General features: G+C 34.4%; 1 long non-coding RNA gene and 2 pseudogenes across 1 annotated transcript; 1 reads left to right on the top strand and 2 right to left on the bottom strand.

Annotated features, from left to right (window-relative positions):
• The first annotated feature begins 33,943 nt into the window (after positions 1-33,943).
• Positions 33,944-36,613, top strand: LOC134244690 (THAP domain-containing protein 11-like; annotated as a pseudogene).
• A 3,796-nt stretch (positions 36,614-40,409) lies between these two features.
• LOC134244692 (uncharacterized) lies at positions 40,410-41,702 on the bottom strand (annotated as a pseudogene).
• Positions 41,703-41,960: 258 nt separating this feature from the next.
• LOC134244691 (uncharacterized) lies at positions 41,961-58,014 on the bottom strand. The gene is made up of 3 exons (XR_009987272.1): positions 57,997-58,014; positions 56,084-56,244; positions 41,961-42,038 (listed from the first exon to the last, which is right to left on the bottom strand). It is a non-coding gene; the product is annotated as an uncharacterized LOC134244691 (long non-coding RNA).
• Positions 58,015-69,395: the final 11,381 nt, after the last annotated feature.

The raw sequence follows: 69,395 nt of genomic DNA, 5'->3' as shown, positions 1-69,395 counted from the left end.
AACCAGAAAATGTAACAACCCTTCACCTTCTAACGGAGGAAAAACTTGTCAGGGAGTGTCGGTTCATACCGAATCTTGCAACACCCAGTCATGTCCAGGTAATGTTTTTTTTTTCGAAAAAAAAAATCAACTGAACATTGTTTTCAAAAGAATGAGTATGCAAAAAGATGCTATAAAAAGTCTTCATTCGTTTAAAAAGTGTTAAACCTAAACCCAGTGATATGGAACCAAAGTTTATGTAAACAAATTTCAAGAAATTTAAAATCTTATATACAAAATCCGACAAAACCTAACCGGTCCAAACCATATTAATGAAGCCATTGGAATACCCATGGGTACCAATTGCTCTCCGTTACTAGCAGACCTATTTTTGTATTAACATGAAGCAGAATTAATGCAAAATCGTATGCGTGAAAAAGTGGAAACATTTGCTTTTGCCTTCAACTCGACATTTTTATATAATGACGACGTATTGTCAACTAACAATGGTCATTTCCATTCCTACGTCAATACGATACATCCTGGTGAGCTTGAGATAAAAGATACCACAGAGTCTGACACATCCGTTTTATACCTGGATATTTTACTTGAAAAAGACGCTATGGTAATCTAACAACCAAGCTATATGATAAACGTGATGACTTTAACTTTTCTATCGTCAACTTCCCTTACTTATGCAGCAATATACCTTCAACACCTGCATACGGAGTGTATATATCTCAATTGATTCGATACGCAAGAGCATGCTCTACGTATGAACAATTTCTAAAACGAGGTAAATTATCGACAAGCAAGTTGATGAAACAAGAATATCAGCAGTCTCGTTTAAATTCATTATTTCATAGATTGTACGGTCGATACGATGACCTTGCCAGCAAATACAATTTATCATTGAGACAAATGCTGACTGACGTTTTTCATATTAATTGTTATTCCATTATTTATACACTGATTTAACGACGGATTTTTCCGTTATTTCCTGATCATGACAAGGAACACACGGCGGGTGTGACCGGTCGGCAGGGGATGCTCACACCTCCATGGCACCTGATCCCACCTCTGATGTGTTGGAGGTCCGTGTTTCCTCAGCTCCTATTTTGTACTGTTTTATGGACTTTGATATTGAATACCGTTCGTTATCTCCATATCCTTCTCGTAACCGGTGTATACGGGCGTACATACAGGTAACTCTTGGTGGCTCGAACTTCGATCTCTCGAAGTTCTTGATCGCTCGAAGTCAGTGTCCGGTCCCGATTTTTTTCCCTATATAACTAAGCAAATTTACTCTTGATTTCTCGAACTCTTGATCTCTCGAAACCCTTGATCCACCGAAGTAAAATGCAGTCCCGCTATGCATATTCTATTGAAATTTACCCTTGAAACCTCGAAGTGGCTTTGTATATACAATGTTAAATAATAAGCGACTTTACCTGGACACTGAAATGGCCCCAGGCAGAAGACGCGGGTCTCGAGTAACGGGATGTTTATTCAGGTGACACTGTGTACTGCTAGGTGATAATTGATTTATAATTAATCATATGGTGCCTACATGCCATTAAAAAAATTATCATCGACTGTCTTACGATAAATCAGAGAAGCAGCGTGAATGAAAAATAGAAAATTGAATACAAGACGAAAAACTAAATACAGTGTACTTTAATTTTTATTTCGAGTCAGTGTCAAAGTTTAAGGAAATATGAAAATGAAGAAACAGCCTCAATGTCAATATAACAATTATAGTTGCACAAATACTTACAAAAGTCCGTCCAACGTTCAATGATAATGTTTGAAGTACGTACGTACGCGTAGTCAATACTATATGTACGACGCGGTAAAATGTCGTTTTTATTTAACGAATGCGTAGTTTGACGTCTGTATCAAAAGGAATATATAAATATACATGAAGTGACGATGTACAAGTTTTTCTTTACTCAATTTAATAAATATTTATCTACAATACGAAAATTCACCATTGTTTTATAAATACCACGTGTAAAGGGTTAGCACTGCATGAACATTACTACATCCGGTAAGACTAATTTCAAAACCAGTCAACAAACCCGGAAAATTCCGGACTCTTGAAATCTCGAACTCTTGATCTCTCGAAGTTTTTTCTCGGTCCCGCGGACTTCGAGGTATCGAGAGTTACCTGTATATTCTTTAACACTCGGTAGCGACAAAAATAACTGTATACTCCTTCAAATGCAGGGAAGTAAGATACCAAATAAATTACAATAGTTGCACAGATCAGCAGTGTACACAGATACACGCTATTGCAATTAAATGTAAACAAAGGCTATTCAGAATACCATGCACGAACAATCGGGTCGACATTCCACGCCAATACCCGCGACAATAAAACAGCCAGGTGTAACAAATGCGAAGAGTATACGCCTAGTAAGAAAGCAATGTTGAAAATGGCGTATGCATATTAAAGAGTCGTGTTCAGCTTTAACGAAAAAGCTTCCTAATAAAGCAGAAAAAAATTGACAGATGCTGGACTTACGATGAACGCATTTATGTCAATTTTTGTGACACACGAAGGAAGAAAAAAGTAATAAAACCTTAGTTATCTAAGGTATGTTATGTAACATTTGCTTCAGTAACATATTTGGTACTAGTTGGGAATACTTGAAGGAAAATATGCATATTGCGAATTCGCTATATATGGTTATACGAATTCGTTATACGGATATAACGAATTACGGATATAGGAAATTAAATTCACAGGTCCTTAGGACTTCGCTATAACCGAGTTTTATGTATAATATAAGAAAGCATTGTTGAAGGTGTTAAAGGAATCATAACAACAACTTAAATGCTAGGCTTTACTTTCTCCGAATACGACTTAAAGGAGGGGGAGGGGGGATCTGTCTTCAAGTAGCCGGTACAGCTCATGTACCTTGATAAATTAAGATACTTCTTTGACATATTCGAGTCTTTTTCTTGTTCTTAACGACATTATTGCTCTCTATCATTGATTTTATAAGGGCAAGGATTTTTAGAAATAAAAGTTTCAATAAAATAAAATCTTGAAGCGAGGGATCGTGTCAAAACCGTAAGTGCTATTGATAAAGCATCTACCCGTGGATAAAGCATAGGTTTATCCAACTGGCTGTATCATCCACACGTATGACATAGATATACATTATTATGACGGTAACCTGATCCGAAGTTTTGTCTCGTTGGCAGGCGCGTCTCCTATGATCTGATAATAGTAGTTCTCGTATAGTAACTATCTATTTTACCGAAATTTTCAGTAAATTAAAAAATACGTACATGTAATACCTATAATAATAACACAAGGTGTGCAACACATTCCAGGTCACCGGGGAACCCTTCGATAAATATCGAGGCTGCACACAATCATTTTTAATAGAAAATTATAAAACACAAATCAATCTTTTCTGAAGGAAGCATTCTTAATGTCTATTAATGCACGTAAATTGAAATGTCAGGTACCATGGAGGAGTGAGCATCGTTCGCCGACAGATCACACACTTCGTGTGCTCCTTGTCATGATCGGGAAATAACGCAAGCAATTGTCTTCAATTCATTCTGTATATAATGGACTAACAAGGAGTATGAAAAACGTCAGTCAGCATTTTGACTCAATGATAAATTTGCTGACAAGGTCAATGTATCGACCAAAGAATTTTTGTAATGATGACTTTAAACGAGACGGTTAATAATTCTTGTTTCGACAATTTGTTTGTCAATACTTAACCTCATTTTAGAAATTGTACATATGTAAAGCATGCTCTAGCGTATCGAATAAACCGAGAGAATTAATCTGACCTCAAAATGTTGAAAATCGATAATCTGTTCTCTACTGGACAAGAAAATCAATAGCCTGTCCACAGCTAGCGCTTGTAGTCCCAGTCCACTTACCTTCGAATTAGAGGTTCGAACTTGGATGTTTTCCATTTTTAATTGCTTTTCAGACTTTTTCAGCGAAGAAGAGAATAAATGATCTTATTTGAAATAAGTCGTATTTCCTTCAACGACATGAAAATAAGTATATTGTCTTTGAATAATACGTTTCGCCCCCCCCCCCCCTTCATCTTCAAAATCAAATGATTGTCCGCTAATAACTTTTTGTCAAATATTTTTGAAAAAAGTATTTCCAAAAAAGTATTTCCGAATTATCCCTTTAAATGTCTACATAACAAATAATAGCAATCCTTCAACAGCAAAATCAACAACAACAACAATGAAACCAACAACATTAACAACTACAGCAACAAGATCAACAACAAAAGCAACAACAATGAAACCAACAACAACTACAGCAACAAGACCAACAACAAAAGCAACAACAACTACATCAACAACAATGAAACCAACAACAAGGCCATCTACCACATCAAAACAATCTCATTATGTTACAATAAAGCTTTTTGGGAAAGTTGGCAAATAAAGCAACACTTAATTGGGGTGTTGCTAAAACGCGGAACGGAAAGGAAAACGGAATATATTATTTTGGATTAAATCACTTAAAATACAAAATTTATCATTTACACAATATATCTTGTACATATTTATTCCCCCACTATTAAATACATATTGAATTGTCATGCCCAGTCTCTTTTTAACAAAAATCGCTTATATAGCTGTCACCTAGAATCGAATTTTTAAAGGGGGGATAAACGAACTTTAAAAGTATTTGACAAGCAAAAACACGAAAAGAAACAATTGCTTGATTCGGGAGGGCTAATAAGTTCCAACTCAACATCTTTCAGTACTATTTTTTTTACACTATCTTACTACAATAATTACATTCACAAAAAGTGCGAGGATGTCAATTTGAATGAATATTTCCGTAGTAAAAAGGTTATGACTGGGGGGATCAAATATTTGATATCTAGATGAACCATGAAAAGAGAAATAAAATTAAAAAAAAATTATTAAGATTACGTTTAGGGCAAACCTTTACGACAGGCTCGAATAAACATCTCTTTTACTCACTGCAAGCATGCATGGTTGTGAGAATTTTATTCAAAATAGAATCGCTTTCTATATATTTAAATTATGGATAGACAAAGTTGGAAAACTTTCATGTGGTAGATATAATGCGGAGTCCTTGCATTCAATTCATGAAGTGAAATTTTGTTTGTTTGTGGTACATATGTGTGTATGTTAGGGGGAAGGTGTATCTGAAGGACCCCATAAAAATGAATTTGTTTTCCCGCACATAGAAAAGGTCTGAGAAGGTGTAATAGGTATGGCCCCCTTTTTGTGTCCAAAATAAACATAAGCTTTAATAAATCAATTTTTAATGTGACTGTGGGCCCCTTCACAGACCCGAAACTGCCACGCCCCCTTTCATGATTCGCGAATTCGACACTGCGTGCATAAACTGAATATCATAAGTAGTTATTTTTGTCTTTACAGACATTGACATTGGAAACAAATTGAAAGAGAGGGAGGGGGGTCAGTAAAAATTTTCCAACATACAACAAATTTGACAAGCCAAAAAGGGGGATATGACCTTTGCCCAAACACGAAAATCCTATTTCCTATGTGTAGGTGGGGGGTTGAATTTCTTTCAGTATCATGTTTCCACGGAGGGTGTGTATGACTCATGAATATATATTAAAAAGTTTCCAATAAATTTTAATCAGAAATGATTTTTACAACAAGAATATTGCTCATTTATCTGATTTATATCAAATTTATGTTATTTGTTTGAAAGAAAAAATCCGTTTTCCGTTCCGTTCCGCGTTTTAGCAACACCCCACTTAATTGTTATTGTTAGCGACTTTCTGTTTTTACGATTTCAATATGATTTGTTGAGTCTGGATTGATAGAAAACATACAATACATGTATTTTTGAGAAATATAGTATCTCTTATCATAAAACAAACAGTAGTCATACATAAATCCATCACCTTGATTTAAATGTCAGTTTGGGGCAATTTTGCGATGAATGCCTTTATAAGGTTTATATGTTTCATCACAACTAAGGGATCACTATCCAAGGTGAAGAATTTCAGATGCAGAGTCTGAATATTTATTTTAAAATTGAAAGATAATCTTCTGTTTTTTATGATGACTTGAAAGAATGTTTTGATAATTAAAAATGATAAATTAATGAATTAAATTCGACAAAACTATATAGATTTATTTAAAAGAGTTTGAAAACGTAGCACAAAAAGGGGATACTAATTTGTAAATCCTCAATCAATACTATTGAATAATTTGAAAAAAAATAAATTAAAATACAAATAAAAATATTATTTCTCTTAAATCTTAATTATATCAACATGTATTTATATTTATTCAGTATATTTCGGAAAATAAAAAAAAAAGTGAAATTGAATGAATATATCTGATTTATAATATATTGGTTATCCAGGTAAACACAGGTAAGTCTACCTGTACCCCTTAGAGGGCCCCTTAATTGAGTTTGATAATTACTTGTTGTTTTTTCCGAGTAGCCATTCGGGGAACACACCCTTTTTAAAGATCTATTTGTAAAACATTAAGATTTTTTGGTTATTTACATATTTACGTATACACGATTTCAAAAATTCGCGCACTCAAGTTACTTCCCTTTACAATGACGTCAGACGAGGAAGCTCTAATCGTTTACATTATAGACCTAAAGCGAAAGAGTTAGTTTTCACTTTGATATCACTGGCACCAGACGTTACTTATTTTTCTTTTAATAAAAAATAATATATAAAGCCCTTACCTTGTGTTTATTATTAGGTAGGTGTATATTATTCATTATTAAAGAAAACAGTAACGTATTGTGCCTGTGTTAGTTATCACATGTTCAAGATGTTGTGTTTTCATGTTCACCTGATTGCGATATAGTACTATAGAACCATTTATTGTTAAATATGCTTTTAGCATATTTTAAAAATACAATTAACCTCACTAACATGTAATGTTGGTAAAGCGCTGGCAAACAGAATCATTTTCTTTTGTATACATTGTGCATGTGTATACCATATAAACACCCCCCTTTCAAAAAAATAATTTTTAAAAAATTGTAACCTTTCTTAACAGGTTTTTATATGTTATAAATATAGTTTCGCATGTTCTGAAATCATTTGTACTTTTATTTGCCACATGCATTGTATTTATATTTTGCAAATTATGAAAAGTCCAGGGTCTGGATCAATTGCTGTTAATGTTGTACATGTTGATAAAGCCCTTACTTACCCGATTGAACAGGCGTTAATATGTAGTTTCTGACAAATTTTTTTTATACAGACACCCCTATATTTTAGCGACTATTCAAGCTCAGTTTTCTGACACTTTTCAGGTTTAATAGATAACATAGATGCCGGGATATCATCTAAAGTTATAATATTTAAACTTCAGGGGCAGCTAACATTGTCCGTTAACTCTGCCAACACCCGCGATTAATCCAGTGACTTATTACCTGTTTTAAAGATGTTTATGAAAAGATTTTATAATAAGGAAAAATTTGCTAATTTTTTTTATTAGATAATGTGATAAATCGGGTTATATTTACATGCTCTTGAATGGACGCTTATCCCCGTGCTACAGGTCCTATTTCTGTCTCCATCGCCCTCCCCCCCCCCCCCCTCCGCACGTGATTTTTTTTAACCGCGCCTATCGATGAACCAGAACATTCATGAAAAGATAAACAGAGGGTATTCAATGTTTTGTAGTTGAAAATGGAATTTATTTCAAGAGTGGGATAGAATTTTTTTTATATATTACCTGGAGTGTGAAGCACGAAAGAAGATATAAAAAAAATCCTGTCTCACGAGTTTATTTCGAAAATGTAATCTTCTAAAATACTAGTAGCTGACTCGCTACTAAAATCAAAGATCCTGATGTAAAGTTCCGTGATAAGTTTCAGTTCTTTTTGAAATCTGCATTCTGTTTGTTAAATTTAAAACAAAATCGTCACGGAAGTTAATCGATTTTTAGCGATAGGCAATGATTTCGCATGAAAGAAGATTCATGCATTTTTTTGCAAGACGTTTTTTTTTATTTCTTTTTATATAAGATAAAAAACTTTTTTAAACATTCATCACAATCTCTTTGGAACTCTTTTACGGCTGAGATTCCATCTTAAAATTGTAAATAAATGAAGCGACTTGAAGATTTGCAGTTGAATTCGTTTTTCTACATTACATTATTTTCTTATCGGTGAATGTTTACAAAACCATGTGTGTATGTTGAGACTTAAGATTGAAATATCGGATTAAATATCTGTCATTTAAAGTCAAGATGTTACAACGGTATATTTTTAGTGACATTGAAAAATCTTAATTGGTCAAGTTTTCGTAGAATGACTGACGTACGTATGTAATGTATCATTGTTTACATAAATGAAAGTAGATTTAACCTGCCCATTGATTGCATGTCAACATCTTCATTTAATTCACGTTAAGTACATCGGGTATAAATATAATAATGCAAGTTTTCTAACACAAAACTGTTTCCATTTAATTACTTACTTTCAACTATGTTTTGAATCTTGTGCATTGTGTCATGTGTGAATCTTACGTTTATCCTCGTTTGACGTCATCAATACATAAGGTAGGCAACTCTCTCGCAATACTGTTTTATATTTTGTTTGTCTTTTATATTTGGTTATAAATCTCAAATGCTTCAAGGTCAAAGTCACGAAATAAAAAATCATAGTGTATTTAGAAAGGTCTTGTCACAGATAATACACAAGTTTAATATGAAAGCATCTCTATCTCTTCTCATAAAATGTTGGCCATTCAATGTAATATTTATTTTTTAAGTAGGTCAAACTTTAAGGTCAAGGTCACAGGGTCAAGAATCATAGTGTATTTAGAAAGTTCTTGTCATCGGTAATATACATGTGTAAGATGAAAGCCCTATCTCTTCTCATTACAGACGGACAGAACTACCAACAAATGAGATAAAATGTCCCCTCTCTTTCGCGAAAGCGGAGGACAACTATTTTGACCTTGGAGTTTGACTTTTATGTGCGAATCTTCAACCTTCCCAATAAGCTGTAATACGGGAGTATCATTGTTTCACAAACACTTCCCGCACAGGCACATAATGATTTCTTTTAATAAAAAAAAATACACCCCTTACTAATAATACAAAAGGTACACATCGGCGGCATCTTGTATTTTTGTAGGTCGTTCACATCAACTTGTATTTTTATCTGTAAAATATACCCTGCAATCATACAGGTGTAATTTTTCTTTGACCAGTCTTTCGAGGACTCAATTAACGCACAGTGCAACCAGAAAGGCGCATCACAACTGCAAATATTAAAAATCTCTCGTCAAAATCGATCTACAGTTTTTTTTTCTTTTTCTCAGCGTCAACTACTTTCAGTATCAATTCTAATACTATATTTCTGTACATCGCTAATAGTGGGGGGACCAACCAGGCTTTCTATACTGAAAGGAAAAAGAAACGCAGGAATAGCATAATATTCGAAAATAATTTGACCGCTTGTACAAAAATTACGAAAATTGGTCAAAGGAGAAATTAAGGTATTAGGGGTGTAATAACCATGACCTTGAATATGACTTAATTAAGCATAGTTATAATGAACAACACTTTCGGCAATATTTCCCTTAGTTTCATGCATTTTGTCCATACATATTTCTTATGTGCTCATTTATGTAACTGTACCCTCTCGCCAGTGGTGCATCCTTCATGGACAAAGGGTAGAGGTGTAATTTTTCTAGTTAGCCAGAGGACAGTTTAATGTTTCATGTATTCAACTGTAAAAATAAGCCCTAGGATTGTATACATTCAATTTTTTTTTAGTTCAAAGTCATCAGATATGATATATGAATACTTGTAATCGAGAGAACTTGTCTGCTTTCAGTGACAATTTTAGCAAATTTATTATAAAACCGTTTATATTATTCTGCCAAAGAAAAATATGGTAGGGATGATCAATAAGAAAACATAGTAAATTTTGTGTGACATGTATTTGTGATAATATAACCACAAAAAAGAATTATTCTATCCACAATATTTATCTATATTCTACATCAGAGTGATGTACCCCCTAAAAATGTAAGCCATTTTTTTTCTTCATGGTATAGGGTAGGTTGTAATGAACGAACTAATGAGCTTGAGCATATATAATAAAAAGATGATAGTCATACTCAACTCAATTCACATTAGATTCATTTGCTCAGAAAATTGACCTCTTCTCACACTGACCTTGACCTAGATAGGGTTTACAAAATAACCTACATTTTTGCAGTTCCCATGTGTATAATTCAAGTTCTTCATAGTTTATATTTACTGTACAATGAAGACTAAAATATATCTGACCGATCGCGAAACACTGATCAAAGGGTTTTAAAAATTATATTGTGCCTCACACATATTATAAATTAATAAAATATGTATAAATAAATATGTTAACCCCCCCCTTTCCGACGCGGCTACATGCAAAAAATAAATAAATAAAAACCACACACAGATAAAATTCACGCTGACCTTAGACCTTTTTTGTTTTCATAACTCATATTATTTTTTTGTTTTGCTAAAGTTCTAAACATATAATTACATTTTTTTTTTACTGATCGATCTACTAGTATTTTGATCATCTCGGATATTTCACGTACATGTATGATAACATGAATAATTGAACGTGACATTAATGTATGTTGCATGAGTATCTAGATATTTTAAGTCTGTTTTGTCAATTATTTTTAAAGAAATCATTGATATTTCACAAATCCTGAGAATCATTTAGCACGGCCACAGGTTTGCGCATTTCCAGCATATTACACTGTACATTACAGTAGGGATTATATGTACGCAACATTTGTCGATTTATTGCAGATTCCACAATACATGCCATGCTATTGATATTGTAACATACATTATTCTCTCAAACTGTTAGCTGATATTAAGAGAATCACAAAATTACAATGAAAAGTTACTGCGTTTGTTATTTCGAAATCGGTGCTATTTTTAGAAGTTGGAAAAACCCTTGTAGTGTGTATTTGAAGATAACATCGTTTTGACTGCATATTTTGCCAAACCAAGTTTTAGTAAGGTGTTTTCTATTTAATATAATATCAATTCTTTCCTTTGATTAGTTATAATCTGTTCCTTTGGTGTATGTTTTATGATAGCGTCCTAGGCAGTCTTGACGACGCGCCAATTTTGTTTACGAAGATAGATGTTCCGAGAACTGCCGATGTCTAACACCTCGGCATTTTAACCGGAAGTAGCCTATTACACATCTAAATCCTTAAGTTACTATGCACCAAAATTAATTTTCATAATTATTCAACAATAAAATTTATGACGTCACATGGGGAAAACTCTAAAAAGCCCAAAACACGTGCAATTTGATGACGACGAGTTTGTCAACAAATCTTGTTGCACCATTTGATGCACCTGAGGTATACACATTGTTTTTCAATATTTAGAGACGATGTGAATTTCTTGCAATCTTGGTACAGTTTACAGAAGTTCCATGGGGTCAGGTTTTCGAATTACTTAATTAATGAAAAATGCATGCGCAACAACGGTTAACCAGGCAGTTTCTTGGAAATTTTCCCCCAGAAAACTTGTAACCCGTTGTCAGAGGGTATGGAATGGTTTTCAATCAACCGTGACGATGACGTTAACGCGAAACAGGGTCATGTTACAAGCGGGTTATTCGTCCTGCCATCTCTTAAATCGCCACCATACAACCCCCAAAACCGCCTTTTATACAGTAGACTATTGTAATCATTACATTCACACGAAAAATGAAAGAAAACAATTTTGCAATTTGATTTTTTGAGCCGGTCAACTTACTGTTGTGTTCCTCTCACTGGCGCATGCGCGCGTCGCATGTCTCATTTTTTGACTTTTTTTCCCATGCCCAATATAGCCAGGGATTGAAAGATAAACACTCTAATGAATTCCATGCAAAGGGTAAATAAAGCTCATGACAGTTGTGCGGGAGAGACATTAAAGATTATGAGATTTTTTGATTTTCACCTTTGGTGGGTATCGTCATATGAGCTTCAATAACTCATTAATTATTAAACAAAGTCAAATGGGATTTTGATTATATCTTTAAGAAAGATGATTTTAAAAGTTAGATAGGAATATTGAAAAAAATTGAAAGAAAAATAAATTTAATTCACCTCAAAAGTTGACCCTGTGTTTCTTTTTCCTTTCAGTATATTAACATTTCCTGTTTTATAAGTAAGGTTGGGGAAAAAAAGTGGGGAGGGGGGCAGCCCCCCCCCCTGTTGCTACATCCCTGAATATGAGCTTACATCTTATAAGTTTATCTGTCACTCAAAAAACCAATGGATCTGACAATAAAGATAAAAATGTTGTCATTATCATTTAGAAGTGCTGTTTCTAGAGCTATTGATTAAGTTGTTAATCGGACGAGAGACAGCTATGCAGGTCTTTTGGAGGAAAGTGGTGAAGAGGAATGTGTAGCAAGTGCTGTTAGGGGTTTGTCAATGATTTTTAACGATGATGTTATACAGATGCTTATTGACTTGTTTATACCCGAACTGGAGAGGTATCTTTTGAAAATGTTCTTTCTGAGGTTTACTTTACTTTTGTATTTCCTGTTTCTTTTATTTTTAACCCCCCCCCCCCCACCGGGGATAGCGTGGGGCTACAGTTTCTTTTTTTCGTAATCATAGCAAGACTGTTCATCGAAATAAAAAAAAAAAGAAATAAAAATTTTTGTATTTTAGTGTAGTTTACAATCCTCGTACATGTATGCCAAGTGATATTAAAATCAGGCAAAAACTGAAGGGGTAGTAGCATTTTCAAAAAACTCTTGACAGGCGGACGGCTGCTTACTATCGCATATGCTTTTATAGTCCCTAGAGAGTTAAAAATGAGTCGAGGTAATAAGTTGTAGTCTTCCTACAAACTATTGTAAATCACTTTATGTTCGCGAGAACTTAATTTTCGCAAACTTACATTTTTTTTGTACGCGAGACAGTGTGCTCGCGAAAATGTCATTGGCGCGTACTAGTCTAATAGTATTCCATTAGATTATATACTATTAGAGCAATACTCACAATTCATGAAAAGTTTGTCTCGCCAATAAAGGGACAATGAATATCTCGCGAAAATAAAGTGTCGTGAAAATTTTTCCTCGCTAATAAAGGGAGAATGTCAATCTCGCGAAAATAAAGTGTCGTGAAAATTCAGTGATTTACAGTATAAGTTTTACTATATTTCCTTCAATTTAATTTTTTGTGGCAGATCTACATGTATTAATTGAAGGGGATTGAACATCAGACAAAGTTGCTTTTTTTTTTTTTTACAAATATCCAACAGAATGTTTTATTGTAGTTATCTAAAAATCTAAAAGCAACCAGAAAAAAAACAAAACAAGGATAAAACCGCTACAATACTCAGAAATTGTCAAGCTGTAACAATAATGATTTCATATTCATAGTAAATTTTGTTCTAATTAAAAACTGTTAAATGTTTTTCTCACAAATAAATTGGTTCCAAACAGAGCAAAATTGATTATTCCATATGCCGTTATGATGAAGCTCTATACAGTCCTGTAGTTTGGTGCCAGATATCGATTCCACATTTGGCTCATAAATATGCCAGTTAGTGAAGCTCATGGTCACATTGGAATGGTTCCATACGTATTGACCCTTAACGTCAAGATCATTCCCACCTGTCCATGCAGGGCAATTTTCTGAACGACACATTCCTGGAAAAGTTAAACAATGTATTAAAATGGCTTCTAATAACGGATAGGAAAAGTATGTTACTATCTTAACTTATAGTAATAGGACTTATGTACAAGAAGTCATTTATTAAAAATACATGTATTTACAGATTGTTTTTTCTAAACAAAAGGATAAAAACAATAGTCTCTGATGAGACTAGCTCTACTAGTCTGTACGTAATTACGTACATGTATAACAAAGGAAAAGTAGAACTTGGATTTGAAACTTTGCAACAGGCAGCAATAAATAGAATTATGTATCTTAGTGTAGTCTACTTGTGTGCCAAGTGATATTGATATCAGAACAAAATTGTTGGTGGAGTAGTGTTTTAAAGGAATTTCACAAAATTTCTATTTTCAGTGTCAAGACAATTCGCTTTGAACGCGACTGGTTTATAACCCCTTTTTGTGGAGGTAGTAAGATTGACTGATTGTATATTGTTAAATGTTCCTCTCCAGAATTTTTCACTCATATGGAGACTCCACCACTTGCCGATGGAGAGCTGCAAATTTTGTCCTATACTCAGCACTTAAGGCCATTGAGCAGGGATGGATATTTTTCGTGCCAGCACCTACTGCGACACGGGACCTCGGTTATACGATCTCATCCGAAGGACCGATCTCCACGTCCCACAGTTGGATTTGAACCCGCGACGTAAGGATTGACTCCTTACTTCGCGAATGTAAAGCAGACGCTCTAACCACTGCGCCACGGGGGCGAGAAGTACAGTAGTAAGAAAATGTGTTAGAAAGACATGCTTAGTGATATACGGAGATATTATTCGAGAGACAACGCACTTTTTGTTGCGCATGATATAAACACTTCATATGTTACCTGCGGAAAAAAGCGACACCGAGGAATCATTTTATCCGGTGTTTGTCTGTCTGTCACACTTTGTATCTCATTATCAAGAACTGTAAAAGATATGGACTTGATATTTTGTAAATTTATTGCTTGGTACTATGGCATTTGTAAATTGCCATGAATACTGACCTCGTGACCCTTGTCCTTTGACCTACTTTACTTTTACAATATACAGCGTATTTTGACATTTAAGGGGTTATTCTTGCTATCTAGTATGTGTACTGATGTTTTAGAAGAAAACATAAACAACGTTACAATTCGCTTGACCTCCTTACAAAGAATACCCCGGACAATATAATTTAATACTTTGGAATTTTTCATAAATTAACATTTATTCATGTTTATTATAAGCTCATATTAAAACATTGCTGTGACGTCATGCCTTTGTTCTTGCAGTCTAAAAATTTACCTGTAGCCGTCCGATAATAATAATTAAAACATTGCTGTGACGTCATGCCTTTGTTCTTGCAGTCTAAAAATTTACCTGTAGCCGTCCGATAATAATAATTATTAGTCTGATAATATATTATCAGACGGCAATGATAACAAAATCGGACGGTATTTAAAAACAAAAAGAAGAGTGGAATAAGTTAAATATTTCCACCAACCCCCGACCACCCCCCAACCCCCTCCAAAAAAAAAGGAAAAAAATTAGGGAAAGCAATCGCAAGGAAATTAAGTTGCTACAAAGTAGAAAATCCATGAAAAATCGAGTTTAAACCATCTTCAAAATTAATAATTCCCATCTTTTAAGTGTTTTTGATACAGCACTTTGTATAATCGAATTTAAATCCATTTTTGAGAAAAAATCGGCAAAATAATTTATTTCTTTTATAAGGATTGTTTCCAAATGGCTGCACTTGTAAAAGCTGAGAATTCCCATTCTATAAGCTAAAACACCAGGATGAAAATTCGCATGTTACTTTCCATGGTGATGGTGGTAATTTCACCCAAAAAAATTTATGCACAAAATAAATAAAATTAAAATGTTCCAAATAAAAAGGAAAGCCTTCCCCACCGGACCCCTGTCCTGCTTATCTAAACGACTGCCATTGAATGAATGAAATGAAACAACAGTTCACCCACTCTTTATCTGTCTCTTTTCTTTTGTCCACTTATTAGACGGGTAAAATTCAATTGATGCCTAAACTACCATTGTGCTATTATCGGACTCCTACAGGTAATTTTTGGACATTTAAATGGCAATGTTTTAAGTAAGATATATGCCTCATACTATTCTATATGTAAAATTATCAGACAGTTTTCGGCCCTAACGGGCCTCAAACAGTCTGATAATTTTACATATAGAACAGTATTCGGCATATATCCATTACTTACCAGTCTGATAATATATTATCAGACGGCAATGATAACAAAATTGGACGGTATTTAAAAACAAAAAGAAGAGTGGAATAAGTTAAATATTTCCACCTACCCCCGACCACCCCGCCCCCCTCCAAAAAAAGAAAAAAATTAGGGAAAGCAATCGCAAGGAAATTAAGTTGCTACAAACTAGTAAATCCATGAAAGAATCGAGTTTAAACCATCTTCAAAATTAATAATTCCCATCTTTTAAGTGTTTTTGATACAGCACTTTGTATAATCGAATTTAAATCCATTTTTGAGAAAAAATCGGCAAATTTATATCTTTTATAAGGATTGTTTCCAAATGGCTGCACTTGTAAAAGCTGAGAATTTCCATTCTATAAACTAAAACTCCAGGATGAAAATTCGCTTGTTACTTTCCATGGTGACGATGGTAATTTCACCCCCCAAAAAATTATGCACAAAATAAATAAAAATGTTCCAAAATAAAAAGGAAATCCTTCCCCAACGGACCCCTGTCCTGCTTATCTAAACGACTGCCATTGAATGAATGAAATGAAACAACAGTTCACCCATTCTTTATCTGTCTCTTTTCTTTTGTCCACTTACTAGTATTAGACGGGTAAAATACAATTGATGCCTGAACTCCCATTGTGTTATTATCGGACTCCTACAGGTAATTTTTGGACATTTAAATGGCAATGTTTTAAGTAAGATATATGCCTCATACTATTCTATATGTAAAATTATCAGACAGTTTTCGGCCCTAACGGGCCTCAAACAGTCTGATAATTTTACATATAGAACAGTATTCGGCATATATCCATTACATACTGTTCTTTGAAACTGTATGATATTCAGCAGATACACAAACTGATAGTTAAATATTATGAAAATATATAGGGTTCTGGGGCCCGTTTCACAAAGCCTACTTAGGACTAAGTTCTATCTTAGGAAAGAACTTTTTCCTAAGTTCATTACTTATCCGTTTCACTAACCTCGTCTTATCTTAGGATATTCCTAAGTTATGTCGTAACTTTAGGACAGGTAAATCGATGACTTAGGAAGAAACTAAATATGGCGGCTGCATATTTAATGATAAACGAACGGAGACTGTTACGGAGAGAGAGGTTGTTTAGGGATAGAAACAATCCTTTGGACTATATGGATGACCGTGAGATAATTTCAAAGTTTAGACTGCCTCGTCATTTGATATTGGACATCTGTCAAATGATACAAAATGACATCACAAGGCCTACACGAAGGTCTCATGCACTTCCACCATCCCTGCAGCTTATGGCTGCATTACGTTTCTTTGCTACTGGTAACTTTCAAACAGTAACTGCCGACTTACATGGAATAAGTAAGTCGAGCATTTCAAGAATTGTCAGAGATGTGTCTCAATCATTGGTCAAAATAAGTCCAAGATATATAAAAATGTCCATTGATGAGAATGAAATTACAAATAGAATGTATGATTTTTCAAGAATTTGTGGCTTCCCTAATGTTATAGGCGCAATAGATGGTACACATGTGGGAATAAAGTCCCCATCATTTGAAGAGCACGTCTTTGTGAATAGAAAAAATTACCACTCTATAAACACTATGGCTGTATGTGATGCAGAACTAAAATTCATTAATATAGTAGCAAAGTGGCCTGGATCATCACATGATTCGTTTGTATGGAACAATTCCACCCTTTGTCAACTTTTTGAAAACAAGAACATCCCAAGAGGTTGGCTTTTAGGTGACAGTGGATATCCACTTAGATCATTTCTACTTACACCTGTTATGAACCCAACTACACCCAAGGAGAATGCCTATAACACAGCACACATAAAAACGAGAAATGTAATTGAAAGGTGTTTCGGAGTGTGGAAAATGCGCTTTCGCTGCATGGACACTTCTGGTGGTACTTTACAGTTTTCACCCAAAAGAACCTGCAACATCATAGTGGCGACTGCAGTTTTGCACAACATTTGTGTTGAAAACAGAGTCCCAGAACCACAAGGCAGGCCTGTTATTAATGACGGTAATGACTGTGTATATCGTGGAACCCTAAATGATGGAAATGACAATAGGAGACAGTTGATTGAAGCTAGATTTTAGAAAATGTATGCACATGTACTAATGAATGACATGTACTGAAGAATAAAATACTTTTGTGTATAAATGAGTGTAATATGAAATATAAAACATTTATATTAAACATCTACAAAATTTATTTATTGGATAGGTGTTACTGTGGCATTAGAAATAATGCCCAACTGACAAAGTTTAATATTATGTTTTTCTTGCTCAATTTGCAGTCTCCCCTGCTCTATACTAAGCCGTTTCTGCTCAACTGCCAGTCTTTCTGCTTCAAGCTCCATTCTCTTTTTCTCTATATCCAGTCTTTCTTTTTCAATTTTAACTAATTCAAGTGATGGTGATTGCAGGTCCTGTTTTCGCTTCCTAGTTGGTGCTACAAGTAAAAAAGAATGAACGAATAAAAATATGTTACACATTTGAAGATTAGTACATGTATAAGTAAAGACAGGCGCAGGATTATTTTCCAGGTTGGGATGTACATGAACTCTAAGATATGTCAGACATAGAAAGAAAATAATTCTTAAAAAAAAAGTCAGGAAAATTCTTTTTCTCTTCAGATACATGTCTTTCATTGCAATCTTTAAAGGGGTCTGTATTTCTCAGGGAGCTATTTTTATCTTTTGAATGTCATTTTTTTTAGAACTAAACAAAGCATTATTTTCAGTGCAGTGATTGATCAGTTTTAAAGGCGATGATGACTCAAGTATACAGATTGGAATGATGAGTTTACCATTAATGCATGTTGATGTAGGTTTGCTAGTTTCACTACATGTAGCAGTAACTGTTGTTGTAGCCGTAGATACTTCCAATGATTGGTCCGTTGATAGACTTTCTGTAAGGATAGCCCCTTTTCTTTCCACTTCATTCGACTCATCTTTAAAATAAAATAAAAGTTATAAATATTATAATAAATAAATTATATACGTTATATATATATATATTAATGTTAGTGTGTGTGTGTGTGTGAGGATGTGTTTGTAGGTGAGCAGTGGCTGATCCAGAGGGGGGGTTACGTTACGGGGGTTGCAACCCCCCCACCCCCTTTGGATTTGCAAAAAAGAAAGAGAAATAAGAAAGTTCCAATTTTTTTGTTGTGTTTCTACTATAGAAAATGTAAGGTGAAAGGCTAATGTTGTAATATATAAAGAAATTCGGTTGTTAAAATAAAATAAAACCCCATCCCTTTACAAAATAGGATTATAAGGTTCGGAGATTTATTTTCCTTTCTTTTTCAAAAACTTTCTGGTAATGTATAGTATACAAGTACTTTTTCCCAGATTGATCAACGTCCCACTTTCAAAAACCATACTCGACCCTGTAACGATATTCTATTGAGTTATTTAACTTTATGTATGTGTACAACGTACGCTTTAACTGTTTTCGCCTTCAACCCCCCTTTTGAAAAATACTTCAACCCCCCCCCCCCCTTAGAAAAATTTCTGGATCCGCGCCTGGTGAGGGAAGGTGTGTGAATGTATGTGTTTAATCTGAAGTAAATAACAATCATTTTTAGAATTAATAATTTATTTCTCCATCCATGAGTCTACTCTGCTATGTTTTTTGCAAGTATAAAAACAAACTTTTTGTTGTAAATGAGCATTTTTTAGAATGCTAAACAAATTAACCATATAAGAAAAAAGTTACACATGCCCATATTTGAATATATCCCTTACAAGGATATTAATAAACATGAGGAAAAATACAAATATGACTAGAAGAATTGGCAAAAAAGATGCTAGAACAAACACACCACAACTTGTTAATAACTAACAAATTATGGACAAGTGCCCCAATCATTTTTAGAATTTAAAAAAGATTTGATATGCGTATGTAATACTAGTATTAGTGGACACCAACCTCGTTCTCTTTGTACAAGAGTGTCGATGCCCCCCTCAACTCCGGATGTAGATGTCTCACCCAAAATTGATTGTATTTTTTCCTCTAGTGGGGTTGTAGTACAGTCTGCCGGCAAAAGACCACCTCCAGTTTTTCTCTGTTCCCTTTTAATTTTTGCGAATTTCTTTTTACCTTCGCTGCAAATGGCACTCCACTTTTTCTTTAGTTCCTCTGCTGACCTAATGTAACTTGTATTGACCGAATTCACTTTAGAACAAATATGGTCCCATTCCCCCTTTTTGGCTTGATTAGTCACGGTGGAATTGTGCTTGGAGAAAAGAACATCTTTTCTTCTTTCTACTTCTTCTATAAGAATAGTTATTTCAGCATTCGTAAAATTGGGGTTCCTCTTCTGTCGAGACATTGTTATTTTGTGAGCGAGAAAGCTTTAAACGAAGCACGGACTACTAACGAAGATCAGACAAAGAAAAAGCACCCATTCATGAAGAAAAAAAAATATATCTAAAAAAAAATATATCGTGTTCGATAAGGTTTAAGGCCGGTATACACGGTAAGATTTGTATTATAAGATTTGTATTATAATACAAAATCTTACTGTGTATACACTCTTAATACAGTGTATCATAAGATTTTTCGAATCTTATAAGATTGTATTAAGAATAGAGCAATGTTCTATTTCCTAATACAAGTCTTAACTCACCTTTCACTTTCAACCAATCAAATGTACTCACATTGGGGGTCATCCTATCTATATTATTACTAAATAAAGCACATGGTAAATAATAATGGCCGACTTTTCGAGTAAAGGTATCGAAAAACTCGCGGTTTTATGGGAAGTGGAAGAGGACTTGTGGAATATATCAAGCTGTAGCTACCACAAAAGAGATGCTAGAAGCAGAGCTTATTATTATCATTTTATTATTTTGACAGAGAGATAAGTATGACAGGAGAAAACACGTGGGAATAATAGTTTATTTACAATCTTATAAGATATGTATTAGCGTGTGTACAAGAAAGTATTATAATACAAAAGTATTATGATACTTGTACTACAATCTCATCGTGTATACCGGCCTTTACTAGGAACGTTACCTTGTATTAAGCAAACGCCTACTTTAAGAATAATTTAAAAAAAATACATGCATGTATACCGTATGTGGTATGGAGGTGAGGGTGTACTAATTAAGTTCCATCGGGCAACTTGTCAAGGAAAATAATTGAGTAGGTCAGTTTTATCACACTTTTGTCCAGTTTATATGAAAGTAAAAGAAATCCTTACCACAATACCCCCCCCCCCCCCAATCCACACCTCTCCCCCTTTCAGACTATTTTTTTTTCAAACTAATTGAAATAAGCTACCTTAAAGTAAAGACTACTCAAACTACTCTTACAATACATGTTAAGGATTTGTAGTTATGTGGGTTATTATTTACACACAGCTATTCACAGCTTAAGAAATGCCCTAGGATAAAGTTTAGTTAAGATTGTTTCGTGAAACAGCTGTGACAAATCTTAGGAACTTCCTAAGTTATAACTTAGGCATATCTTAAGTTATGTCTTACGACATATCTTAGGAAATGTTTGTGAAACAGGCCCCTGGATCCCACAACAGGGGCTCGTAACATAAAGCTTGCTAAGTTTTTGACTTAAGTAGGGTCATAAGTACGTTTTAGGCACAATCTTAGGACCTGCCTAAGTACTACTTAAGTATGTCTTAAACCGTATCATAAAGCGAACTTAGGAATGTCTTAGCTAAGTCAAACTTATGTTCAAAATACTTCTTATGAATCACCCTATATTTTTTCATTTTATTCAGATATATTGCTACAAAATGATTCGGTTACGTTTTAATTAAATATTTATAAAGGTTAACGTCCTTACCTATCGTTTTAGTTATGTAAGATTAGATTTTGTATTAAAGATATAATTTAATTTGCTGTAAAATACACTGCATATTTGATTAAGAAAAAATACTGAGCGGTCACATAACGGTGATCTGTGGTTCAGTGTAAATGTATGACTATTGTTTATCCTCCGAAGCTGCGATGTTTTCAGTTACCGTTTATTGTTCTTTTGTTTTGACAAATGTTCACTTGCTTTGTTATTCTCGTAGACATGACAAAATAACCGAACGTCTGTCTACTTGAAATTAAAACTCTAAAAAAGTGCAAAACATTTTGAATCCCCACCCCCGATGTCTCAGTCCATGTCAGCAAGCAAAGATTGGAGTAGTTATAATTATTTACAATTACATCAAGAGTGGAAATTCTTTCAGGACATCTTTTTTTCCCATTTACTCTCTCTCTCTCTCTCTCTCTCTCACCCACCTAGCTCTGTCTCTTGATCAATCAATCAAACTCTAGGAAACCCTGTCTAAATATGCGCTTGTCATTCTACATTTATTTTAATTTACAGACACTCTTTAGGCCAAATTTTTTTTATTAGTTGTTTTACGGATCCGCCGACCCCATTTTTCTAAGTTTTGGAAAAAAAATAAAAATTCCATTCAATCCTTTTTTTATAATCGCCGATCGAACTTTACTTCAAACATATTAAAAAAATCCGGAAATGACCGTACATTGTTTGAATTTTACTTAGTTGTAATCAGAATCATGTAAACGCTTCCACTATTGACCCTTTTAAAAAAAAACTCTACAAGCGTTTTATAGTCAGAGATGAAATAAGTATGACGGCCATGTGAAACATTTTAGGTTTTTCAAAACAGAATATAAATGTTTTAAGGACAATAGTAAATGTATAAATGTATGACGGTTTTTATGAGCTGATCAGGCTGGTGATTATTCTATATATATGATGTTATCTGATCAGCGAATGGAGTGTGGTGGTTGAGGAAATTACAGCCAAAACCAACGAATCTGATGTCATCACTTGCACTCCATCCGACACCCATAACTTTTCTTTGAGGGTTTGGCGAAGTTTTAAACAGTTATATCTAATGGTTAGTTAACAGTTCATATATTATTTATGACATTTTTAAATGCACATGTTTGACTGTATTTTAAAAATCTGCAAGACGTGTTGTCAATTGTTAAAGCGTCAGAGAAACAAAATACTTTTTTGTCATTGTACAGGTATGAATCTACCAAATGATGTGAAAGAAATGTTTCTTAAAGTTTTAAATTTTAGATTTGGAAAAGGAACTGACTCACCAGGATGTTCTAAGACAAAAAATGTTTGTATGAGAGTCATGCGAATGTGAAACCCTATGGGGATGACTTATCATTCTAGTAAGTTTATTTGTGTCCATTGATTGTGCACTGAATTTTAGTTTTATACTGTTTAATACTGTTTAAGAAAAGGTATTATCTGAATTTGATTAAACTTTTATTATTTTACAGGGGGTTGTGTAAAATTTGCTGAAGTGTGTTTTTCTGTGGTAGTGTGGACGTAGCAGTGAGAGGACACCCGTATCCAGTCATAGACATACACAGAAAAGTTTAGCATTGTTTACATAATATGTCTCTCTGCTCGGAGAATCGTTCTCTTTTAGTGAGGAATGTCAAGAAAGACATTTCTGTGCAATGTTCTGAGGTTGATTTCCCCAACTGCTTTGATATGCTGCATATTAAAAGTTTTGAACATTGAACACTTCTTCTTTTTTTTTTTTTTTTTTTTTTTTTTTTTTTTTTGTAGCCACCCAATGGATATTTTCAATAAAAAAATCCGTAAAACAACTAATAAAATATAAATGGCCTTATTAGTTTTTTGGTCATCATCCCCTTACTCCACAACATTTTTCTATGTTTAAAAATTTATTTCATCTCATATTTTCAAGGTCAACATACAGATCCATGAATTAGACTATTACTGTACGTGTTCAATTTACTTATAATGATTAGTGGATTAGTGTTTATACCGATCTAGGTAGGTCCCACTAATTTCAGAGGAATCCCCCAAATTAAATTTTGCATTTTCATGTACGATGTCTTGAGAGTAATAGTGGAATCATTGATCAGTAACCCCCCCCCCCCCACCCCGACGCAAAAAATTCTCATAATAGTATTTAATAGGAATTATTAATTTCTTCTATGCATAATATGAATAGAGGAATGCTTTAACACCGAAAGTCAGCATAAAATAGTTTTGAATAGATGTATAAGAAAGTTAAGATATACTTAAGTCACCTCTTCCGACCGCCTAAGTTTTGCTAAGATTATCAAATCTTAGCACGCTTCTAGTTACGGTCTTAAGTTTTAGACCATACTTAAGTCCTACTTAAGCACGGTCTTAGACTTAAGTAGCCTTTATGTTACGACCCCCAGATCTGTACATGTAGATTGATTGATTGATTTTATATTGTTTAACGCCGAGTCGGCAATATTTCAGCCATATTTCGGCGGGCAAGTTTATTTATTGACCGGTTTTTGAAAGTTTTTGGTTTCTCTTGCGGCCCCCAATGAGCCTACTCTTTATCAAACTCCAGAAAAACGATCTTTTTCGTGCCAAGGGGGTTATTATCCTCGACACGGGGCACCATTTAATGTAGAGTAACAATTGGTGTAAAGACTTTGTATTTACACATGTTAAATGATAAAACATTATTTTTTATGATTTCAACTGATTTATTCATTTGAGGGTTGAGAATTATATTTTTTTGATTGACAGACTCTATCGCAGTCTTATACTGCCGGTATATTATGATGTTTTTTGTTTATTTATGAACTACCATGCTAGATTTTTTGCTTGAAATACTGTATATGATTGTAGCATATAAATAGCTGACCACTTTTTTATATCTTAAAAAAAAAGCTGAAAGCAGACGACACATGCGGTCTTAGATTCTAGATTCAATGAGTGGCACTGTAGCTCTTTGGTCGTATATCCTTTTTTTCAGACCAGCGAGCTTTAATTCTGCAGCTAGATATTAAGTTGCATGTCAACTTACAATTCTTGCATGTTGTCAAAATTAACTCAAATTTTAACGTTATAATTATCTTGCATGTTGATATACATGTAAATAAGTTGCAAGTCTTCATAATTATTTTGCATGTTGACATTATACATTTATTGACTGAGTTCGAGGACAACATGCGTTTTGTCGGACCCAAGAACCAAACTGCATGTCTGCCTGAGGCCGTTAGGCCGAAGGCAGACAGTTTGGTTCGAGGGTCGACAAAACGCATTTTGCCCGAGAACTCCGTCAATAAATGTTTTCTTATACCTTTCATTTTAATTTTTTTTCTACATACATGTATTTAAGACTGTATTCCATGATGTAACCTCAGATTCGTCAATGTTAAACACCAACGAATGAAAATGAGATTAAGCTCCGCCCATTCTGTGACGTAAGCGGTCCAACATCTCATCGACCGGTCCAACATCTCCGTCAGCGGTCCAACATTGATTTTTTTATGCCCGCTCAGCAAAACATTAGATATGTTGGACTTTTTTCGTATAGATTTGTATAGGAACAATTTTTTAAGGTATAACAATTATCTCGCAGAATAATAGATTCTCTGTAGAGAGTGATAACTTCAATGTCAACATAATTATTTTGCATGTTGACAATAAGTCGATGTCTACATACATGTACGTAAATATGTTGCATTTTAACACAATTTATTGCGCATGCAGGAGGCAACTTCATGTCAAAGTACAAACGATATGGTCAATATGATCATTCTTTACCGTTTTGATCCTTCAGAATTGGATTTCCGTTCACATCTGTTGGAACAAATTCTCGCGAAAGCTGTTTGTCCTCTAAGTCAGTGTCAAACCATTTATTGACATAGAACCAATAATCGGTCGATCCCTCCTCTGCTTCTACTGCCTTTCTTTGAATCAGCATCTAAACAATTAACGGAACATTTGATTATGAGAGGATGAGGGTGGAGAATAAGCTTGCATACTTTAGAAATATATAATATGTGCTAGAATCAAAAAATTTGTTCTCGAATGGCAAGAAAATAAATTTATGGTGTAAAACCCCCCCCCATTAATTTTTATATATTTGGATTTGGAGCGTTTTTTTTTTTTATCAGATATTTTTCAGTTAAGAAGTAAATAAATAATCCTTCCTCTGACTAAAAATAACCTGTCCTTCACCGACGTGAAAATAAATACCGTATATCCGTTTTTTTTCGCGTGTTGGAAATTGCGAAAAAGGGGTAGATGGGTACAATTTATATCTTGCGTATGTTATTTTTTAAGATTAAAGATTTTTTTTTGTTTAAAATGGTAATGTTTTTATGATACATTTTAGCTGACATAATTTCTGCGTGTTTTATATTTTGCGAATTAAAAATGATCGCAAAAAATGCGAAAAATAGATCACCGCGAAAAAAACCGGATATACCGTAATTTAAAACTCGGAAAAATTGCCTGTTAAAACCCCTTAGTGAATCAAATAGTCTGCCCAATTTAAATTTTTCCTACGAAAAAATAACCTCGTTTATTTACATTGCTTTCGGTTTTTTTTTTAATTATATGGAGAAACCAACTCTTGCCGATGGAGGGCTGCAAAAGTCCTGTAATCTGCACTCAGGGGCTTTTAATGTGCTAGCACGAACTGTAATACAGGGCCTTGGTTTATCCGGTTTCATCAGAGGACGTTCTTCACGTCCCGCAGTGGGATTTGAAACTACGACGTCATGATTAACACCTAATTTTAGAGCAAATGATCTAACCATTGCGCACCAGGGGCGACTTCATGTATAAATCAGTCTTCATTGTAGTTTTGTAGTACATGAGGATTGAATTTATAATATGACCCATTCTGTTTATCGTAAATGGTTTTAAAATTGTTACAGCGAATTACAAAATACCGGTAAAATTTTCAATAGCTTGCTGGATAGCCCAATTGGGTAATACATTTAATTTGGTCTAACACATAATAGGTTTGAATCTAGGTCACAAGGTTATTCAGGTGTCTAGCCATATTATCAAATCTGACCATATTATTACGGATGATGACATTTTGAAGTACAACAAATAATGTACTCAAGTTTTGGAAATACAACTGTATTTGAATGCTGGATTGAGCAATGTTAAGCAGTTTAATCTAACCTATATATATTGGATTCCGAAACGTCATAAAAATCCTTACAAAGAAAGATACATTGTGAATTCCAGTAAATGTTTAACCAAGCTTCTTTCGTTACTCTCATTAATAAAGATATTGACAGTAGTGCAACAATATATTCAAGAAGTGGCGTGAATCAGATGTGGATGTAGATACCAAAAAATTCAAAAGAACTTTTTGACAATTTGAAATCACAAGATTTTACCAAAATCAACAGCTTAAAAACTTACTCTTCAACTTTATACACAACCATTCCCCACGATAAATTAAAGTCCAGGCTTTTTAATATCATTGACAGCTGCTTTTTCAATAAAAATGGAACTCATAAATTTACTTAGTAATACATGGTCATAGGTCAATTGCAAAATTATTTTGTTAAAACATTCTGATTGTAAGGGGTGTTAAGAAAGTTCGTTCCGGGATGAAATATTTTCAAAAAATTCAAAGTAGTGCTTAACTAAAGAGATGAATTTTCAAGTCTGACAAAATCACAAGAGTGTGCTGCAGATTTATACCAAATCGTTTCTAGCAGCAAATTATAGGATTTTTCTTCCATATGAAAAAATATATAACATCTTTAAAGCACCCGAATGATAGAAATACTGGTCATTTTGAGTGAGAATAAAGGATTATTTACTTTTGTTACTTCATAGCTTATCTTACATTAGACAAGCTGATGAGCGTAGGTATGAGTACGATATATCACTTTTCAAAAGAATAGGTTTGTCATTTTGAAATATTTCACAGATTTGATAAAAATAATTTTTGCATAGTATTTGAAAGGATGTTTTGACCTGCGTGCTCAATAATATATGTCACAAATATGCATCATCCGTATTTTTTCTGAACAGACATCATCTGTTTTAATACCTGCCCTCCCCTTGTTGATTCAACAAAAGACAATTAAACCCTTTACAGTAGCAAGAATGGACTCTGTAAACATGAAATATCACAAACTGTAAATATCTTCTCATCGTATTTCTTTTTGAAAATAAAAGAAAAATGTGGAACGAACTTTCTTAACACCCTTTACACAGAAGTACTCTGAAGCTGACATCAAAGAGATGTTTGAGTTTCTGATTGACAATATCTATGTTGTTTTTGGAGACCAGGTATTCCAACAATCTAGTGGAATTCCCATGGATACCAATTGCGTTCCTTTTTAGCAGACCTATTTTTATATTCTAATGAAGCAGAATTTGTGCAAATTCTCATGCGTGAAAAGAAGAAAACACTTGCTGTGGCCTTCAACTCGACATTAAGATATATCAACGACGTATTGTCAATTAACAATGATAATTTCCATTCCTACGTAGATCGATATATCCTGGTGAGCTTGAGATAAAAGATACCTCAGAGTTACTCCAGCATGCTAGAGCTTAACGGCGAGATACTTTTGACTTGGCGCCATGTAACCTCTAGCATCCATTGTAAAAAATCTCGCCGCTGAAACCCCAAGAGAAAATAATTTATTAAATTTAAAAAAGGCTTTGTATATTAACGAATGGCACTAAACAATAAAATACTCACTATTTACATTTACGATAAAACTTACGCATAAAACAATGTTCATCTCTCGTATTAGCAATAAATCCATTATTTTTAAAATCGAAGCAGAAATTGAAACAAGTCGTCTGTTTAAAATTCGGGAATGGAATGCAGAAAATCTGACGAAACGAAACTAGTTTAACGCAACGAAAATTTCGTTTTCCGACTAACATTCCGCAAAATTAATGTGAAGTAAAAATCGAAAGGACTCCTGGTGACAAATTGAAATAATGACAAATTTCATTAATTAACAATAGTGCACACCGAATAAAATGGATTTTATGATTTCTTGTAACTTTCATACCTCATGCCCAAAATCTCGGGCGGAACGAGCTCGTTAGAAAATGGCCTTCGGATGTAAGAGTCCGAGGTATATAAGCATTATATGAGCATAAGGACGTTTACCGAGGTTCCTACTTGTAGGAGTAGCTCAGAATCTGATACGTCTGTTTCATACGTGGATATTTCAATTGAGAAATACACTAATGGTAATCTAACAACCAAGCTCTATGATAAACGTGATGACTTTAACTTTTCTATCGTCAACTTCCCTTACCTATGCAGATATACCTTCATCACCTGCATATAGAGTTTACATATCTCAGTTGATTCAATACGCTAGAGCATGCTCTACGTATGAACAATTTCTAAAACGAGGTATATTATTGACAAACAAGTTGATGAAACAAGACTTTCAGCAATCTCATTTAAAGTCATCATTTATATATGGTCGATACCATGACCTCAGCAAATACAATTTATCATTGAGTCAAATGCTGGCTGACGTTTTTCATACTAATTGTTAGTCCATTATTTATACACTGACATGACGACGGGTTTTTCCGTTATTTCCCGATCATGACAAGGAGCACACAGCGGGTGTAACCGGTTGGCAGGGGATGCTCACTCCTCCATGGCACCTGATCCCACCTCTGATGTTTTGGAGGTCCGTGTTTGCTCTGCTCCTATTTTGTATTGTTTTATGGACTTTGATAGTGAATACTGTTCGTTATCTCCATATCCTTCTCTAAAGCATTGGTGCTGGTGTTATTGTTGTCTAACAATAATGAAATTTTTACCCTCCACATTTGTAATATATAATTACCTGTAATTCATGAAAAATGATTACAATGGGTTTATATGTTGGAAGTGACAAGACTTTGAAGCAATTAGAAAGACAAGTATGCAGAAACCTAGAATTATGCATTCCTGAAAGAGCTACATGTAGAATACAATTTACTGAAAAATAATGATGTCAGGTAATTTCTCTCAAAAACTTTTTCTCTCCTATTATAGGTTATTTCTCTCCTACCATTTCCCTCTCCTATACCTGTGTCATTTTACCCCATTTTTAATCTGGTCTAATATAATTATATACAATTCCATTCCTGTGATTAACTTTTATCTTGTAAAATAAATTAATTTTATCAATTTATGACTCATAAAAATCGAACGAAAGAAAGTATGTTGAAATCTTATTTACAGCTAGGGGAAAATAGTAAATATTCAAATTAATGTGACAATAAATTGATACCGTTGCCCTGCCTTTGCCACGTGAAGGCCTCCTCGTTAAGGGTCATAATTTTGAAAGAAAAATTTAAACCAAATTGAAATTAATAAAGAACTATATGCGGTATATTGCATATACTTGCCCCCACAAAAGTTACATTTTGAAAACTTCATGAAATGTTCTGAATTCAATAAATTGTATGAGAAATATAAATTAACAGAACATATTATAGTTTCAAAGCAGTTTATTCACAATTTTTGTTTTGATGACGTCACAAACTAGTCTAATTTTAGAATTTTTTTCAGAAAGAGGACAAAATGGACAAAATTTCAACAATTTTAGCTTTTAAATTTATAGAGCGCATGTGTGTTCAGGATTAATATTTACATATTTCATTGATATTATCATTCTACACATTATATCAAAATATTGATCCTGAACACACATGCGCTCGGTGACTTTTACTCAAAATATCGACGAAATATGTACATTTTTCTGTAGAATTCATTAAAAACTTAAATTTACGTCATGTTTGTGACGTCATTACGTACATATGACGTCATTACTTATGAAAATATTCAGTGCTTTGAAGTCAGCATATACTCCCCTGTTTAAGAACTTAATTAAATATACCTCCATCAAAGTTTGATTTGGGGGGGGGGGGCAAATATTGGTTATTACCGAATAAAGTTCTTTGTTAAATTCATCATTTTTTACCCTAGCCGTTGATGAAATTTTGTGTACATGTTTTAACTAAATGTTATATATATGATGATCGAACTCGCACCTTAGGAAAATTGTACATATACAAAGAATGAGTGCACTTAAGTAGTTCATTTGGAACCTTTTCGGCTACCCATTTTAAGCTTAACATTACAATATATCGCTAAATTAATCGATGATTAATGTGCCAGCATATGCTTTTGATATTTATTTCTAGAATTTTTTGTCATACATATTTCTATAATTACAGAAAATATTATTGAAAAGAACATGTAAAAACCTTAAATTCCGGAAATTTGAACGGGACCACTTTCGAATCTAAGGTATCCGCAAATAGGCGGAGACATTTAAACCGCATGGTCGTGGAATGGAAGAGAGAGATCGTATTGATTTTAAGGTGCACAATTATTAATGATTTTAATGTTAAGGGATGGGGTAGATGTCTCGCTCTGCAGACCACAATACAGAGGCGACATAAGCTTGTACATGTACTTACTAATGACACTGTCAATACCAGAATTCTTTCAAAACACCCCTTATGAAAAGCATTAGGTTAAATAAGAGACTATTATCTTCAAACCCTATTATTTTTTTTTCAAAAATCTCCCAAAGTTTGAAGTTGGAAATACGATACATACAATCGCATCATCTCGGGTCTTTCCGTCAGAGGTCGGAAAAACAACCTCGAATGTATTACAGTATAGTTTAGGTAATATCAGTACATTTAATAAAGTTGAACTCCATATTCCACAGATAAAAGGTCTCCATGCATTTATTTCAAAGATCGTGAAAAGGGAGGGTTGTCATGGCGTCTACCATATACATTCGAGGTCGTTTTCCGCTAGTCGGAAAGGCCCGAGAAGCTGCGATTGACGATACATACTGTCACAACAGAGACTTAAACACAATGAAATTTTCAATGAAAGCGTTAGCGTATCGAACAGCAGAATGTCACGTGAGTAAGGTGAGTATAATATCAATCGCTGATGCTCCGTGACCGGTTAATTTAGTAGCTATCTCGACCCTAGTTTGGGGACATTTTTATTGTACATTTTTATCTAGACCATGTTATATATTAATCAAATATTATGAAAAACTTTAAAACGGAACTCCCTTTTAAATTAGGATGAAGAGAGGTTTAAACTTTGCGTATGTATATCTGCAAGATCTCAGTATTGCAGATATGTAATACCTGCAATTACAGTGAAATGTTTACATTATGAATGAAATAAATAAATAAACAACAAATGTGTGAACTCATAAATAAATAAAATAAATGTTAGAATTAATTAATGAATAAATAAATAAGATGAAATAAAACAAATGAATGAAGTTAATGATAAATTTAATTGTGGCGGTCAGCCGGGATCGATCGCCGGTAGCCAGAAAGCTCAGTTAGTAGAGCACTTGACCGGAGTTCCAGGGTGCCCGGGTTCGAATCCCGGTCCGGTCCGCTGCATTTTCTCCTCTCCCGTTACATTTGGTGCCGTAACATGCCATGGAATTGACAAATGAAAAACCTGCCAGGGATGAGCCTGGGTTGGCGTTTTTGGAGGGCCAAAGACCTTTAAGGGGGGTAGTCCGAAAAATCTGACGTTTTTCTGGCTTTTTTACGATTTTGATATTTTACATGCCAGGAAAACGTCAGAACCGGCGCCATTACGAAAACCGGGAATTTCACCGTCTCCACTCGAATTTGTTTTTCTATACTTGGGAACCGAATTAGATGCCGAAATCACAATTTATCAATGGCACAAAGTTCCTAGAACTCACCAATATCGATGAATAGAAATTACCACTCCACATTCCGATTCAGAACTTGCACGATTTTAAAATGCACGAAATGAAAACAAATCTCAACACTCAGATAAAATGTGTTCATCGGATTATATTATTTCATAAACAGTACATAAAAACGATGTTGGTGAGTACTAAAGGTGTAGTGCTATTGATAAAATGTAAATTCAGCATTTATTTCGGTTTACAAGTATCGAAAATCAACCTCTGAATGCCGCCTCCGGTTGGAGGCGGCGATTTCCCAGTTTTCGTAATGGCGCCGGTTCTGACGTTTTCCTGGCATGTAAAATATCAAAATCGTAAAAAAAGCCAGAAAAACGTCAGATTTTTCGGACTATAAGGAGGGAGGAGTGTGGCGGTCAGCCGGGTTCGATCGCCGGTGGCCAGATAGCACAGCTGGTAGAGCACCCGACCGGAGTTTCAAGGGGGCCCGGGTTCGAATCCCGGTCTCCATTTTCTCCTCTCCGGTTACACAATAATGATGGTAATTAATAAATAAAGATCATGTTACACTCAATAATGATTAGTAATTAATAAAACTAATTAAATTTAAACTCATTATCTTATAATTTTCTAGTTGGAGTGAAATGACTTAGGTAGTAGAGAGAAATGACCTGGGTAACGGAGGGAAATGACCCAGGGGAAAAATGACCTAGGTGGAGCAGGTACTTGGGAGAAATGACCGGCATTCGAAAAATGTTTGCAATTAAAGAAAAATATTGCACTTATTTACAGAATACTTTGGCACATGCACACGGCTTCATACAACATTGACATCAACTCACATTTTCCTGTAAAATATAATGATATACCTGAGTAACCTTGTGACCTATATATTCAAACCAAATGTGATACTTGTTAATACACATTTATAGTATATCATTAAGGGAGTTAGCAAGATTCCAGTTCTCCAAGACTACCACTATTTCCCGAGACGCAACGCGCCTGGTCGAGGGGATCTGGAATCTTGCTAACTCCCTCAATGATAATGTCATAACTGTTTCATTATTACCGATACAAATTTAAATTGTAAAGATCACCTTTTAAAAAAAAATACAGATTAATTATTCATTATTCTCATTAACGGCCGCAAATACCAACGTAGAAGACAGTTATTCCCTAATTCTAATGCAACCATTGCATTTTGTTTGTTGTTCACGTCTTATTTTGTTGCGTTTTATTATATGAAATACGTTACGAAGCATTGTGTTTTTGCGTCGCTTTATTATGACGTCACAATGAAAAGCTATAATATAACCGCAAATTAGCATGACTAGCTTTATACAAAGGGATTAGCTAAAAAAAAAAAAACTAACGCACGAGGATTAGCCGATTCACAGCGATTTCTAGTGAATTGGTCAAATCTAATCACTTAATAGCCGATTTCCGGGATGTTCTGTAATACCGTTTTGGTTTTTATTTTTCGCACGGCAGTCACGATACGATGCTGATTTGTTAGGCATTTTAGCTCGCATTTTCTCCATCATAATATTGTAAGATTTGTTTAACTTTTCAATGGATACACGAAAAATTTCCAAGTACTGGTGTGTCGTACCAGGCTGTACGTCAGACGGACGTAAAAAGCGGAACCTCGAAAAGTATCCAGCTATGGAAGGAGTTGATTTTTTCCCGTTCCCGACCCGCTTAAAGAACAACACAATTATAGAAAGAGGTGGATATCTCAGGTATGTTTTGTTTTTGCGAAAGCAAGCTAAAATACTCGATTTTTGAAGCATAAAAACTTCTAAACAGTTATTTAATTAAATTTAGAAAACATATATTGTCAATAATCTAGATGAGAAACAGTCAGTCCGAATTTTCTCAATGATGAGCTATTTTAAACAAAGAATTTATTGATTTATCAGATTAATAGAGAGAATTTTGAACCAAAACGACATCATCGGGTGTGCTCCAATCATTTTGTTGACGGAAGACCTACCGAGTGTAATCCAGTCCCAACATTGTTTCCAAGAAAAAATTTCATGCGCCCATTGAAGTAGAGACCACAGAATGCTGTTGAAAAAAGAAACTTCACCTCTGTTCAACCTGATAAATTTCAATATAATGAAACACTTGGGCTTGAACTCTTTAATGCACCACCAGTTGCAGCAGAAAATGTTGTAACTGCAGTTCTTGAAGGTAAAATTAAAATATAATGTCTTGGATATTTTGATAACCATGCAGAAAATCTCTTTATATGGAGTTAATCAGTTATGTTTTAATTTCATGTAAAATTTATAAATCACAATACACATGTTACTAAAGGTTTATGATATTGATTTTTTGTATCTTTTATATTGTCAAAGGTGAAACAGCTCCTCAGGTTCAATGCAGAAAGTTGCCAGGAATAGCAGCCAAGTCCAGTAAGGCTACATTTATAAAATTTTGTAATATAAATGTGTTTATAACAAAGCTTGATTTAATATAATACCGTGAATGGTGGCATATTTCTGTCCCCCTTCTTGTCTACTTGTCAGTTCTTTTTTTTTTGTATTAAAAAAAATAAACATGAAAATGTGACCATGCCTAGTTTCGGTCAGCAGTTGACATCATATTTCTCTGGAAAGATGACAAAAGTATTAGACAAGTCAACATAAAGATCTGACAAGTAGACATAATATTCTACAAGTCAACAACTTTATCTGACAAGTTGTCATAACATCTGACAAGCTGACTTGGCAGAAAGTTATGTCAACTTGTCAGATGATGACGTCAACTTGTTAGAAAATATATTTCCTTGTCGGAAAATAACGACAACTTGTCAAATATTATGATGACAAGTAGATATAAGATATTGCCTAAGTGGTTTTGTCATGCTGAAATAATCAAAAAAATACAGAGTTCCTGGTTGTAATGATTTTAATCTGACAAGTCGACCAATTTACCATGTAAGTTGATATATAGTAAAACTCGGCTACAATGAAGTCACAGCTGGGACGTATGAAATTACCTCGTTATATCCGTAATTTGTTATATCTGTATAAGGAATTCATTAAATTTATTATGTAGTTAGGAATCCAAGATAAAAAAAAATGTATATATTTTTTTTACTCCGCTTTCTTGTTTCATTTTTTTTTTATCTGTCTGTAAATGTTTTATACAGGACCCCAATGTAAACTAGCAATATATACTAATCGTGCTTTCCTGTCTGAATAAAAGAACTTAATTTTATATCTAATCTATATCCATGAATTCGCAATATCCGTGTTCACACTAAACAAGTTTTACTGTAAACATCTGACAAGTCAACAAAAGAATCTGATGGTAGAAAAATGCCATCATTAAAATGTTTTAAAATACTGATTATTATATATATTGTTATACCTTTACATTTGTTATCTGATATTTAATCTTGAGCTGCTGAGCAATTCTTAATATGTGATATTACTCATAATTTTCTGTCTTATTAAATTATTTTATTTTCAATGGTTTTAATTTGAACATCTATGCAACAAAATCCAATGCACTTTATTCACTCAGTTTATTTCATTACAGGTGTCCTGAATCACGATCATTCATACATGTCCAAAGAAAAAAGCTTGGATAGACCTGAACTTGTTGAAATGTCCACACAAACGGATCTTACAGGTGAAGACACTGAACTCTTGCGGCGGCAGACCACAGAGATGAAAGCAAAACTGGCTGACAAAGAAACATTGATACGAGACTGTTTTTTAGAAGATGTCATCAAGTCTGATCAATCGGTAAAACATTACACAGGATTACCCAGTAAACCTATTTTGGATGGATTGTTTTCATCAATAGAAGCAGACAAATGCAAACTCAAATACTGGTCAGGGAAAAAAATTTGTTGGTGAAATGAAATATGAAGAGGAAGGAAACAAACCAGGACCCAAACGCAAGCTCAGTCCCTACGAGGAATTCATTTTAATTCTTGTCAGACTACGACTTGGAATTGCAGGATTTGTTCTTGCAGATTTATTTGGTGTTTCAAAGAGCAGAGTTTCACAAATTTTTACCACCTGGATATCATATATGAATGATGTTTTTAGTCCACTTATTAAATGGCAGTCGAAAGAAAAAAAATATCAAATACATACCAAAATCGTTCAAGAAATCATTTCCAAGGACTTGTGCTATTATAGACTGCACCGAATTTTTTGTTCAGAGGCCAAAAACTCCTACTTGTCAGTCAGCAACCTAGAGCTCTTACAAAAATCATAACACATTCAAATGTTTAGTGAGCATTACCCCATCTGGTGCATTTAAATATATTTCAGACTTATGGGCTGGGAATGTATCCGATAGATATATTACTGAGAATAGTTCTTTTTTTGGATAATATAGAGCCATATGATGAAGTTATGGCTGATCGTGGCTTTAACATTGGGGACCTTTTGACCTTGAGAAGAGCGACTCTAAATATTCCTCCTTTTACTCACAAGTGTCTTTGGGGTAAAGGAAAACGTTTGAATGCCAATGAAATAAGGAAACCTAGAAAAATAGCAAATTTAAGAATTCATGTAGAGAGAGCAATACAAAGACTGAAGTGTTTCAAACTACTCTCAAATATTATTCCATTGAAATTAAAACCCATTTGTAATCAAATGTTAAAAATTGCTGCATTTTTATGCAACATTGACAAACCTCTGTCGAGACTGAAGCTCTACTGGTTTGTACTTATAGCAAATGAAGAGAAAAGTTCTTAAGCAGTTGGGAATTGAAACTTGACCACAGCAATAAAAAGAATAGGCCTAATGATCCTTGATTAAGTCCCTTTATGTTCTTAGTGTACTCTACTTGCATGCCACATTAAATTATAATAATAATCAAGTTAACTGTATTTGGAGACGCATTTTGAGAGTATTTATCGAAATAAGACCAAACTGTAGGAGGAATAGCATTTTGAAAGAATTTCACAGAAATTTCTATTTTTAGTTACCACGGCAATATCTTTCATCGAAATCAAAAACTGATAAACAAAATTATGTATCTTAGTATAGTCTACTTGTGTGTCAAGTTATATTGAAATCAGACCAAAACTGTAGGAGGAGTAGCATTTTGAAAGAATTTCACAGAAATTTCTATTTTTAGTAACAACGACAACACCGCTCATCGAAATCAAAAACCGATACACAGAATTATGTATCTTAGTGTAGTCTACTTGTGTTCCAAGTTATATTGAAACCAGACCAAAACTGTAGGAGGAGTAGCATTTTGAAAGAATTTCAAAGAAATTTCTATTTTTAGCCGGGCTTATTGCTCAAAGAGCAATTGCCGGCTTATGTGATCCTGTTTAAGGCAGGATGTTAACCCCTTAGTCGCCATTTTAAAGTTACGTGCAAAAATATAATTCTTACTCTCAACGCTTTTGAGATGATACAACCGCTAAATAAAGCAACAGAAATAAAACAAAGTTTTATCTATATAAAATAAACATTAGTAGTAATGACTTTGAAAACTTCATAAGTCAAAGAACATAGTTCATTAGCATAAGGATTTTTGATAATCAGAGTTACCGTAGTTCTGTACACATACGAGGTAAAGCAGGAGAGGGAACCAGACTGGCCTGTTTGTTTACATTCAGCTACGGTACCAGATTAATTCTGATTCTGACAAAATCAGACTGTGGTATTAGGATTCAAAAACTCACTGTCAGTGTCTTATCATTTTTATTGATAGTTTTAAAATAATTTTTTCATCAGAATATAAACGTGATTCATGTAAGAAATCCATTCTACTCTGTAAATGAGCCCGGCTCTCTGTACTTCTGAGTACTTTGATTAGTTACCACGGCAACACCACTCATCAAAATCAAAAACCGATAAACGGAATTATGTATCTTAGTGTAGTCTACTTGTGTGCCAAGTTATATTGAAATCAGACCAAAACTATAGGAGGAGTTGCATTTTGAAAGAATTTCACAAATTTCTATTTTTAGTAACAACAACACCGCTCAACGAAATCAAAAACAGATACACAGAATTATGTATCTTAGTGTAGTCTACTTGAGTGCCAAGTTACATTGAAATCGCACCAAAACTGTAGGAGGAATAGCATTTTGAAAGTATTTCACAGAATTTTCTATTTTTAGTAACAACGACAACACCGCTCACCAAATTCAAAAAACGATAACAGAATTATGTATCTTAGTGTAGTCTACTTGTGTGCAAAGTTAAATTGAAATCGGACCAAAAATGTAGGAGGAGTAGCATTTTGAAAAAAATTTCACAGAAATTTCTATTTTTAGTAACCACGGCAATATCTTTCATCGAAATCAAAAACTGATACACAAAATTATGTATCTTAGTATAGTCTAATTGTGTGCCAAGTTATATTGAAATCAGACCAAAACTGTAGGAGGAGTAGCATTTTGAAAGAATTTCACAGAAATTTCTATTTTTAGTAACAACGACAACACCGCTCATCGAAATCAAAAACCGATACACAAAATTATGTATCTTAGTGTAGTCTACTTGTGTGCCAAGTTATGTTGAAACCAAACCAAAACTGTAGGAGGAGTAGCATTTTGAAAGAATTTCACAGAAATTTCTATTTTTAGTAACAACGACAACACCGTTCATTGAAATCAAAAACCGATACACAAAATTATGTATCTTAGTGTAGTCTACTTGTGTGCGAAGTTATACTGAAATCAGACCAAAACTGTAGGAGGAGTAGCATTTTGAAAAATTGTTTACAGACGGACAGACAGACAGACGGACGGACGACGGACGCATTACTATCGCATAAGCTCTTCTGGTCTCTGACCAGTAGAGCTAAAAACTAGCTCTGCATACTTATAACAATGTAGATGTATGTGCCTGTCCATTAATGATTACCAGGTCTTGGGATTTTAATGAATAAGTCAGTGATGTTGTTCATCTCCGAATTTGTATACATTTAAAGTTACTTGTCTATAGAGCTAAATCAAATAATGCACCGTCTAACAGCTTGTTCACAGATTTTTTTTCAGAATGATTGATGCATTTGATTCATGATTTTTTTTCAATAACAAAAGTCTTCAGATGCTCACTTGCAAATTTGGATATTGGCAATGTAGTATATATTTTCAATTCTTGTAATTTATTTTTAGATCAAGAGAAATTTTAAGTATAATTTTTTTATCAAAGATATCAAATTTTCATGCTAGTTGGTTGCCATTTTTAATTTTCCATTGATGAAGCTTTTTTTTATTAATATTTGCACGAGTAAACTTAAGTTAAATTAAATAATGTATAAAATACAACAAACTACAATTTACTGTGTATTGATTTTTCATTTGTATTTTTTTAAGAGCAGGAATAACATATTTATTGAAGAAAAAATTTGATTTGGATACAATTAACTGAAATAAAGTATTGTCAAAAGAAATTCTGTTTACAGATATTCCTTTCTGTGTGTAAAAGACAAAGTCACACCATTTTCTGTCACAAACGCCAAGCTGGGTCTGAATTTGATAATACCAAGATGTGTTTGTTTTCAGCTTAACATTGTTATTGTTGTCCATATAAACAAAATAATTTTTGTCCTTTGCAGCAACTTCTTCTGGTGATAAATCTTTGTGTGTATTCGCGCACTTTATCTCAAGAAGTCCATTCCCACAGCATTTGCATTGCACAAGTCCATCTGGTGATGCACCCATCTAAGGATATTGCTTGGACATCAACAATTTGGGCTTTTATGTGCTCTTTTTTTTTTATATATATTTTTCCTGGTATAAAAGTCGAGCAATCATTTCATGTTCTTTTCCATACTTAATTGCAGGAGTTGAAAGGGGTACAGAGCTGGAGTTCATAATTTTTTTTTACAATATAATTGTCTTCTTTGTTTGAATCTCTAAAGAAACAAACAGAAAATACAATATAGGCAGTGATTCTGCCTTCACGATACTTGAACCATTCAATACAATTTCCTTGACCCTTTGTTAATATTTCTATTTTTCTAATCAAATCTGAATTACCTTTGCTTTTCAAAAAAGTAAGAAAATCTGTTTCATCATTCTCTCTTACAAATTCACTCATAAAGTTTGCCATGTCTGGTGGCTGTTCATCCTGTATTTCCTCATCACTGTCATCTGAAGGAGGGTCGAGCACGTGTAACAATAAAGAATCTGATCCTTTACACAATCTATACAAATGACATTCTACGTCTCGCAAGGATTGATCATGAATTTTAGATGAGTGGAAAGTTGCAGAAGTAGGAGCAATGCAAGGATTATTTTTATTGTATCTAATGTCAAGGTCATCAATTGTTGTGGGAACTGACACTTTTCTAGGTATATCCCAAATGCACGGGCGATCTGTTCCTACTTGTGTATTCCTGTCCATGTGGCGAGTGCAAAAATCAGCAAAGGAAAAGAGTAAAGCTGTGCAGTGTTTACAAGTTCCATCGTCCCTAGAAATTATCATATCTGCATTAAAATGAAGTGTGTATATTTGCCAATACATCTTTACAAATTAACAAAACAATGAAAAAAGACCATTTGCAAAGCAGTATGCAATAATATTACACATATCTTAATAAAATTTGGACACATAGCAGAATAGTCTCCCTTAATAGTCTTAAGTAACCCCCCAACCTCCCCTCTGAAAAAGGTGAGCAATATATTATACCTGCAAATCTTTCAAGTTAATTATTAATTTGAAAAGCAAATTAATGAAAACCATTGCTTAATAAATATGCGTAAAAGAATAATATGTTGTTTAATCGAAATTTTTTGTTAATGCATTTAACAGTTTAAAAAAAAACTTACGCAACACATGCACATCCTGCAGAAAATACTTGGCCATCTTTTTTCTGTAGTAACCATGTCATATAAGGTTTTTCACTTAAGGTTGTTTGCCTTATACAGGTTGCAGAAACGTAATTATAATCGGAATTCTGTACATTTGAACATTACTAATGTGTCCATCTTTATGAAGCTTGTAACCGTTGTCCTGTCTATAATTTTTCAACCTATTATCTGTCCAGCCAGAACCTCTAATTAAATAAATTAACACATCGCATATTTCCAGACAAGGGAGTTCTTTAAGATCTTTCCTAAAACGACTTATAATGGTCGTTATATCAGGGGCAGCTATTTCTTCTCCAGCAAGATTTTGTATGGTGCGCCGCTTCAAGTTCATGACTTTGTAGTCGTCTTTCGCGACAATATGACTGGTAACTGTAGTTCAACTGCAACTTCTGCCAACCTGACTAAAGTGTACTTTCTATATTCGTTACAACTGATGCCCCTTTCTCTCAAACAATTACGTAATTCTGGGACGGTTTTTGCACTGACATGACGATGCTCCTGATGATGTTCTGCCATACTTGATGCCTAACAAATGATCACGTGACAGCAACTTTTCTACCTCCGCACAAAAGACGATAGGATCTCGGAAATCGGCTATTTTATATAGGGAAAAAATCAGTAGAGGTATAATAAACCAAATTAATACCTTATTGAGCTATCCAGCAAGCTATTAAAAATTTACCAGTATTTTGTATTCGCTGTAAAGCCAGAAAAAATAAACGGTAATATAAACTGCGGTGGATTTACGAGAACAAACTGGCTTACCTTCTCTAAGTGCCATCCCGCATACAGACCTGAATTGTCATGACGAACTTTAACCTTTTTAAGATCTCCAATGTCACTGTGCCATACCTTTCAAAAACATTGGTAACATGAATATATAACTAAATCTTTTCAATTTTGCAATTTAGTAGGAGAAACTGTTAACAGCCATCAAGTGTCAAAATCGGCCCTATCACTACAAAAGGTGAAACTTTCTAAAATTATCATTTGAAATTGGTTTAGATAAAAATAGACACAATCCAAAAAAATTTGCGGAGAAAGTGAAAATTATAAAGTGTATAAAAGTATCTAATAAAATCATTTTGAACATTGAATGTGTGCCTTTTTTACCAATTAAAATCTTCAAACACAACGTTTTAAAAAAATTGTGCTAGTGTACTCTAACGAAAGAAATAAAGTTTTCAATTATTCCGAGTCTGATATAATGTTTATAATTGTTGAATCAATTTAGTAACTGTATTGGAATCCTTATTGCATTTAGGTGGCAATTTATAATGTCGCCCCGAACGAAGTCGGGGGCGACAAATTGTGATTGTACGCATGTTTTTGTTCTCCAGACTGTTTCTCGGACGGCTGGGACAATCTCCCTGAAACTTTTCTCAAAAGACGATCACTGGTTGTAGTTTTGTTGTGTGGGCATTCAGTTTCAAAAGGGCTATCGTTGCCAAAAACGTGTGAAAAATAACGAATTTTATCTGGAAGTGTTCTCTGTTGTCCTTTGAACATTCATCATGTAGTTTTTTTTATATAAATGAATTTTATTTTGATTTTTAAATCAAAGTACTGAAAGGACTGATACGAGTTGACGGTTGCCTAAGCTTGTTTTAGAGATGAAAAAATTAAAGTCTTGCACAGTTCGGGGCGACATACGCTATTGCTTGCAATAACAGATTTTCTAGTTCTTTTTCATATTAATGGTGGATAGGTCAATTTAAACTACATGTTATCAAAGTACCCTCAAATAAGTTTGCCGTGTAGAGAACCTTCTAAAAGGAAAATTATCCACCGTACCTTGATATTAAGCTCTGTTTAAAACAAATCAAGACTTTATGCCTGTTGTTATTTTGTATAATATGAGAGTGCCGCGGGTTTGTTTGCTTGCATGTTGTTTAACGTCCCTCTCGAGAATTATTCATTCATATGGAGATGCTACCACCTGCCGAGGGAGAGCTGCAAATTTTGTCCTCTTGTCTGCACTAAGGGCAATTGAGCAGTGTCGATGTTTTACGAGCCAGCACCTATCCAACATAAGGCCTCGGATTATACGAACTCATTCGAAGGATTGATTACCACGTCCAACAGTGGGATATGAACCCGCGACGCAAGGATCGATTTCGCGACTCTAAAGCAGACGCACTAACACTGCGCCCCCCCCCCCAAAAAAAAATATGCCCCTGTAACCAAAGATGGGGTTATATAGTTTTTGTCCTGTGTTCGTTTGTCTGTTCGTGAGAAAATTACCTTGCCCCTAACTTTTGACATGTTGGGGCTTTAGATTTTATATTTCATATGTTTCTTACTTGTAAGAAAACCTTTCTTTTAGTTTCGCTAAATTTGACCTCTCGACCTTAGAGTTTGACCCACTTTTACCGAAAAAGAACCAAACTTTAACCTTGGCCATAACTTTTAAAGATTGGTGCTAGGTCTTGCATGCCTCAAATATGTATTCACTGTGACCTTTGAATGGGTATAAAATAAAATGTTTTTTGACCTTGATCTAGTTTGACCAACTTTGTAAAAATAAATTTGGCCATAACTTTTGCACAATTAATACTTGGGCTTTCATATTTCACACTTGAATTCCTTCTGACAAGACCTTTCTTTTGATACTAACAATTTTGACCTCTTTACCTTGACTTTGGAGTTTGACTTGCATTTGAGAAACGCAATCCTTCGCCATAACTGCCGAATGCGTGGAACAATATTTCACAAACGCACCTTGTTTTTTCCTCCCCCTCAACAATTCAACAAGCGACCAAACGAGACCAACCGGATCAAAAAAATTTTTCCTATAAAAGTTTGATCTTTTATTGAGTCCCCACCCTACCTCTGGGGTTCATGATTTTAACAAAGTTGAATCTACACTACCTGCTTCCATATATGAATAATCGTGACTTTGTTGTTCTTGAAAAGATTTTTCTTGCTTTCCTGTGTAAATCTTTGAAAGTCCATTGTGACCTCTCCCCCCCCCCCCCCATCCCTCCCTACCTCTCGTGGTCAAATTTTAACAAATTCGAATCCTCACTAAATGGTGATGTTTCTACATAATTTTTGATTTTTAGGCCCAGTGGTTCTGGAGAAGATTTTAAAGTATTCCAATGTAAAATTTTTGATCGACCACTGCGGCTCCCTCCTGCCCCCAGGGTTCATGATTTTAATGAACGTGAAATTACACTTCCTGAGAAAGGTTCCACATAAGTTTCAGCGCTTATGATTCAGTGGTTCTTGAGAAGAATTTTTAAGGATACAATTAATCTTTTACTAATTTGTATTTATGTCTCCTTTGAAGAAGGCGTTACCCTTGTTTTTAACAAACGAGAATTCCCTTTACCAATGGATATTTTAAATGGTGTCTTTGGGCGACACTACTTAGAACAAACAAGATTCTCGAGGAACTTGTTCTTCTTGTTCTCAAGAATAAACGCCCTAACAACAAGAAAAATAACTAGAAGTCTGCTTTTCCAAGCAATAGCTTATGTCTCCCCGAACTGGACAAGACTTTCATTTATTTCATCATTAAAACAATATATTATAGCTAAGCCTGGAAAAACCATCAACTCGTATCAGTCCTTTAAGTACTTTGATTTAAAAATCAAAGTTAAAGAATTTTCACTTTTCCCCTGTTTCCATGGAAACTATTGACAATTTGCAATTTTTAAATCCAATGAGCACAATTACAGATGCTACTCATTACATTAAATGAAATTTCATGAAGAATGTTCAAGGGCCCAGGAGATCACTCGCCGACAAAATTTGTCGCTTTTGAGCACAATTACAGATGCTACTCATTACATTCCCCTTTGAGGAAAGTTTCAGGAAGATTGTCCCAGCCATCTCCTAGAAACAGCCTGGAGAACAAAAACATGCGTACAATCGCAATATGTGGCCCGACTTCGTTCGGGGCGACATAATGAGAACAAAGCAATATGGCGTCTTATTTGAGAAAATGTATTTTGTGGAAGAATTTTTATTTGAAAACCAATTTTCAGACTCCTGTAGTTTAGCGACCATGTGCCAGTATTTTTTGGCCGTATCAGTAACCCAAAATGACCCAAAGACCAAAAGTATTTTTTGAGAATTTTATTATTATATGGTCGGAAAAAGAGTTGAAAATACATTAAAGAGTTAGTAAAGCTATGTAATTCCTGTTTTAAAAAGAATTAATGTACATGTAATTTTCTAAAAGGTGATTTTTTTAAATTTCTTTTTTTTTTTGAAATGGCTATGATTTTTGATATGAAAAGAGAAATTTAAGGGCTTTCATGTTAAACATGTGTATTACCTTATGACAAGACCTTTCTTTATACACCTTTTAACCTCGTGACCTTGACCTAGCAGTTTGACTTACTTTCCTATAACTCGAACTTCAGGCGTTGCCATGTCTTTTGAATAAGCTCTAAAGCAATGATATTAAACCTTTCTAAATACACTATCATTTTTGATCTTCTGACTTTGACGTTTGACCTAACTTTCGAAAATGTCAATCTTTCCTTATTACATTTGATGGAGAAAAATGTGCATGTGCATTACCTGCACCAAGATATTTCAGACATGATGTGATTTGATTTGAACATATTTTATTATGTAGCAATTACATAATCGGATTGGGCAGTAGGCATAGCCTATATAAGCACTCTCCACAGGTACAAGGTTAATTAATACAAATATAGTAACAGGTTCATATACCACATGTTATAATTTCTGACCCTTTGACCTTCAACATTGATTACCCCGTGGGGATCCGGGTTAGAATAGGTCCTCAGTACCCCCTTTGCATGTCGTAAAAGGCGACTAAATGGGGCGGTCCTTCGGAGGAGACCGTATAAACCGAGGCCCCGTGTCACAGCAGGTGTGGCACGATAAAGATCCCTCCCTGCTCAAAGGCCGTAAGTGCCGAGCAGAGGCCTAAATTTGTAGCCCTTCATCGGCAATGGTGACGTCTCCATATCAGTGAAATATTTTGGAGAGGGACGGTAAACAGTATACAATCAATCAATCAAGATTGAATAACTAACTTTTGACCAATCTTCTGAAAAATAAACTTCAGTGATAACCTGCCACGCAGTAGTTAGAGCGTCTGCTTTGGAATAGCCAAGTAAGGAGTTGATCGTTACGTCGCGGGTTCAAATCCCACTGTTGGACGTGGAGACCGGTCCTTTAGATGAAAACGTATAAAACGAAGATTTGTGTCGCAGTTGATGCTGGAACGAAAAAGTTCCCTTCTTACTCAATGGCCCTAAGTGCCGAGTATAGGACAAAATTTGCAGCTCTCCACAGGCAAATGGTGACCATGTCTTCCTATGAGTGAAAAATTCTCGAGAGGGACGTTAAACAGTAAACAATCTCAATGACATTTGATAGGGCGTTCATATTTGACACAATATGCCATAAGAATGACATCCAAGACACTGAAAGCGGGGTGGGGAGCGGGGCACAATTCTTTGAATTTTCCTGTAATTCTTGAACTCTTCTAAAGTGTAGAGAAGAATCAGTCACAATGAAGCAGTTATGCCTGGCCATATTGTATGGAATGTTCCTTTTTGTATGTGACGGATGGCAGATACGAAAGTCCAAGTATCCGTGAGTAACTGTTTCGTTACAGAATAGGTCTGTAGAAATATAATCAGTCTTTTTGTGTTTTGTAAGTAGATCTAGAAAAGGAAGTGAATCACATTTCATGTCATTTGTGAAATTAATTGAATCGTGTAATGACCGAATGGAAATTTCTAAGATCCTCTTCAGTCTTTGTCCAAAAGATGAAGCATACATCCAAGTATCTTTTTCCAATACTCTTTAATGTACTACAAAAAGTCCAGATCAAACGTTTCCAGTTAAATATTGTTAAGTTTTCCCTTTATATATCCAATAATTACACAAGCATATTTACTAGTATGTATGGGCGACTTTGGTGCACATGAGAGTACATTTGATAGGTAGTTATCGTCATCAAAGAGATTGATTGATTGATTATATACTGTTTAACGTCCCTCTCCAGAATATTTCACTGATATGGAGACGTCACCATTGCCGGTGAAGGGCTGCAAATTTAAGCCTATGCTCGGCACTTACGGCCTTTGAGAAGGGAGGGATCTTTATCGTGCCACACCTGCTGTGACACGGGGCCTCGGTTTATACGGTCTCATCCGAAGGACCGCCCCATTTAGTCGCCTTTTACGACAAGCAAGGGGGTACTGAGGACCTATTCTAACCCGGATCCCCACGGGGCGTCATCAAAGAGAAAACAAGAAAAATTTATGTAGCCCTCAATTGTCGCCCGGGAAAAATATGAAGTAAATCATGGAAATTACTCTTGATCATCAAACCGCTTCGATTCGTTGATCAAGACATGCGTCTGAATGATTGAGACTATGATGGAGAAAATTTAAGAAAATTTACGGAAAGCTTCTAGTCGGATTAAAATCAAACAAAAACGATACACTTTGATTTTAACTTCATCAATTTCTTATGTAACTGTTGGCTGCATAAACTATACATTAAAATCAGTCACATGGATCGCCTATCACCAAAAATATATTTGACTTAATGAATATAAAACACAAACTATGTTAGTTTAATGTTCTAGAAAAGGGGGACCTGTCGTTTTTTCGATAGTAAGTGATAAGCAACTTTATATATTAAATATGAAAAACATATATTTTTAAAGATGTACTTCATGAAAGCACGTATATTTTGTATATCGTAATTTATAACGGGAAAGAACATTCTGATGTATAATCTTCTTATTGTTTAGTTAACCTTCAATTCTGAATAACTTCTCCCATCTCAATCCCCATACATCAAAACTTAAACTTATTGTCCTACGCTTGAAAAGTGGGGGATATTAATTTGGGTCTGTCCGTCCGTCTTTCTGTCTGTAACGCTTTCGTTTCCACACGATATCTCGAGAACCCTTTGAGCTTTTGCAATGAAACTTTGCATAGCAAATCCCTATGGACTAAAGAAGACCCTATTGATTTTGAGGTCAAAAGATCAAAGGTCAAGGTCATAAATTCGCAAATTCTGTGTGTTATAACACTTTCGTTTCCGCGCGATATCTCGAGAACCCTTTGAGCTTTTGCAATGAAATTTTAAATAACAACTCCCTGTGGCTTAAGGAAGACCCCTATTGATTTTGAGGTCAAAAGGTCAAACTACAAGGTCATAAATGTATACATTCTGTTTGTGTGTAACACTATCGTTTTCGGGCGATATTTCAGGAGAATGTTGAGCTTTTGCAATGTAATTTTATACCAAAAGTCCATATGACCTCTCTCACCCCTCTCAAAGTGTCCCGCCCCGTTCGTTTTATTAGTATTGATTGTATTACATGTTGCTATTTTTAGCACAGGGACATGAAGGAGAGTTGTTACGTATAAAACAGGTTCTCGGCGGACTTTATATTCTTATTACATCTATTAGAACTGTTTAATAAAGGTTAAATTAGACAACATGCATTGTGTTAAATTTGACAATATATCGAACGTGAATATATACATGTCTGTGACTTAATGTTTGTATATAATTTTCGTCATGCATAACGCGGCTCCGTGGTCTGGTGGTATGTCTCTCGCTTCACATGTGAGAGGGCCAGGGTTCGCATATCGAAAAATCCATTTTTTTTTATCGAAATATTCTTTTTTTTGCTAAATGATAGTATTCATCATGTGAAATGAAAAATTTATGAGGTCTGGCTTGTACAAACACATAAAATCATCATTACAGTGTGATAAATATTCCATATTAAAAGAATCATCTACACACATAAAAAAGAATAATCAATCAAACCTTTATGTCCATATTGGCATATTTTATTTGCTTCAGTATACATTTAATAATTATACAAATTCAGTCAAGGGGATCCGAACCCCCACCCTCCGCGCATGGTTTACTTTTTCCCTAAGCGGGGGACACAAGAATTAGCTTGTATGTATAGAGCAGCCCGGTCCTCCGGGTTGCAATTATTATTCTATAGTACAATTTGAAGTCCTTCTAAGATGACGATTACAGTGAATCTATTGTCGAATATTGAAGAATTGGAGAGATTTTATTTAATTTGGACTGAAGCATTTTTTTTTACTTTTTTTTTTTTACTATACCAATATTTAACATATCAGCGTTTATATGCAAAGCTCAATAAAACAGGGCCATTCCTTTATTACCCATCACAATTGCTTCATTTTAGTAGATATTATTAGTAGAGAAGATACTTGTTTTACAAACATCTTTTAAAGCATAAAATTTCAAAACACAAATATTTTACTAAAAATATTTTTCACAAATTCATGTTAATATATACAAGAAAAATATTGACGCAAGCGTCAAAAATCGGCTGCAAACCAATTAATTGATTCTTTCATGAAGCAATTAGATTGATTGATTGATTTTATATTGTTTAACGCCAAGTCGGCAATATTTCAGCCATATTTTGGCGGGCAAGTATTAACCGGTTTTTGAAAGCTGTTGGTTTCTCTGGCGGCCCCCAATGAGCCTACTCTTTATCGAACTCCAGAGAAACGATCTTTTGCGTGCCAAGGGGGTTGTTATCCTTGACACGGGGCACCATTTAACGTTCCATCCGACGGACTTAAAATTTAAAAATATGTAAACTGTTAAAAATAAAATCATCTAAATATATATCATAAAATTGCTCTAATCGGCTAATTGTATTCAGCGCGTCGGCGCGCCAGCGCGTTCATCTCATCCCAATATAACAAAAGTATTTTTCTCCCTGCATTAAAACACTCAAATGACTGCGATTTTCTTTATTATTTAAGTGTTATCGCTTATATTCAAAGTCGTCAGCCCGAGCCCGATTGCATTCTTTTGTTAGGTGGATTCAGAAATATTTCCTTGGAGGTGGTGGCTCAAATCGCAAGGGAAGAGGTCTAAGGCATAGCTTTAGTAATATTACTATGTCAGTTTAAATAAATTTGAATTTTCCAGGGATCCGGATCCTCTTTGATCCATACATGCCTTACCACAATTCGTGCAAGACAATGGCGTCTGAAGCAAATTGAAAGTGGTGTAAAATATTTGTTTTTTACCTTCAGAAAAACCTGGCAAGCAAAAAAAAAGGAAATATGCATTGAAGCACTGGCCAAATACGAAAATCCTATTTCGTGTGTGTGTGTCGGGGGGGGGGGGGTGTTAGGTTAGAACCTCGATCAGTACCAATTTTTTTTCCGAACAACAACACTTTCCCCTTGTTAAGCCTATATTTCAACGTGTCTGTGGAAAGTGGGGGGGGGGGGGGGGCTAAACCTACGCTGCACTATCTATGCTAAGTCCACCTTTAATAATAAGTTAAGCCCCCCGATTCCGACGCTTATGCAAGAATAATCCGAAATTCACTCAATGATACATGTATAATATCTCCAAACTTTAACTATAGCATTTAAAAATACTGAGTGCTTTGGTTTTAATTAATTTATTTTATGTTTAACACATATGCCTGGGACCCGGGGGAGGGGGCTTACACAGTTAGACATCATATTAAACAGTTGGGTGTAGGTTTAGCCCCCACTTTCAACAGGCACGATGCAGTGTTGTCTAAGAAGGGTTAGTATTGTAACTGTAGTGGTTCATTAAACAGAAATTGGTATCGAAAGAAGTTCGACCCCCCCTTCCCGATCTTTATTAATAGAGGTCCGAGGATGGGGAGAACCTTTGGTCACAGAAGTGACTTTGCTATCAATAGCCCTTTTAAACAAACTTTTGGTTGGAAAAAAAACTTTATTAATTTAATGAAAAAATTGAAGTCTTACACTTTTTTGCATATCATTCTGAAGTTATGGTGAGATCAAAACAAACCTTACCTTTTTAACTCTATATAATTGTGTCATTTTCTTTTTTATTTTATTTAATTCTAAGTAACTTCCTCATGAAGTATAAATGAACATAACTTGAAAAAGTTGTGAACAAAGTGTGAAACATTAAATTTTATTGAAACCGTCATTAAAATCAACACCTATCAGTACTTTCAGTACATTGATTAGTGAAGGATATCGAGCCCGATGATGTATAAGCGATAAATTTATTTTAAAAATCCGTTGCGCGAGCGCGCCGACGCGCCGAATACAATTAGCCCTCTAATCATTTCTATATTTTATTGTAAAAATCAGTTTCATGTAAATATTCCAAAATTGCATGTACATTTACATTTGTAAAAAGGTCATATATCGTTTTTGCATTACCAAAAAGTCTACTTCGAATTGGCGAAAAATCAGAACATTCTAATAAAATATGATTGACAGTTATCGGACAGTCACAGGATATACACTCCGGCTGAGGCCTCCAGTGGGTCCATTCAAAGCAAGTATTCATGTGTAATTTAAGAGTGACCTGTGATTTACGTAACTTTGTTTTATTCCCCCCCCCCCCTTGCCATATAATATACTTCGTCCTGAAGTATTCATGTTAATTTAGACCGAAGTCACATAATTACTTCGTCCTGATTTGTTAACTTTGTTTTCAATAGCATAAAGCTTATTTTCATCACAAAAATTCCAATAAATTCGCCAAAGAGAATCGACATAAATTTTAACGAGGTATTTCAAATCGGTGTAAGGAATTTTAAATAAAGTAATTTCATGTTGAAGTGCTGTTTTTGCTGCACTGTCAGCCTTAGTGTTTCCAGGGATGCCGATGTGGCTCGGAATCCAACAAAAATTAACTGTTTTACCCTGTTGAGCAAAATAATTATACTGTATTAATATATCTAAAATATAAGGGTGATCAAGATTCTTGTTTTTAATGGATTGTAAGCAAGAAAGAGAGTCCGAAAATATAGTAAATATGTTGTCACTGGAAGATTTTATATATTCAAATGTAAGTTGTATGGCTTTCGCTTCCGCAGTAAATATTGTTGCTTCATTTGGAAGACGTGTTGAGAAAATGCTATCATCAATTACTGCAGCTGATGCAACTGTATCCTTGTCTTTCGAACCATCTGCATAGATCTCGATTGTTGGACCATTAGAATGTTTTATTTCAGCTAATTTTTGTTTAAAAATAAGAGAATTTGTTTCTGATTTCTTAAATTCAGTTAAAGATATATCAACACTTGGTTTTATTAATTTCCAGGGCGGTATTTCAGAAAAATTTGAGGGTTTTATAATATCCAAAGGAAGGTCAGAGTCTCTAATATGCTTTTTACATCGTAGACCAAGTGGTTTTATACACGTTTTCTTTTATGATACAAGTCCTCATTCTGTGGATAAAAAAACACAGTTATAGGCAGGATTATTAACATTTGCTTTTAATTTCAGAATATATTGTAGGGAAAGTTTAGTTCTACGTAAGTCCAGGGGTGGTTCATTTGCCTCGATATATAAACTGTCTTTAGGAGAAGTTCGAAAAGCTCCTAAACACAGTCTAAGGCCTTGATGGTGAATTGCATCAAGAGCTTTTACGTAAGAAGTTCTTGCCGAGCCATACACAATACAACCATAATCTAACTTGGATCTTACTAAAGAACGACATAGTTTTAAAAGAGTATTTTTATCTGCCCCCCATTTTGTTTTTGCAATTACTTTGATTACATCTAAAGCTTTCGTGCATTTCTCTTTAAGCATTTTTATATGCGATACAAAAGAAAGTTTACTATCAAAAATGATACCTAAAAACTTTATTTCTTTTACAACTTTAATTGGATTTCCATCGAGCAGCAGACGTGGTTCGTCATGCGCCTTCCGTTTGGAACAAAAATGAACGCAAGCGGTTTTGCTTTTTGAAAATTTGAATCCATTTACATCAGCCCAATTTTGAATTTTATTTAGACAACTCTGCAATTTTCGTTCAATATAGTTCATATTTTTAGATTTAAAACAAAGAACAAAATCATCAACATATAAACTTCCATGCATATCATTTTCAAGAACTTCAGCTAAGTTGTTGATTTTTATACTGAATAGAGTTACTGATAGAATAATACCTTGTGGTACACCCATTTCCTGTTCAAAACTTTCTGAATATGTGGACCCTAAGCGTACTTTAAAATGTCTATCATTCAAGAAATTTTTGATAAAATTTGGTAAATGGGCTTTAAGACCCATAGTGTAGAGGTCTTCTAAAATGCCATGTCTCCATGTAGTATCATATGCTTTTTCTAAATCAAAAAACACAGATACAACATGCTCTTTTTTAATAAAGGCATCTCGATATAGGTTTCCAGTCTCACCAACTGGTCAATAGTACTGCGGTTTGTCCTAAAACCACATTGAGTATTAGTTAAAATGTTATTAGTTTCAAGAAACCATATAAGACGTTCATTGATCATCCTTTCCATGGTTTTACACATACAACTTGTTAACGCAATAGGACGGTAATTATTTGGATCTGTGTGATCCTTCCCAGGCTTTGGGATGGGAATTATTGTAGTGAAGCAATTAGAAACTGAATTCTTATTTTTATCTATTAATGAACAATTATATCCATGTGACATTAAACTTGTGCATGTTTTGCTTAAGAAAAATGTAACAATGTGTGGGGCTCCTCGCTCGCTCTCAGAGGATGTTTAAACCAGAAGTCTCTGTCGAGACTGTAGCTCTACTGGTTTATACTTAAAACAAAGGTAGCAATAGGGGCTTGAAACTTTAAAATAGCAATTAATAGAAAATGGTCCTTGCCACTTATCAAAATAAAAACCAATGCACAGAATTATGTATCTTAGTATAGTCTACTTGTGTGCCAAGCTATATTGAAATCAGACCAAAACTGTTAGCGGAGAAGCATTTTGAAAGAATTTCACAGAAATTTCTATTTTTAGTAACCATGGCAACACCTTTCATCGAAATCAAAAAACCGATGCACAGAATTATGTATCTTAGTGTAGTCTACTTGGGTGCCAAGTTATATTGAAGTCAGACCAAAACTGTAGGAGGAGTAGCATTTTGATTGATTGATTGTATATTGTTTAACTCCCTCTCGAGAATTTTTCACTCATATGGAGACGTCACCGTATGCTGGTGAAGGGCTTCAAATTTTGACCTGTACTCGGAACTCAGGGCCATTGAGCAGTGAGGGATCTTAATCGTACCAACGCCTGCCGCTGACAAGGGGGCCTCGGTTTTTAAGGTCTCATCCGAAGGACCCGCAACTTTCACTTCAAAGTGCCCATCGCATGGCGAAGGAACAGTTGCTTCCCATTTTAACGACTAGGTCAGTCGCGGCCGAGATACGAACTCACGACCTCCCGATCACGGAGCGAGCGCTCTACCGACTTAGCTACCGTGAACGGTGGAGTAGCATTTTGAAAGAATTTCAAAGAAATTTCTATTTTTAGTAGCCATGGCAACACCATTCATCGAAATAAAAAAACAATGCACAGAACTATGTATCTTAGTGTAGTCTACATGTGTGCCAAGTTATATTGAAATCAAACCAAAACTGTAGCAGGAATAGCAATTTGAAAAAATTTCACAGAAATTTCTATTTTTAGTAACCATTGCAACACCGTTCATCGAAATCCAAAACAAATGCACAAAACTATGTATCTTAGTGTAGTCTACTTTTGTGCCAAGTTATATTGAAATCAAACCAAAACTGTAGCAGGAGTAGCATTTTGAAAGAATTTCACAGAAATTTCTATTTTTAGTAACCATGGCAACACCGTTTATCGAAATCAAAAACCGATGCACAGAATTATGTATCTTAGTGTAGTCTACCTTTGTGCCAAGTTATATTGAAATCGGATCAAAACTGTAGCAGAAGTAGCATTTTGAAAGAATTGCACAGAAATTTCTATTTTGGTAACCCTGGCAACACCATTCATCGAAATCCAAAACCGATGCACAGAATTATGTTTCTTGGTGTAGTTTACTTGTGTGTTAAGTTATATTGAAATCAGACCAAAATTGTAGGAGGAGTAGCATTTTGAAAAATTGTTTACAGACAGACAGACAGACCGACGGACGCATTACTATCGCATAAGCTCTTCTGGTCTCTGACCAGTAGAGCTAAAAAACCAAACTCCCTATAGATCCGCCACTACATTTCTCCTCTATCTTGTTTTGGTGCAAGATGTGGTGGGAAAAGGCTTTGCATATAGTAAAATGCGCTTTATCCTCGTCTGTTTAAGCGAAATCTCCTAATATTCTTTCTGATAATAAATTAACATTTAGTCATATTTTTGAAACTTTTCTGTATTAAATTTACATTGTATATTTATATATTGACGGGTCATTTAAAAAAATGTACATACAACAAATCCTGTTTAAAAAGAGATGGTAAAATTATTTAAACATGTGACAGAACGCCACGGAGGGGGTCACGTGACCGCCAATATCACGTAATTCGCGCATGCGCAGAACGAACGGTGCTTGATGTGCATTAAAATCGGAGAGGAATTATTTAAAATATAATCAACATTGAAACCAAATATTGTTTCTTTAATGGAAGATATTCAATTAGTTCGCGAACTTTTTGATCACCCCTCGTACATAACGCTGTCTTTGTTTTAGACTATGCCAAACACGTGCGCTTATTTTCTCCGCTCTTCCGTTAGGATTGGATGAAACATTGACCCCATTATTCATAAAATTTTAATTTTATGATTATTGTGCGTTTTTGTTAAACATTTATAGACACTTTTTTGATATTCTATTATATGAATGTTATTTTTTTTTCATTTAAATTGTTCTCACTCCGCAAAAACGCACGGCGACTTAAAACTTTCATATCAAATAACCGACCGCCTCCTGGTGGCCGGTAATAAGAGGTTTTTCAATATTGAATAAAGAATAACTGAGAGCAGTACTGCAATTATGTTACATATTATGAATATAGCTGTTTTGTGTAGGTCAATGTACATCGTCGATTTACGATAAAATGTCTGTCTTCATCCTTTTATATTGAAGTCGATATACAATACATGAATGCTAATAACTTTACTTTACCTGAAAAATTTCTTTCATTCCTCTTTCAAAATTGTCTGATTCAGTCTCTAACTCAATTTCTTCTGTATCTCCAATAGTACCAAACATTTGGATATATACACTAGCATCAGAACCAGCTGATGGGATGTCACTAGTCCATAAAATAACCTCATAAAGAATTCCTAATTATGTAAAATAAAATAAAACTGTGAATTTCGTTTTTCAATTTAAAATTTGTTTGTCATTCTTATGGGTTTTGACAATGGAACATAAAAGTTATATCTTTAATTTTGTCCGCAAAACGTCCATAAACAGTTCGAACAGTATTCCCCCTAACAAGAAAATTATATAGTTAACTATAGTTATAGTAAATAAAAGTGTCATAGTTTTCGCCAAAGTTTTTCAAAGTGTCAAATTTTTCGATAAAGTTTTTCAAAGCATCAAAAAAGAGTTTTCGATAAAGTTTTCAAATTAAAGTGTCAACATTTTCGATAAAGTTTTTCAAAGTGTCAATGTTTTCGATAAAGTTTTTCAAAGTGTCAAAGTTTTCGCCAGTTTTTCAAAGTGTGAAAGTTTTCGCTAAAGTTTTTTCAAAGTGTGAAAGTTTTCGCTAGAGTTTCTCAAAGTATCACTTTTTCAAAGTGTCAAAGTTTTCACCAAAGTTTTTCAAAGTTATCACTATAGTAAATCAAAGTTTTCAAAGTGTCAAAGGTATAACTATAGTTAACTATAGTTAACTTTAGTAAACTATAATTATATCGTATTTTTTTTTGTTAGAGCCGGCTCGAAATCCATAAAACAATACAAAATAGTAGCAGAGCAAACACGGACCTCCAAAACATCAGAGGTCGGACCGGTACCGTGGAGGAGTTAGCATCCCCTGCCTACCGGTCATACCCGCTGTGTGCTCCTTGTCATGATTGGGAAACAACGGGAAAATCCGTCGTCAATACTTGATATCGCGATTACTTAACTTAATGGAACTCTTTCGCGATGGAGGTAAGAAACGTCTGTTGAATGGGGGCAAATGTGCTACTGAATACAATGCAAGATCGATCATTGTAGAATTTGTAAAAAAAAAAAAAAAAAAAATCCTGGTGGAATGCTAAACAATCGCTGAACCAGCCTTATCAATTTTTGAGAGGAGCCTATCCTAAAATGTTACATTTTCTACGATATTTTTAATTAAGCGGGCTCTTGTCATTTAATTTTCATTAAAAATCGCCACATTTCAAAGCTAATAAATTATTCTAAACTTTCCTTATTCGACAATCTTCTATTTGAAGTTCAATCCTTGGCAATACATTTTATTTTCGGCATAAAATTGTTCGAATCATTCGATTGTCACTACTTTAAACAATGTCATGTGCCCCAGAAATCTTATTTAGAGATTTAGAGCTTTCTCGCCTCCCCTGCAAAAGCGTAAGTTAGTTAGATAACTGCGAGGTAGTCGCGATACTCAATGATAAATTGTATTTGATGACAAGGGCATTGTATCGACCATAGAAAATTGATGACTTAAATTTAAACGAGACTGCTAAAATTCTTGCATATCAGCATTTGACTCAATGATACGCTATTCCCCCACTGCTCATATTTTGTATTGTTTTATGAACTTTTGATCTTGAATACTGTTCGTTATCTCCATGTGTTTAATTAAAAACTAAAATGATGAAATAACTGTATTTCGTTTTATCGTTTAGCTTTTTTAAAAATGTTTATTTAAAATAGTTTATCCCAGTTAACAAATACATAATAGGAAGCCATACATGTTTAAGTAAAAAAAAGTGAAATTAACACACAGTGCATGGAGACCTATATTTGTTGCATATTTTTTTAATATAACCATGCCGATGTCCAACGAAAGAAATTTTTGAACTGGTCAACATAAAACAATAGAATTTACACTTGCGTGCATAGTGAAAAAAAAAAACAGGTGACATACTTTGTAAATTTTGCAACAGAAATGTCCGGGCTAGCCACTCCGATTCCTCGGCACTCTCTATCACCACCAAATGGGAACAACTGGCTTCGCATTGCAACTGTTGATGATGAAAAATTATGAAATTTTCATTTCAGTTCATTAAACAAGAGCCCATGAGCCACAACACTCATCTGAACAAACTGGTCCTGCTATCCACCATATTTTTCTCATTTTAATTCTTTCATTATCTTATTGTTACACGCAACGGAAGTGCATAGAGAATGCTTCACTTATTACGATAACGTCCGAGAGAGTTTTTGCCTGCCGTAATAATCACTCTCGGGTGTTACATGTAACATAATAGGTAATAGGCACTTCCGTTGCGTTTACCTAAATAAATTTCAACGTTCTGACTGGAATGCATTTTAAGGAGAAATTGTGGGATTCTTACGAGTCAATCCGATAGCATGGACTGAGACAGAAATATATGTAGAGACAGCGTGGACCGACATTTTAGGTGAAAATGAAATAAATACGTTTTTAAACCCAGAAAGACCAGTGAGGATGCAACGTGAACAAACCGGAGTTGCTTACCTTTCTCTCTTATAATGTATAGTGGGGTATCTTTTTGTGGAGCGACTATTTTGGGGGTTTTGTCGATTTACTCCTACTCCAAACATGTTCAATGTTGTAATAAATGTACATTGTGAAAAAAATGTCAAATAAGCCCCGGGGATGAATATCGGGAGGGGGGTCCTGTCCACACGTATCTGTAGATATATCCTAGTGAGCTTGAAGTAAAAGATACCACAGTCTGACACATCTGTTTCATAGCGAGCGCAGTGAGCGTCGCGAAGCGAGCTCAATAGACTAACGTGTAAGAACAGAGGGAATTCGGATTGAAATCTGTACATACGTCAGCCAAATTTCTCTGTGCAACATTCCCAGAATTCCTGCACTACCCAATGTCCTTTGTGCGAATATTGCCGAATAAATCAATAAATAATAACGTAATGCATATATCAGGCTTTCAGTTTGTAGAAATCTTTCAAAGAAACAAGAAATAACTCTGCAATGTTTTTTGACAAAAATTGCACTAGTTCTATAGTTTCAAACAGACGCTCGGCTGTCTCCGTAAGCTCCGACGAGCTTTGTGACGTCGTATGACGTCACAGCTAGTCGAGATGTCTCGTGCGGCTTGACGTTTGAAGTGGCTGATCTCAAGTGTTTTTGATGGTACAATTGCGCTCGCCCCAACGGTCACACCGTAAAACATATTATTTGGATATTTTACTTGAAAACGACTTTAATGGTAAACTAACAACCAAGTTCTATGATAAATGTGATGACGTTAACTTTTCTATCCTCAACTTCCCTTATCTATGCAGCAATATACCTTCATCACCTGCATACGGAGTTTATAATATCTCAGTTGATTCGATACGCACGGCATGCTCTGCGTATGAACAATTTCTTAAACGAGGTAATTTATTGACAATGAAGTTGATGAAACAAGAATTTCAGCTGTCTTGTTTAAAGTCAACATTTCGTAAGTTCTATGGTCGATACAATGACCTTGTCAGCAAATACAATTTATCACCGAGGCAAATGCTGACTGATGTTTTTCATACTTATTGTTATCCATTATTTATACACTGAATTGACGAAGGATTTTTTTGTTATTTACAGAACACAACAAGGAGCACACGGCTGGTTTGACCGGTCTTCAGGGAATGCTCATTCCTCTATGGCACCTGATCCAGCTTCTGATGTTTCAGGGGTTTGTGTTTGCTCTGCTCCTGTTTTGTATTGTTCCGTGCACTTTTGATCTAGAATGTTGTTCGTTATCTCCATATGTTTTACCGATCCGCTTGACGTTACGTTACAGATATGAACAATTAGAAGGCGTTTTTAAGGAACAAATTGTTTTGTTTTCTATACGCAATGATTGAAAATTAAACTAGATATCATTGAGATGGTGGTCATCTCAAAGGGCCCCGCTTTCAACAATGAACATGAAAATGTATAGCTGCAGAACTGTAGCTCTCTGCTTGGGAAAATTCGAACAGATAAAGCAGAAAGCTACAGACCCAAGCGTTGGAAAAACCTTCGATTTACGCCGACGAATTTTTGTCGCTCACTATGGGTATTTTTTCGTGTATTTTATATTTTCCCCAGCTTTGAAAAAAATTTTAAATGGTACATGTATTTAATAATTAATCATAGATTCAACTTCAATTCCTGATCATTTACTTACCTCCCAACGCTAAGAAATGGCTGTTTGTGTCTGTCGGACGTCAAAATGGAACTCTTTAAAAGGGACATTACAAAATTATGCACAGGACTGTTTCAGACCCATAAAAGGTTAACAAAGTATCAAATATAAGAGTTAAATATATGAATTAGTATAGGATACCATTCTAAAAGCCAGAGAAAGCTTAAACTACACAAAATAAATACCTAAAGAAGCTACAAAAAATCGTCGGCGTAAATCGATGGGCAAGGTCACTGCACATCCATTGACCAGTGGAACTCTGTGAGTGAAGTAATAACCAGATTGGGCCAAGGAGAGAGATTTTTCATAAAATTCTGCTATGACCTTGACTTCTGACCTATAAAGCTTAGGTTCAAGTTCAGTGAAGTAATGGTTCTCTAGGGAATATGAAAAAAAATATTAAAATTAACAAAAAGCCCAAGGGCCTTATAAGTCACCGGCTTATCATGCAAAAACTTTCCAACAATTGAATTTGTTTCATGTTTTAATCCAGACACCATGAAATTCAGTTTTGAAAGGGGAAACAATTGTTTATCATAACTTTACAATAAGCATGCTTACTTAATACCCAAAGGTAGTTCGGAGTTACAGAGAAAATGCTTTTTCCAATTTATAACCAGTTGTACACCGGGCCCACCCCACAAAACCACTAACACTTGGGCGACATATTTCTGAATTTCATAAATGCACTTTCATACATTTCCTAAATGGTAGATTAATACCAAAGAGTAGATTTCAAAATATTAATTTATTTTGCGAATATGCAACCTCCCATGATATCCATGACCTAGGGGCCCTAAAATTAATCATTTTTGGAAGAGGAACCTTTCATCATCAGAAATACATGTATATATCGTTTCATAATACCTATATGTAGGAGCAAAAGAAAACGATTTTAAACGAATTCATGCATTCTCAATAATAATCATTACAGCCCCCGCCTCATACAGTGTACCAGAACCCCTGACCCAGGGGCCCTGAAATTTACAAATATGGAAGAGGCTTCCTTCCTCATCATAACTATATACATAGTTTTTTAGTTTAAATCCAAGAAGCAGGGGAGACGATTTTTAAAGAATTTATTTTTCTATATAAATATTGGAGCCCCGCCCTAATACCACAACCCTTTTGCCCTGAAATTCACAATTTTGGAAGAGGCTCCCTTCGTAACAATGTAAATGAATATTTCATTGGTTTAATACCCAGGAGCAGAGGAGAGGATTTTTTAAAAGAATAAATGCATTTTCACTAAATATTCATTAGGACCCCGTCTCAACACCACTACCCCAGACCCAGTGGCAACAAAATTCACAACTTTGGAAGAGGCATTCTTCTTAATCATAACAATGTACATTGTTATGAGAGGAGAAAACTTTTTAAGGAATAGTACTTTTTCACTATATATTCAACAAACCGTTGCCCTAGCATTAGAACCCCATGATCATTTATTTTACAATTTTGGTAGAGGGCTCAATGCTTACTACAACCATGCCAACAGTCTGACTGCTTGTTGTCCAAGAGGGAAGAAGATTTTTATAAAAATGGCATACTGTATAGGGGATTAATTTCACGGGTTGTAATTTTAGCGTTTTTTTATCTTCTCTGACACTGTCGCGGTTTCTTGAATTCGCGGAATCGGTATATTATAAAAGTTTCCTCCCTTATCTATACCTATTGAAAACTTATTCACTGTTTCTTGAATTCACGGTTTCATCAACACCGTGAATATAGCGAATATTAACACCGCGAGTTAATTTCCCCATATACAGTAATTTAAGTGGTTTTGCCCCATTTCGTAGGCCCCAGTGATATTCGTTTTCGTTCCCCTTCACCCATATATAACTACCGGTATATGCTAAAATTGGTTGAAATTCAATGAGTGGTTGCAGAGAAGAAGCTAAAAATGTTTAAATATCAAGGCACAACGAATCGCTTTGTATGAACTGTGACCAATGGATAGCTCATAATTTAAAAGCAATTTTAAATATACCTTTGCTTTTTCCCATGTCATTTTCCTATCGTCTAAAAAATAGCAATGATTCTTGTATTCCAACCAGTTGGAATCACAACCTGTAAATTCATATGTACAATGTATTCATTGAATTCAATATATATCGCTCCACTCAAAATGGGGTTTCATTGTGTAGATTTTCGAAAGTATAGAAAAAAATCTCTCGATTAATTTTTTGACTTTTCAGAAAACAATCATTGAGCATTTAATAATATATTTCTCTGAAAATACATGTTAAGGCATTGAAATACTTATCGAAGACTAAAATTATTAAACTAAAAAAAACATGATTATAGTTAAAGAATTATGATTACGGTATGTTTTATCTTTTAAAGATCAGTTATAATTATAGTTAAAAGAACAATAAATACAATGTATATATAGAATGTTCTTACCTCGTAAAGGTAAAGATAACATATAATAATTCTTCCATCCAGGTTCGTTAAATCTGATATTGGCTGGCTCACACGACGTATGAATTCGGCATGTCTTTTTGTGAGAGTTAAAGCCAAAACACTTGCATCCACAGGATCGGCTACACTTACCAGAACAAACAACTAAGGAATTGGACAATACTGAGACTGCGTCACTAAAAACTTGGTTATTGAATTCCAACTGAGCCTTGAATTTTTTTGACACGATCACTTCCGTCCCTTGACCGAATAGAAATGAGAGAAGAAGGAAAATACATTTGACCGTAATAAACCTATTCATATCTAAGCTGGTTCCTCAGTAACTGCAATCTTGTCTTTCACAACCCGTCACTAGTATGCTATCCATGCAAAGGTAGTAATTATTCCACGCCAGCTCTTCTCGGTTACTTGTTCATGGAAGCGCTGCATCTGCCACAGGTTACTGATGTATTGCAAGTCTATAACAAACGGTATCATTACAATACAATACAGTTTTGCTTTGCCATTGGTTGTTCGTTGAAAATAAATGAAAGCAAAGAAAGAGATTTTATGCTCAGAAGAAATGTTCCATTTCATAGGTAAATCTTGTCCTCGGAATCGATTGTCAATTAGATTGAGTGATTGTATATTGATTTTATGTCTCATAAAAAAATCTCTATTCTCTCAAAGACGTCACAATATATAGTGTGAGTGCTTCTAATATAAACGTCTTACTCGGCACTTAAGGTCATTTGAGGGTTTCTTATCAGACCAGCGCACAACGTGATAATCGATTTCGGTAAGAGGTCCCGTTAAGAGGTCCCGTTCGAAAAACCCTTTACTTTCACTTCTTTCTATAGTGCCGGGCACTTGGGAAGGAACAGTCTGCAGCTACAAATACGTCTTAGGTTTGGCGCGGTGCGAACGAGAATTGGTTTTGAACATATTTTATTGCACTACATATATTCAATGGAATTGGGCACAAGTTCTAAAAAACTTATCAAGCAATTTATTGCATCGCAAGAATTCCCATTTTAAGCCGTTAAGTGTTTGGTATCTATTCCTTTCTTTCTTTTTATGGAAAAATATCATAGTGATACTTGTATTAAAATTCTTTTTATTATAAAGAAATGTGACAAATTTAAAATTGATAAACATACCCACAGGCTAAGTATGCTGAAGATGCCTGTCCTCAATGGGTTTTAACAAGCTATTTTAATTATCTTTGCAGAAACTATCAGTTTAACATTTTAATTTTCTATGCTTCTTTCTTTACTGAAACAAATATCTTTTATAATTTATTTATGGTATGTTTTCAATGTTGGAGTAGCAATGAATGGATCAATAATTTATATAAAATTTTAGTGCAAAAAAAGCCGAAGGCACAAGTTCGCTTTTCTGATCAAAATTTGCCCGTATTTCATTGTTGTTAACTTTTCAAATTTTCTCTAATTCTTTTCAAGAACCACTGAGCCGATTTAAAGCACATTTGTTACAGAGTATCCTTAGGTACATGTAAGTGGAATTCTATTTTGTTCAAATGAAGGGCCGCGCCCTCTTCTAAGGGAGATAATAACAAATTAGTAAATATTTGACAGCATCGTTTCAAAATCATCTTCTCAAGATTCAGATTTGTTCAAATCATGACCTTGGGGGTAGGGTTGGACCACAATGGCCTATCAAAGTTTTAAAAAGGAATATCTAGGATTTTTCTTTAAAAATCTTCTTCTCAATAACCATTGCGCCAAGATAGATGAAACTCAATTGGAATCATCCTCGGGTAGAATAAGCACTAGTGTAGATTTCAGTTTGTTCAAATCATAACCCCCGGGGGTTAGGATGGGGCCACAATTGCTGATCATAGTTCTACATACTAGTAGTAATACACAGGAAATTGTTTCGGGTATAATTTTTTTTACCAATAGTATAATAATTATACTATGGGCCAAAAATTTATTATAGAAACAAGTTCCTGTGTAGTAATATTTAGGAGAAATCTTCTCAAGAACCACTTTGCCAGGAAAGATAAAACTCAAGTGGATGCATCCCATTAAATTTAGATTTAAATTTGTTCAAATAATGACTCCAGGGCTTAGGGTGGGGTCACAGTTGCATCAAAGTGTAACATACGAATATTTAGGAAGTTTTTTTTTTAAATTCTCAAAACCACTGGGCAAAGAAAGATAAAAATGTGTAGATTCAAGTAAGATCAAATCATGACCCATGAGGATAGGGTGGGACCACAATGGTCGATCAAAGTTTTACATAGGAATACATATGGCTTCTCAAGAACCACTGGGCCATGAAAATGAAACAGGTAGTTTAGACTCAAATTTGTTCAAATCACGACTCCCCGGGGTAGAGCGGAGCTGCAATGGACAAAGTTTTGTATATATATATATATATATATATATATATATATATATATATATATATATATATATATATATATATATATATATATATATATCACTAAAAATGATGACCAACGACACGAACAATTAAAATTGTCAAGTTTTCGGGAAGTCCTGTCCCTTCCTCAGGACAAAGAAAAAAGTTAAAAAGTCATAAGAACAAAGGAAAAAGAGAAACAAAAAACAACTAGCATTACTACTAAACACTATATATTTACATACTTAGTTACATGTCGATTTGGAAAGTTTTAAGAACACTATTAAAGAAAGAATCCGGACCGCTATTAATACGTCCGGTCCAGGCGCGTAGCTGCCTATACGCCAGTACGCAAGTGCGTACACATCATTTTCCAAAAAAAAAAGAAGAAAGAAAGAGAAATGAAGAAGCGTGTTTCATTTATTTTGCATTATATAATGTTTGACCAAATTTTGTTCGATAGACCAAATTCAATGTCTGTTAAAATATCAGCAAAAAACATCTTTAAAGAAGCGCTGAACTGTCTTTCCATTACAAAAAAATATTTGATGAAGAAAAGCCAACTTTTAAGAGTTTTTGTTCATATTTTTTCAGTTAAACCGTTTCTTCAAGTTTTAAATTATGTCAAAGTTAATAATAATATAGTTTCTTTTACTGATGTTATCAATTTATATAATTATATTATTCAAGTATTCTCAAATTGTTTCAGCTATCAAATATAAAGGTAATCGCGCCGTCTTTAAAACACCACGGATGTGTTGATGCGGTGAGCATTTTCTTTGAACTTTGCAAAAGCCAGAAAGAGATCTCTAGGGTTTTAATTTTGAGTAAAAATTATGCTATTGAAGAAAAAAATATACATGTTTCTCAAAAGAATTATTGATGTCATTGTATTGTGTTCTCAACAGAACATTCCATTGCGTGGCCACACAAATATACATGTTTCTCAAAAAGAATGTATATTGATGTCATTGTATTGTGTTCTCAACAGAATATTCCATTGCGTGGCCACACAGAAGATTATAGCAATTTCATTGCAATTCTTCGCCACACAATGCAAACCAAACAGACCAAGTTTTAAGCTATTATTTAGAGAATGCTGAGCCAAGTACATCTCACTAGACATTCAGAATGAACTCCATACTGTCTCGTGATAAGCAGACAGTTAACCATTCACAGTAGCATCCACATAGAAATATCCAAGTCCATTGATGAATTCATTTCTTTATTGACTTAGATGAATATGTATGATGACATACGTGTGTGTGTGGTAAAGGACTACAAAGAAAAACAAAGGACTAATAAGACAATGTTCACAATACAACATACTAGTAGTGTACGAATTAAACAAGTTTGATAATGACCGTTATGGCATTCCATAGAAAAATGTTTCAAACAGTAATGTATATGCCTCAAATTCTAATATTTTCATAAAATCATATCCTCACAAGTTACTTTAAATCATTGATATCCCAGTTAATAAAAGCAATATGTTGTAGACTGTGACGTCTCATGACGTCGCACATGTACGTTATGTTGCATTTCCAAAATCAAATTCTAAAGAGGGCACATTTTCATCAATAAAAAAAATTTAGGAATCACTAGATATTTCTTACGTGATCAATTTATTTCATACGTTTTAATGATACTACCCGTGAGATAAACCTGCATGTATGCTTTATCCACGGGTAGGTGCTTTATCAATAGCATTTCCGGTTTTGACACGATCCCTCCGCGTCCCTTCTCGCTTCAAGCTTAATTAAATTTATCATAAACTGATTTGTAAAAATTCTTGCCTTATGAAAGAAATGAGAATGAGAAAGAATTTTGTTAAAAGCAAAAGGAAAAAGATTCGTATACCACAATGAAGTGTCAAATTTTATCGAAGTATCCGTAGTGGCTACTGTAAAGACGGATGTTAACCACCCCTCCACGTATCTCTTTTAAGAGATTAAACGTTAGGCCTAGCAGTTGTTGGTGATATTAACATTTGCAAATATACTTCTTAGATGAACCTATTGAAGAGATTGTTCAATTCTGTGTGAATGTTATTATTTGGGGGTCAGAGATCATAGCGCGACCGAATCGCAGAGAGAGGTGATATTTTGTCTACATATTTCTGTCACCGTGCAACTTGTTTTGGAATATTTGTAAGTTAATATCAACGAAAAAGATATAATAATATAAACAATATGGATATTTTTCAATCACGAGATGTACAATAAATCGTCTTTCGATGTGAATAAGGTTTCGAATACACTGCATAGCCTAAAACCGCTTTTACCTTTTTAACCCGAATTTCTTTGGAGTTATGTAAACTTAAACAGGCGATACCACCGCTTGTGACTTTAAATATTTTAAGAACTTATGAAATAGTTAGATTAATCTCAGCAGCGATCATTTTTCTTTTGCTATATTCAGATATTTCCTGAACTGGACTGCTAAACATGAATGTAAACATTCAAATGCTGGAGCGAAGTGAAGTTTCTAGATCAAACAACTTCTAGGTCATTGCGCGTCACAACATAGCTACAACGGCCCATTCGTGTAATAAATGTAGTTTTACTCGTAATTTATTCGTCTCAAATGTAAATATAAGTAATAAACCACAATGTTAAAAGTTCACTGGGAAATGAACTTTTAGTTGATCGTGACCAACTAAAAGTTAATTTATTAGAGAACTTTTAACATAGTTGTTTATTTCTTAAGTGCAAAATTCCTTTGACACTTATATGCTTTCATAAATTTTACTACATGTATGTATGTCTTATGATGATGTATGTGTAACTTACCAGGAATTTTTATGTGCAAGTAGATTTAGGGGGCCTAGCTTAGAACCGTTTTTACTTCCACCTTTCTAAGAATGACATCGGAGTAAAATTTATGATCTCTCGGTCCTAACAATTTTCAATTCTTGAAAAATTGAAATATACCTCTAACAGAGGGTCACATATATTTAAAAGACGAAGATAGCAAAGATCGTTTTTACATGATACTTTCGCCATGTCAAAATCAACAGAACGACTTAATAAATATTCATGCATTATCAGTTTGAATAGAAATCATTCATATTGTTTCAAAAGGGTTATCTCAAAGTTTTGTGAAAAAAATCGTTTGAGATAAATAGAACACCTATGATTGTGAGATTTGATATTGACTTTATCCAACTTGTTGAAAGTGGGTATATTCGCTCGGCAAGCCTCGCGAATATACTCCATTTCAACTGGTTGGATAAAGCCAACATCAAATCACACAATATACCGGTAGATATCTTCTACTACATGTATTTAAATTATTTGATCACATGACCTCCTTCATGTTATATCCCAAAGACATTCTAAAATTTATTATTTTATTTCTTAAATAAAAATATCTATGCTGTTGTCATTATTTATTTTACTCCTACATACATAAATTGGTATTTTCTAGATTTTTCATAAAAATTTGTATCATCTGTCTGAGGTAAACTACTGGCAGAACACTGGCGTTACAGAAATTTCTACTACTTAATTTGAAGTCAAATGATAAAATTCCATGGTCGATGTATACGCATTGTCAGTAAAAAATATCTATCACTAGGTCATATTAAGGTTGAAGTAATTCATGAAATATTACGGTTTGAAATTAAATCAAGCTAAAGAATCGATTAAAACAATATAAGATTGACTACATAGATTACTTGTTCATCGAGAAATAAATCTATAAATAATAAATTAGATTCATTTATCGATTAACAAAATTAACTTGACAAGAAACGTGGAGTGATCCGCAGGAAGTGCTGCTGGTTGTTGTTAATAGCAACGTGTTTTAATTTGTTCACCACTCATTCACTATAGTTGGCGAAAATGCCTATCCAATTTGCTATGGCTCTTTTGTAAATTGGTAGTTTTTTCACTGGTGTTCCTGAATACTTTATATTTTCGTTTGTTTTGATAAGTATTATTTAGAGAACGAGACGGGTTCTGTATCGTAGATCGCGCACTCGTCTCCACCCCCAAATTTGTATCTACGATACAGAACCTGTCGAGTTCTCTAAATGATTTGTGACACGATCAATCAAAAATAGTTCCGCCCACTTTATAACTTTGCAGCATCCAAACTTCCGCCAGAGTTCTGTTGATGAGGCCCCGACGGGGAGTACGCATCCGCACTATATATTTCCACGGAAAACGTAAAATTCAGTCAGATTAGTTTTGACATTTTAACGGGGTAGACGTAATCGAGTGATAGTCAGTCTTAATAGATAAGGTGGAGGATTTAATCGTCATTGTTGTGATCTATTAAATTGAAGATGGGGATTTATCATAAATTTATTTCACTGAGGGGTCTTAAAATCCCGG

Source organism: Saccostrea cucullata, unplaced genomic scaffold (genome assembly GCF_032062105.1).
Source record: "Saccostrea cucullata isolate Sc308-1 unplaced genomic scaffold, CSIRO_AGI_Scuc_v1 ctg2391, whole genome shotgun sequence".
In the NCBI taxonomy this organism is placed as follows: domain Eukaryota; kingdom Metazoa; phylum Mollusca; class Bivalvia; order Ostreida; family Ostreidae; genus Saccostrea; species Saccostrea cuccullata.
The sequence above is the reverse complement of the archived record's forward strand: the minus strand, read 5'-3'. Positions and strand labels throughout refer to the sequence as shown.